The 70893-nt window shown below is 44.2% G+C and overlaps 3 protein-coding genes across 4 annotated transcripts in view; 2 read left to right on the top strand and 1 right to left on the bottom strand.

Moving 5' to 3' along the window:
- RNF103 (ring finger protein 103) overlaps positions 1-6641 on the top strand; it is a 16413-nt gene extending 9772 nt beyond the window's left edge. For both annotated transcript variants that reach the window (XM_071557010.1, XM_071557011.1), the window contains exons 3-4: positions 2855-2970; positions 4616-6641. In XM_071557010.1, the coding sequence (XP_071413111.1) occupies positions 2855-2970; positions 4616-6188 (1689 nt within the window). In that variant the 3' untranslated portion in view covers positions 6189-6641. The remainder of the gene's footprint in view (positions 1-2854; positions 2971-4615) is intronic.
- A 5103-nt stretch (positions 6642-11744) lies between these two features.
- Positions 11745-25455, top strand: CHMP3 (charged multivesicular body protein 3). The gene is made up of 6 exons (XM_071557015.1): positions 11745-11852; positions 16437-16497; positions 20009-20188; positions 23027-23148; positions 23893-24007; positions 24842-25455. Exons 1-6 carry the CDS (start codon positions 11808-11810, stop codon positions 24973-24975), a joined length of 657 nt encoding a protein of 218 aa, XP_071413116.1. The 5' UTR covers positions 11745-11807; the 3' UTR covers positions 24976-25455.
- A 1726-nt stretch (positions 25456-27181) lies between these two features.
- KDM3A (lysine demethylase 3A) lies at positions 27182-58485 on the bottom strand. Its single transcript, XM_071557008.1, has 26 exons — positions 58407-58485; positions 57867-58055; positions 55264-55413; positions 53353-53463; positions 51641-51743; positions 50571-50695; positions 50048-50120; positions 49875-49963; positions 47141-47292; positions 45581-46152; positions 44152-44353; positions 41190-41404; positions 38131-38283; positions 37812-37907; positions 37388-37515; positions 35545-35731; positions 34902-35071; positions 33868-34104; positions 33306-33477; positions 32366-32456; positions 31653-31783; positions 30759-30878; positions 30533-30672; positions 28605-28781; positions 28389-28523; positions 27182-27927 (listed from the first exon to the last, which is right to left on the bottom strand). Exons 2-26 carry the CDS (start codon positions 58035-58037, stop codon positions 27847-27849), a joined length of 3981 nt encoding a protein of 1326 aa, XP_071413109.1. The 5' UTR covers positions 58038-58055; positions 58407-58485; the 3' UTR covers positions 27182-27846.
- Between the last annotated feature and the right edge of the window lie 12408 nt (positions 58486-70893).

Below are 70893 nucleotides of genomic sequence, written 5' to 3'. Positions count from 1 at the left end.
TTCTGTAGTTTTGCACCCTACTGAGGTCAAACTGGTGGGATTTTTTTTTACATTTGCTTTTAAATACAGCTACTAACTTGTTATTCTCCTGTCGAAATGTGAGTTAGTCTGACAGGGGATTATAAGAAGTCTTCACAGGTTCTCCTGTGATTTTGTGTGCTTGTGTTACAGTTTGGGATGGAGGTTTCCTGCTTATTCTGATATAAGTGTGTCAAGTCATTTCAGTTTTGTTTCCATCCTCAGGTGATACAGTCTCTCCCCATGAATTTGCTGATCCATGACCAGCCAACTCCTCTTCATTGAAAGCTGAGTCACAGCGTTAATTTAACTTTAAAAAGAAAATTATCTTACATTTCTATCCTGTCTTCATTGTGTGGTGATCCTGCTGCTTTTACCCCAGTTGTCTTCCTTTTCATATGACTGAAGAACCTTTTGGTACATCTTGTAATAGTCTTTGTACAGTCTAACTTGAATCACTCGTTTCTCCTTACTTTTTTATCCTTGCATATCTTTCTTTGATAGCTCTTCTTTTTGACCTTTTTAAAAAAACCTTGTAGACTGTCAAATTATTTCTGACATCTCTTTGAAAGTGATTGCTTGGAAGAAATGCAGGACTTGACAACCCTTTTTTTTCCCCTTGAAATATAAAATCCTGATAACTTTAACACTGTGGGCTTGAAGAACTTCAGGCCTCTTCCACATTGAAATTCCTGGACTCCTCAATCACAGGTTTTTAAGCTGCATTTCTTAACTTATCAAAATTCACACTCCTTAAATAAAATCTGTTACAAGTGTTTGCAGCTTATTTTTAGTTTAAACTGAATTACATTGTGGTTGCTTAACCTGCAGTAATTTTTTGGACTCCCTCATCCACAGAGGTGGTGACTGCTTTCCAAAATACGAACCCTTGCCTCCCTGTGGTGAACTCCCAGTGCTGTCAGTGGGTGTTGCCTGCAAGGAGCAGCTGCAATGGACATATTTGTTTGGATTTTTTTCCATAATGAGATAAAAAAGCATGAGCCCAAGAAATTTTACAAGGCTTCAGGGTGCAAAACCACAGTAGGGTTCCTCTGTGTAGTTACAAAACACAGATTGCTAGTTCTGTTGTTGTCCTTCAGCATAAATAACTTCTCCAAAAGGAAACTTCTTCACAGGAAAGGAATTAAACTGGCATTAAAAATCCACCAGCACAAACAGCCAGATGACAGTAAAACATAGTGGTGACCGTATTTGCAACAAATCTCCTTCTCTTGACACTTTAAGTGAATATTTTAGTGTCAGAGAGAAGAAACAGTGAGCAGGATCTGTCTTACTGCACATAAAATTAACATGCTTTCAGTGGTAGCACCGAGGATATTCTGGCTTTAACGGTATCTTTAGGAATTTGGTCTCTTTTAATTGAAGTGTATGAAAGGAAGAAGTTTAAAATACCCGAAGTAATTGCTTCAGTTACACTGGGTGATGTAAAGAGGCCTCAGCAATACAACAGATTTCCCAGCTGGTTGTCCTGGTGCTTGAAGGTTACATTTAGCTCATCAAAAGGCTTTTCTATGTGATGTGTGTGTTTTGTGAGTAACTTGAAGGATTCTTACCTAGATGTTTGCCTCTGGTTTTATGTAAACATTTTGGGCTCAGTGGAACGGGAATCTGTGACTTCAGTTTGTCTCCCTATGTAGAATGTTCTACTTGGTGAATTATTCTCAGTTTCTGAGAGCATGTTGCTTACCACAAAGCAGATAATATTGTTGAGTCTCAAAGGCCAGACACACTTCCCAGGTCTGTACATAGAGAACTGTTAGTCATGGTGACAGAGGAACTTCAGGGGCAAGCTGACATTTGAGGTTATTAAATCAGAAGACGATTGGGAGAAGTTTAATGGCAGGTAAACAAATACCTAACAAATGGAAGTTTCAAAATTTAATTTAAAAATATATTTTGAGTGGTTGCCATTAAGCCTGCAGAGGCATGTGAGGCGTTGCTAAAATAGATAAAGTCATAGAATAGTAATAGAGTAGTGCATGATCAGTCATGTCATTCAAAATTACGTGCCAGCTGCAGGCACAGGCAGGGTGTTTTTTTCTTGTGGGCTTTTTTTCCCTTCCCTGTACAGTTACAAGTCGGAGATGAGTGCTGCTTCTTTGTCATCTGTGTCAGCAGCAGCTTCCGGCGAGGTAACCTGAAGTACAACTTTAATACACTGGGTTAGAACAAATTAAACCCTGGGATAACTCACAGTGAATTATCGTCATGAAATGGCAGATGGGACATTGGAGTTGGTGCAACAATCACGTAAAGTTACAGAGTGAGTCACTGGCAAAGCTGGAAGGAGTCAGGATTTTTAGGCATTATTTGGGAGTTTAATCACTGGCTTCTACTGCTCGGGAATGGCTGGTGGCAGTTCAGTCTGGTCCCAGGTACACGTGTTCTGACTCATTTTACTTGCCCTGAGACAACATTTCTTTGGTATGTTATAACTTTTGATGGAGAATTGTAATAAAATAATGGTCTTTTTCTTATTGCAATGAAGAGGAACCTGCTGCACCCACTTCTGTTCTTCCCTACTATGAACTGGTTATGATAGTTTTGTTATTTTCTCAAGGTTTTTGTTAACTACTGCTCATTTTAGTATCTTGACAGGTACTTCTGCCTTTCTGCAGAAACTGCATTTCTGTCTTAGACCTTCACCCTCCAGAGACATTTAGGGTGATTTCCAGTTGTACACCCCTACTCCATGTCCTGAGAGAAGGGGAATGCATATCAGGCATGACTAGCTCTCTCTTTTCATGGAACTTGCTCTTCATTTCAGGAAGCAAACTGACTGTGATACTAAACTAATATTTCCTTTTGGCAACAGGTCATAGCAAACGACAGGAGCCCACTGGTGGGTAAAGTCCACTGGGAGAAAATGGTGAAGAAAGTATCAAGATTCGGCATACGTACCGGCACTTTTAACTGTTCCAGTGACCCCAGGTATATCCTTAAAGGATTATCTGAATCCCAAGAATATCTTCAAGCTCAGCTGTGTTCTGGCAGCAGGGCTTGCTGTGTTGTAAAAGTAGCTGTGGCAGAAGGTGGCCTTATTCATGTTTTTATCTCTACTAAAGTCTGCTCAGAATTCTCCATTACATTATTTATCAGCCTCATAAACACAGCTCTGCAGCTTCCTAAAGCATCATGTGGGAAATGCATGATCAGGTTGTGGAGAGTGGAATATGGAAGGTTGTAGTGGAATATGGAGAGTTTGGCCTTACAGTCCAGGCATTCAGGGACAGGAACTGTGCTTGCTTAGGACAAAGCCAAATATGCCACTTGTAGAGCTGCTGTATCACCATCTGGAAAGGGGGAACACTGGTTAGCATGAACCTTGCAAACAGTGCCTACTCCTCAGAATTACTGACAAATCCTGTTCCTGTTAAATGTATGTTTATATATAAACTGGCACACACCCTTGGACAACATACAGTGTGCAGTGCAGGAGTCACTGTGTTTGCATCTGATTTCAAACAAGGAAGAAGAGCAGAGCCAAAGAAGCTATTAATAATTCTCTGCTGCTGTAAAAAGAAGCTTTGCTTTACATGACAGGAGACTTTGTCTAGAATTCCAGTGGCACATATGGATACGCACATCTTACACAGCTTAAGTCCTAAATGTTTACAGAAATCTCAAAGTTAATCATGAGAAGAAATTCTTAGGCTTTGTAGTGCTAATGCGAAATAATCTTGTATAATCAAAACTCTGGTATTTGAATATCTTAGAAATGTGGCAGTGTTTCTCTTTGCACAGCTCCTAAGTAGTCGTAATGTTCTGATTAAATACTATATTTTAAATTCATTCTTTTTTTAAATACAAAAAATGTTGAGTAAACCCTCATGAATAGTTTTCATCAGGTTGGAGCTGAAATTCAGAAGAACACTGCACACTGCAGTAGTCAGGGTACCTTTATTAGCAGTGTAATACCTTACAGCTCTTTCTGAAAATGTTACACTCAAAATTCCTGAACTGGGGAGTTGTAATTGTTTAAACACATGTTGACAGACCAAAACCAGGGAGGGTGTAGGTAAGATGGGTGGTGAGCGAGGCTTAATTTCCATGTGCAGAGGGTTCTTGGAGACAGTTTGTGTGCCTGTTGGCTCTGGCAGGCTTTGATGGTTGACACTTGCCAGACATTTCCTAAAAGGAGGACTAGATAAATTGGATGTAGTGATACTGGTAGGAGAGATGCATGAGCAAAGGGATCTTCTGACTCATCAGGCTCATCTCATACTTACAAGGGTCTGGACCATGACTCAGGCTGCAGCCATGAAGAGCTTCTTTTAGTTGTGGATTTGGGGTTCATCCCATCTCCCTTCCAGATACTGTGGATATTCTTTTAGCCCACATAATCCTGTGGAATGTGTCTGCTTCCTGCTGTGCTAGTTTTGTGGTGAGCTCTCTCACCTCACCCCTGAGCCTGTTTGCACCCTGCCAAAATGGCCCCAGTAGGCAGTGGACGTGTGTCAGTGTCAGAACACACCAGGTTCTCAGCATGTCTCCTTTTTGGGTTCAGAACACAAATTTAGGGACTCAGCTCCAGGGTTATGGAATGCTGTGATCTAACCTGCTGTTTCCTTTGTAGATACTGCAAGAGGAGGGGTTGGCTGAAGTCCACGCTCATCATGTCGGTTCCACAAACCAGTACCTCCAAGGGAAGGGTCATGCTCAAGGAATACAGTGGGCGCAGGATCGAAGTGGAGCACATTTTCAAATGGATCACAGCCCACGCTGCTTCTCGGATCAAAACCATCTACAACTCTGAGCACTTAAAAGAAGAGTGGAACAAAAGTGACCAGTACCGGGTGAAAATATACCTGTTTGCCAACCTCAACCAGCCCCCGGCGTTCTTCTCTGCACTCAGTGTAAAGTTTACTGGAAGAGTAGAGTTTATTTTTGTGAATGTGGAAAACTGGGACAATAAAAGCTACATGACAGAAATTGGTGTCTACAAGACACCATCGTACATACTTAGGACTCCTGAGGGGATTTACAGGTATGGAAATAACACTGGTGAATTTATATCACTGCGTGCCATGGATTCCTTTTTGCGCTCGTTACAGCCAGAAGTTAACGATTTATTTGTTTTAAGCTTAGTTTTGGTTAATCTGATGGCTTGGATGGACTTGTTTATTACACAAGGTGCCACTATAAAGCGTTTTGTGGTTCTTATAAGCACTTTAGGGACGTATAATTCACTATTAATTATTTCCTGGCTACCAGTGTTAGGTTTTTTGCAACTACCCTACTTAGACAGCTTTTATGAGTACAGCTTAAAACTCTTCAGGTACTCTAACACAACTACTTTGGCTTCTTGGGTAAGAGCCGATTGGATGTTCTACTCTTCACATCCAGCCCTCTTCCTCAGCACATACCTTGGTCATGGTTTACTAATTGATTACTTTGAGAAGAAGCGAAGACGCAATAACAACACTGATGAAGTAAATGCTAATAATTTGGAGTGGCTGTCGAGTCTGTGGGACTGGTACACCAGCTACTTGTTTCATCCTATTGCTTCTTTTCAACACTTTCCTTTTGACTCAGATTGGGATGAAGACCCGGATTTGTTCTTGGAGCGGTTGGCCTTCCCCGATCTCTGGCTTCACCCTCTGATACCAACCGATTACATAAAAAACTTACCAATGTGGAGGTTTAAATGCCTCAGCGCCCATTCTGATGAGGAGATGCTGGAAACCTTTCCAGACAGCGAGAGTGACTCTGACAGTGAGAACAAAGAGGTGTTCAGCAGCGACAGAGAAGCCTCGGAGGACGATGAGCTGAGCACGTGTCACAGGTGCAGTGAAGGAGAGCGTCGGTGCGGCGCCAAGCCCTGTCCATGTGCCAACAAATATTGTCATCACGAGCCATGCGAGCGGAAAGCGAGGTCCTACGGCTCGTACAGCTCCGCAGGTGACATGGAGCCGGACTGGTCAGCCTGGCCCGCCGAGATGTTGCACTGTACTGAGTGTGTGGTGTGTCTGGAGAATTTCATGCGTGGCTGCCTCCTCATGGGGCTGCCCTGCGGCCACGTGTTCCACCAGAATTGCATCGTGATGTGGCTGGCCGGGGGCCGGCACTGCTGCCCCGTCTGCAGGTGGCCTTCCTACAAAAAGAAGCAGCCATACACACAGCCTTTGTCCAGTGACCCCCCATCTTAGCTGTGTGCCCACGTCCTTCATAAGCTTTCGGGGTATTACTGCTTGCCTTTTAAATGTTAGTCACTTAAGAGATTATGTGGTTTTGAAGTTTTAGTTTAAATGTTAGTGCAGTGAACTAAAATATACATGATGCTAATGTTAACGACAGAATCATTTGGTTGCCTTGTATGTTGAACTGAATGCAAACTTACCGTACAATAACTTGTTCTTTTCAACATCTGGAAACTTGATGCTGTTTTTGTAAGCACAAAAATCAAGCCTACAACAGAAGTGTATTCCAGCAAACGTTTACAGGTTAGGATGTGGGTGAAATCAAAATTCTAATCAGAGACAATTGCTTAATTTAAGTGTTTCTTATTTTAGAGTCTGTTCAGCACATCTTTGTTGAATAATGTATGTTATAAGACAGTACCATTTAAAAAGAAATCAGTGAAATAAATTATTTTAAAAGGAGATTTGTAATGTTAATTGTTTTGATAAATATTTTGTGTGTATGGTTACGGATGTCTTGCTGGCCTGATTTATCTGTGAAGACAATAAAAACATAACACAACTTCTGTGACTAATAAATCATCTCCTAGTGATGCAGGAATTCATTGCTTCACGGTTAGCCACTGGCCAAGCAGAAGGCAATGGTGTTTCACTGGGAACTACTTCCTTCATAAGGCTGCTGTGTTGAGGTACTTCTCTGACCAGTGGTTTTCCAGCTGATTAAAAACTGCTTTTCCAGATGGAGAAATCTTCTACCAGCTGGCTCTCCAGCACCCTCATTTTCAGATCTGTAGGAAGCCTTTGGGGCAATGCCTCTACAGCCTCAAAGTAAACTGTCATGAAGGAGCAGAATATTGTCATGCAGTGACAAGTGGTGGCTTGTAAAGGTAAAAATTTCCAGATTCCAAATGTGCTGGTATTTTGAAGTAATTGCTGATTTCTTTGATAGTTCTTCAATGCCATAAAAAATGGAGTCTGTTTTTTTCTTTATATTCCAGTGTGAAACTATGGGTTCAAGTTGTACTTTTCAAAAATCATCTGGCTGAAAAGAACAGGAAATGGTGGTTGGAAAGAAAAAGGTGTAGAGGGGAGGAGCAGAAGATTAAGTAGAGAAAAGGCCAAACTAGAAAGGTGTTTTCAGTTGTCTCATTGTTTTATTTCTTTCCTAGATTTTCTCCATGTGGTATGAAAGGACGATAATGAAATAAAGATGATGATAATAGGAAATACAAGCCCAGGTCCCTCTTGCAGTTACAATCCATCTCTTGGTGCAGCTGGGAGGCTGATGTTCACAATGCTGCTGGCCTTGTTTTATCTGTCTAGGGTACCTGGGCATTCATGTTTTTATTAACAAATGTTCCATGGCTCCTATCACCAGGTGTGTTCTCAAGAGGATATTCATGTAATTATCAGAAGAGCTGTTTTTAATTGTGAGTCCTTTTTCCTCTCTCATTTCCTTTTTCCCATGGCAGCACCGAAACAGCAGGGAGGTGGAAGGGGCATAATATCAGCAACTCTCCTGTGGTCCAGAAAGTCATTTTTATTCCAGTTGAGAGCTGCCAGTATGTGCCCTGTCTTTGTCGTTACAGCCTCGGCAGAGCAGCAGAGAGGCATAATGAGGGCAAAGATCATTTCTGCTTCCAATCTATGCGGCAGCACAGCATATGTTATTGTCGTGAGTAGCTGAAATCCACATTGTTTCTGGACTGTCTTGAAACCTGCACTGAAATGCGGCCTTGCCAAGGGGAGGGGGGAAGTTTTGTGAGTATAAATAAGGCTGTAGCTGAGGTGCTGCTGTTCACACTCAAGTCACAGAATCATAGAATGTTGGAAAAGACCTCTGAGATCATCAAGTCCAACCCTTGGTCCAACTCCAGTCCCTTTACCACATCATGGCACTCAGTGCCTCGGCCAATCTCAGTTGAAAAACCTCCAGGGATGGGGAATCCACCCCCTCTCTGGGCAGCCCATTCCAATGCCTGAGCACTCTCTCTGCAAAGAATTTCTTTCTGATCTCCAACTTCAATTTGGGCAGAGTTTGAGCCCATTCCCCCTTGTCCTATTGCTGAGTGCCTGGGAGAAGAGACCAGCCCCCACCTGGCTAGAACTTCCCTTCAGGTAGCTACAGACAGTGCTGAGGTCACCTCTGAGCCTCCTCTTCTCCAGGCTAAACACCCCCAGCTCCCTCAGCCTCTCCCCACAGCACTTGTGCTCCAGTCCCTTCACCAGCCTCGTTGCTCTTCTCTGAACCCGCTCCAGCCCCTCAAGATCTTTCCTGAACTGAGGGGCCCAGAACTGAACACAACACTCAAGGTGTGGCCTCACCAGCACAGAGTACAGGGGAAAGGTCACTGCCCTGGGCCTGCTGGCCACACTATTTTTGATCCAGGCCAGGATCCCATTGGCTTTCTTGGCCATCTGGGCACACTGTTGGTTCATGTTCAGTCTCCTCTCAGTCAGTCTCCCCAGGCCCCTTTCTGCCTGTCTGCTCTCCAGCCACTCTGTGCCCAGCCTGTAGCACTGCAGGAGGTTGTTGTGGCCAAAGTGCAGGACCCGGCACTTGGCCTTATTGAACTTCATCCCATTGGAATCAACCCATCTCTCAAGTCTATCCAGACTCAGCCTGCTTACAGCCCTTTGCAATCTGCCAAACATTGAGTGGAAAGCTGGAGCAGCGCCTTGTCCTGGGGCACTGGGTACTCGGGGGCTCTTCTCACCCTCACACGCAGGCCCAGCAGCACTTCATCCTGTGCACAGGCTCAGTCTTATTTGTAAACCTTCGTGTGCACTTGTTTCAGCCAAAGGCTTGTTTTAATGACCTCTGCTGCTCAACTCGTGCAATTCTTTTGATGGATGCCCCAAACTGCAGTTTAATTAGCAGAAGAGCCGCTGAGGGCGCATCCATACTAGCAGGTAATTATGACCAGTAGGTATCTTGCGGTCCCCTCGTGTCTGGGTTACATAAATTGTTGTGATCCAGTTCTTGGCAATGCATCTGTTTCAGTATCTACAGCAGCTGGTGTAGTGTATTGGGAGTCCCAGGAGGAAAGAAATAGCAGTTGGATGTGTTTATTTTATGAAATGCTCGTGTCAGTAGGAGCAGCAGCATCCAAGTAACATTGTTTTCTACCAAGCGCAGGATCTCAGACAGCCCTTCCCCGACGCGTTGACAGCTTTAACACACGGAGAACGGAGCAAAGACTGTGCCTGTAACAAGGTCAGCAGTTTCCCTGGTCGCGTTTTGCCTCGCAGGGCTGGGTTGTGCTGGTACTTGTGAAGTGTCTTAAATGAGATGCTAAACATTCCCGAAGTGGTGTTTTGTTCTGTGAAGTCTCCTGCCTTGGAAGTTGGAGACCAGCTGCAAACAGAAAATGTCAAATGACTGAGGTTACTGATTGCAGAGGGTTTAATGAGGGCGATGGATGCTTTGTGTTGCTGTGACAGAGGGTGGCTTTAAATCATCTCTCAAGGTCTTTGGCAGTCTCAATTTCAGCAATTCCCATTCTGTTAACTTTGGCTTTCCCACTGATGGTGCCCAGCCCAGAACCAGAGCTCCCCTTTACAAAGCTTGGTTGGACTGTTGTTCTGCATTAGATTTTGGAAAGAAAAAAGACAAAGATGAAACTGCACATTCTTGTAACTGTATTAAAATATCTTTCTCAAATAATGAGAGTAAGTATAATTGTAAGGCATTAAGAGTTAAATTAAGCTAACTACACTTTTTTCTTCCTAAGATTTTGCATTCCTGTGCATCAGTGATTTATCTCAGGGCCTCTCTGTCTCAGCCTGTGCACGGGGGAGGAGATGGGATGAGTCGCAGGAGCTCCAGCAAGGCAGGTCCAAGCTGTCCATGCATTTCAGCCAGGTGACCCTGCGGAGAGGAGGATGGACACGAGCCAGGCCTGGCTGGTGGGATATCTCCGAAAGGGCAGCTGGGCCCGAGGTGGGCACAGCTCCTGTGAGCTGTCCCACCTGCTCTCCTGTGGGATGTGAGTTAAGAAATAGTCGTGGGTTATGAGTTAAGAAACAATCAAATCCGATAGAACAAAATTCTTCCTTTCATTCAGCGCTGGGAACAGGTGGGATAACTCCACCAAAGAGATGTTCAAACAGACTTTTGTGTTTCCAGGTTTATATACTTAGTTACAACTGAAACTCCTCCCCAAAGTTAAGCAGTATATTTAGGGTGACTTTTAACAGATCTAATGGGCTGCTCATATTTCTGCAGCCCTCTATTTCCTTTTAACCAAACTATGTTACAGCTTCAAGCCTCAACCTAGACAGGTTTTCTAATTTATTTCTTACAGTTTAGCCTTTAACCTAAACTAAGTTTTGGCTTATTTCTTAAAGTTCAGCTCACAGCTTACAGGGTTAAATTCCTCTTTGTCTAAAGCTATGCATGATTAAGATCCACTGAAAAACTAAGGTACAAGCTAGAATCAAAAATTAATATAAAATACAAAGTACACTTCTGAATAAAAATTTGTAAAGACATTATGATTTTATGGAGAAGGGATAAAATCCTTTTTCTTGAGGCGTCCCTGAGTCAGTTTTCCCAGGGGAGAGACAAGTGTGGTGTGAGTGAACCTTTGCACAAACAGGTCCCTGAGGTGCTGGAGCGTGTCCAGAGGGACAAGGGAGCTGGGGAGGCCCTGGAGTTCCTGTCCTGCGAGGAGCGGCTCAGGGAGCCGGGAATGTTCAGGTTGGAGAAAAGGAGGCCCAGGGGACACCTTGGAGCTCTCCAAGCTCCCTGACAGGAGCGGGAGCCAGGGCGGGCACAGCTCCCAGGGAACAGCTACAGGACTGGAGGAAATACCCCCAAACTGCGCCCGGGGAGGTTCAGGTTGGATATCGGGAGGAATTTCTTCACAGCAAGGGTGATTAGACCTTGGGACGGGCTGCCCAGGGAGGTGGTGGCGTCACCGTCCCGGTAGGTGTTTAAGGAAAGACTGGACGCGGCCGTGGTGAGCTCGATGACCTCACGGAGGCCCTTTCCGGGCTGACTGACCCCGTGATGCCGTGGATGGGCCACAAACACGGGCCATCCCCAGCGACCGCCCCGTTCCCTCAGCCCTTTCCCACTCCGTTCCCGTTCCCGCCCCGTTCCCTCAGCCCTTTCCCACTCCGTTCCCGTTCCCGCCCCGTTCCCTCAGCCCTTTCCCACCCCGTTCCCTTTCCCGCCTCGCCCCGTTCCCGACCCTTCCCTCAGCTCTTTCCCGCCCCGTTCTCTTTCCCGCCCCTCCCCTCAGCGCTTCCCGCCCTGTTCCCTCAGCCCGTTCCTGCCCCGCCCCGTTCCCGTCCTGTTCCCTCAGCACTTTCCCGCCCCCTTCCCTCAGCCGTTCCCGCCCCGTTCCCTTTCCCGCCCCTTCCCTCAGCCATTCCCGCCCCGTTCCCGCCCCTTCCCTCAGCCGTTCCCGCCCCTTCCCTCAGCCGTTCCCGCCCCTTCCCTCAGCCGTTCCCGCCCCTTCCCTCAGCCGTTCCCGCCCCGTTCCCTTTCCCGCCCCTTCCCTCCGCCATTCCCGCCCCGTTCCCGCTCCTTCCCCTCGGCGCGGTCCCGCCCCTGGCGCATGCGCAGTTCGGGGCCCCGCCCGTGAAGGGAACCCGGAAGTGCCGGGCGGTGCGGCCGCCATGGGGTTGTTCGGGAAGACCCCCGAGAAGCCGCCCAAGGAGCTGGTGAGGGGCCGCGTCCGCCCCGAGCCGCGGCGAAGGCCGGGGGGTGCAGGGGAGTGTCGCTCCGTGTGAAGGCCTGAGTGTGTGGCGTTGTCATGGCGGCGGGCGGGGGCTGCGGAGGGGCCGGGCCCGGCCTGGGCCTGGCGACACCCGCGGGGGCGGCAGCGGGAGACCTCCTGGCACAGTCCGGTGTCTGAAGGGGCTTCAGGGGAGCCGGGGAGGGACTGTTCATCGGGAGCTGTAGTGACAGGACAAGGGGAATGGGGGCAAAGTGATAGAAGGGGAGTTTAGGTTAGATATTAGAAAGAAGTGCTTCCCTGTGAGGGCCATGAGGCACTGGAACAGGTTGTGCAGAAAGCTGGGTATGCCCCATCCTTGGAAGTGCTCAAATCAGGTTGGATAAGGCCTTGCTCAGCCTGGTCTAGTGGAAGGTGTCCCTGCCCATGGCAGGGGGTTGGAACTGGATAAGTCTTTTAAAGTCCCTTCCAAGCCCCTGACATGCTATGGCTCTGGAATTCTAGCTCCTCTTGCAGACACAATCCCAAAATTAGGAACAGCTGAAATGCTGGACTTGGAGAGGGAAGATGAGTCTGCAGGCAAACTGTGAGCCCTGTTTCTACCAACAGCTTTCTGATGTCACAGTGAAATGAAATAACTGAGACACTGATGGAGTTCACTGCTGCCTTTCATGATTGACTATTGATGTGTTAATAATAATGTGCTAATGATAAAATCTGCAGTATGGTGAGGGGAAGATCCAATACATTAAAGGTGCTGGAAAAGCAGCAGAGAGAAGGATGACGGGCACACAAGTGGAGGGCTTAGAAGAGCTGCAGTGCCACAGGTGTTCCATGGTGCTTTGTAGCAGCTGAGTCTCAGGAGAGCAGGTTGTGGTAATTGCCTGTTGGGTGACAGAATTAGATGAGGAATGTTTCTTTGGGAGTGTCCTTTCCCTTCCTCTGGCTGTGTTGGAGCACCCCATGGGCTGGGTCACAGTCTCTTCTGTTCTGAGTGGAGGTAGGAGATCCCACAGAAGGAGCTGGGATTGGAGGCTGCTGCTCTCACGGGGTGGGGAAACACATCAGAGAGCTGTGTAACCCCCTGGTGTGGACACACTACACTGATGAGTTGTGTCATGTCTGATGGCTGCTCTTTTGCCTTCACTGACTGATGAACTCGTGTTTCCAGCAGCACAGTGTGTCTGTGGATCATCGTGGAGCTCTTGGAGGATGGTGCCAGGCTGTTATGGGTGGTACCCAGCACCAGGACAAGGAGCAATGGCCATAAACTAAAACACAAGAAGTTTCATAGAATCATGGAATCGATTGGGTTGGAAAAGACCTCCAAGACCATCAAGTCCAACCCTTGGTCCAACTCCAGTCCCTTTACCAGATCATGGCAATCAGTGCCATGGCCAGTCTCAGTTTAAAAACCTCCAGAGATGGGGAATCCACCCCCTCTCTGGGCAGCCCATTCCAATGCCTGATTACTCTCTCTGGAAAGAATTTTTTTCTGATCTCCAACTTAAATTTCCCCTGGCAGAGCTTGAGCCCATTGTGTCCCCTTGTCCTGTTGCTGAATGCCTGGGAGAAGAGACCAACCTCCACCTGGCCAGAACTTCCCTTCAGGTAGTTCTAGACAGTGCTGAGGTCACCTCTGAGCCTCCTCTTCTCCAGGCTAAACACCCCCAGCTCCCTCAGCCTCTCCCCATAGGGCTTATGCTCCAGTCTCTTCACCAGCCTCGTTGCTCTTCTCTGGAAGGTGCAGGCTGCTCCTGAAGACAATCCTGTGTGTGTGTCACCTCAGTATGAGGAGTAGTTTATGTACCTTGAGGGTGGCAGAGCACTGGACAGGCTGCCCAGGGAGGTCGTGGAGTCTGTCTCTCTGGAAACATTCCAAACCCACCTGGATGCATTCCTGTGTCACCTGCTCCAAGTGACCCTGCTTTGGCAGGAGGTTTGGACTGGATGATCTCCAGAGGTCCCTTCCAACCCCCTAACAATTCTGGGATCCTTTGCAGAAAACCCTGCAAAGGCACTCTGGGACAGGTGTGGGGAGAGGTGCCCTGGGTCCTCCTGCTGTCCTAAGTACTCCCTTGGGGTGATGACTTCATAGTCCATAACAGGGCTATTGAGAAACCCATTAATAGTAAAAATTTCCTTTCCTCCTGTATGTAACTGCAGCCTTAGAAGGAACACATAGTTGTTTCTGCTCCCCAGCTGATGGGGAAGCAACACCACTTGCCCCATGTCTCACAGCGGCTGTGCACAGGATACAGTCCCTGGGTGGGCTGCAGGGAGTGATCTGAGCACTGCAGGTGATGAGGGGGAGAGGCTGAGACTTTTGTGATGGCAGTGATTTGTCCTGGGTTCATTTGTGTGCCCTCTCTGGTGGTGGGAGACAATTTATTTATGAACAGTACAAGACAAACATCTTCAGCCCTTGTGGGGAGCTGGTGGTGCATTTCTGCCTGTGTAGAGCTGGGGATCTGCTATACATTTAATGCCATGTTGGGATTGTTTGAGTTTAAAAAGGGGTTTTCCCTCCAGTGTAGTCAGAGTTGACTCTGCTCTGCTGAGTGTTGTGTTGGCTGACTGGTGTGGTGCAGTGCTGTGAGAATGATGGTTTTGTTTGGATCAGGAGTGGAAACAGAGTAGCATTATCAGTGTGGAGTTGTGCTCGGAGTGGTTCTCGCTGCTTGGTTGGCCGAGGTACTCCTGTTCCCTGCTTTGCTGCCTTGTGCCATGGTTTGTATCCGTGTCCCAGTGCCCTGTGTGAGATGGGCAGGAACAGCTTCTTCAGAGCTCAGCAAATTGCTGTGTCTGATGGAACTGGCAGCATGGCGTATCCTGGAGGAGAGACAGTGGGATCTCCTCCTCCTCTTGCACACAAGACAGGAGATGAGTGTTGGGAACACCAGGGAAGGCAGAAGTGCCCAGCTCTGCCTTTAGGGCAGTTGTGTCAAGCAGCCAATTCCTGGCAGTACTAAGAGTGAGCTGTCAAAGAGGTTTCTGCTGTCAGATTTAGCAGGAATTAATGACAACACACAGCCAGCCGTGGTTTAATGGTGTCTTTGTGCTGGGATGTGCATCCCAGAGTCCTGCTGTGGTTCATGTGACAGTTGCTGGTTGGGCTCGTACAGGAGAGTATAATGTGTGTTGGTTTGTTCTGGAGTGAAAATGGTAGAGCAAATCTCTGTTTTACCTCAGTCTCTTCCCCTGACTGTTTTCCCTTTCCTGTAGCCCATACTCAAAAGAACAACTTTCTTAACTTCCTGTCAGGATGAGCAATGACTCTACATGACCTTTTCTACTCTTTTCTGAAGAACAAGTAGGGAGGCTGAAGTTAGTCCTGCAAGGGTTGGGGTTTCTTCCCTTGTAAAAACTAGAGGTACAGGAGCTTTATGAAACACTTCTGAAACTTCTGTGCCTTTGTATACACACAGAGCTCTGCAGGGCTTTGGGTTTGTTGGGGTTTTTCCAGCAGATCTTGTGCTTGAGCACTTCAGATGGTGGTTGTTGTCTGAAACTGAAACGTGGTCTTGTTCATCCTGACCAAGAACATTTCTGAGACTGGTAAAAGTCTAGATCTGTTGACCTACTGAGCTCATGCACTGGAGAGAATTTGTTTTACAGCTATACAGCTTATTTAGGTAAATAGAGCTTTTTATTTGAATTTTTAAAAAGTCACATATACATCAGGGGGATTTTCATAGGAAACTGTTCATGCAGCCAACTAGAGTCACTGAGCGGGCTGAGCACTGGCAGGTCCAGTGTGCCAGTGGGTCCATCAGCTGCAGATCATTTAATACTTAGGGTTTGGTTTTTTTTAGATAATGGGCAAATCCTGTGCTGCTAAGAATAAAAGTAGCACCAGAGCTTTTACTCTCAAGGTCTGAAGCTTCTCAGTGCCTCCAAGGGGGTTGTAGTCAAGACAGAGACAGACGGGTACTTTGAGGTATGTCCAGTGACAGGAGAAGGGGCTACAGCCACAGGTGGCCAGAGGAGAATTCGTGCTGGAACAGACACCCAGAGTGGCTGTGAAGTCTCTGCTCTCAAACAGTGTCAAAGCTCAGTGGATGAGGCCCCAAATGAGCTGTCTGAACTCTGAACCTGATCCTGCTTTGAGTAGGGGACTGGCTTGGAGACCTCCTGTGGATCCTTCTGACTGAAATGTGTACTGGTACTCTTGGTGGTGTCATCCTGTGCCAAAGTCTCTACCTTATGCTGAAATCCCCTGTGGCAATTCCCTCTCTGCACAGCAACGTGGCTGTGGTGTAGGAGGCCAGCCAGGCAGGGAGTGTCTGATTCACTGTTCGTGTCATAGAAGAGTTTCATTTGGAAGGGATCTCTAAAGGGCCTCCGTAACTCCTTGTCTGAACATTCGGAGCAGGGCAGTAACTGGTGCTATCTCTGCAATGTTTTGGGGTTTGTATTTAGATAATGAAATATTTTAACATCACTCATCATGTAAAGCTTGTGCATTTTGAAGTGCTGTTTTTGATGCTGAATGTTTATGTTACATGAAAGTATAAAAGCAGAGTTTCAAAGTTGGAATTTCAAGTAACTCTTGCTTTCTCTTTTTAAGGTCAATGAATGGTCCTTGAAGATAAGGAAAGAAATGAGAGTGATTGATAGACAGATCAGAGGTTTGTACTTGTGTCTCATTTTCTGTTTTTCCTCTCCTTGTCTGCCTTCAAGTTTTTTTGTTTTAATTGGGGCAGACTGTGAAATTTAATAACCTGGGGTATGTCTGGAATAAAGATGAGTGTGATCCTGAGGCTGGACTTAGTCTGTTACAAAATGGTGTTGCTGTGAAGTTCTCCAAGTAAAATTTTCAGAAAAGAACCTGAAATTGTATGCCCCCAGTAAGACATAATGCTGTTAAATCCCTTTGGATAACATAATCCCTTTGGAGACTTATTATCCAGAATCTTACCCACACTGATTTACTGAGTAGGATCAGTGTGGTACATAATTCCACATGCAGAAAGTTACACTGGTACATACTGGTGTGAAGTGCACATGCCAAACAAAAGTAGCTTGACAAAATTACAAACAGAAGTGAGGAAGAAAGAAAAAGTATTTTCTCAGTGGGTGGGCGTTTTGCTATTGCATTATGAGCATTACACTGCTGTTTGTTCAAAATTTGTTTTCTCTTCTGCCCACCTTCCCTGAACCTGGCAGGGATTGTGTCTTCCCCCACTTGTAGATTTGTTTGAGTTGGTAGGAGAGAGTTGCTCATGCAGTAAAAGCCTGTCTTTGTCATCTCTAAAATGAGGGACAGAGTTTGTGCCTTTTCCAGGAAAACTGATGCACAGGGATGTTCATTATGCTTGGGAATTGTTTTGCATTCTCCAGGGCACTTTGTGTGTCTGTATCAGGTATAGAAGAACTGCCTTGTGGCTGATCTTATTGATCTGATGTTTTAGATGTTGCATCTTCCATGGGAACAAACTACCCATGTGTTCATTATTGATGTTTCTCGAAATTCTGGTTTTCTCTTAACTTTATACATGCCATAATACTTTTAATGGCCCATGTATGTATTGAGTTATGTGGTAATTGGTATGTTGGTGTGGATGTCAATCTGAGTATTGTAACAGCTGAAGGATGACTGCCACGTGGCACTGGATGTTTCGTCAGAAATGACCCACTGTACTTGGATTCTGCTGTGCTTTCCATGTCAGTTGAATCTTACACAGGAAATCCCTGCAGTCTTTGACTAAGAATGCTCAGCAGAGACCTGTCTTAGTTTCCCTGGGGAAGGCAGTGCAAGATGTGTTTGGATATGGCAAAACTGGATCCACCTGGGATGAACTGAGTGGGTTTGGATCACTCAAACACTTGGCTCGCCCAGTCAGCGCAGTTACTAATATAGCAACATGCTGTTTGAAACCATCTGCTGTTGGATTCCTGTGTGGGGGTTGCTTTGGAGGGCTTAGAAGGTTTGGAGAAAGGAAAGGTGTCTTTGTTGCTTCAGATCTGAATTTTTTGAGTGGATATAGTTGGACTAACACAGTAACTTTGTGCTTTGCTGAGCATGCCAGTCCCTCTCACAGGTGCCTGGGGCTGCTTTGTCCCTTTGAGCTGCAGATGAACTGGGGCAGTGGCTTTGGCTCACTCGAGGGGCGTAGCTGGCATTGACCTTCAGAGATGGAGCTGATTGTTCTTGCCTACTTGTGCCACCAATCTCACATTCAGCTGCTGGTCATGCCAGTGAAAGCACTTGAGTCTGGATGTAGTAACACAATTCTTGTGGTTGTTTTCAGCTGACAGAGTGAATGTTGTAATTCCTCAGTACTGCTGGAGTTCTTCTGGTGCTTTCTGTTTTCTGCTGGGCCTCTTCAGCTCTTTCTTACCTGCTGTGAAATGCTGGGACTTGGCTCAGTCCAATGTCTGACATACAAGTGTCATCAAGCTCGTGACATTTCTGCAGATAACAGTGGGTAAACAGCAAGGGTATGTTTTTCTAATTATGACCCTACAGCTTTCTGCCAGTCCTTCAGGATAACGGCCCCATTGATACTGAGGGAGTGACTGGTCTTGAGTACAGGGGTCATTAACTCCAATGTGAAAAGCTGCATCAAAGTCTCCAGACTGGTCTGTGCCAAACAGTGTGTGTTGATGTCTTTGTTTTTATAAAAGGGCAACTTCTAATTCTTGCCGAAGTGTAACTTGTCTGATGTAGATCAAGAAGATTCAAAACTAAATTTGAGCAGAGCCTTTTCTAGAAATAATTGTTCTTGTGGTCATTTCCATCAACTCTTTGCAGGAAGGTGAGCCTAACCCTTACTATCTCAATTCTTTATTTACTCTGGGATTTCTGGGGTACCTGGCTCCTTCTATTCACAGCCAGTGTTACCTGACAGGGCAGAATTATGAACAGTCACATCAGATGTGCCAGAGAAACTGATGGTATTTAAGGAAGCCTATTTAGTGTTCAGTTGTTGAAATCCAACTTGGTGCTTCTGCTTAGGTCAGTATTCCCCTCTTAGAAAAAGCTGGTCAATGAAGTTGGATGCCAGGAGACTTTGAACAGGCTATTTTATGTTAAATCTAATGATTCCTCATCCATACGAGTTTTTCCTGATAAATTATCCGTAGCTTCAGCTCCAACCAGCTTGTGATATGAGTGTGCTGGTTTATGGGAACACTTAATGCACAAGTGTTTGAAGTGTGAGCAGTAGAAACTCAGCACCTTGACCCCTTAAATACAGGGGTACTGGCTGAGTGTCCAGTTGAGGCTCATTGAGTTGTGCCTGACAGGGGAATAACTAAGTCTACCTGCAAGGATGAAGGCTTTTTTGGCACTAATTAGAAAATCTGTGGTTCTGAGCAACTCTTAAATTTGTGGATGGTTATGCCTTATTTTTTTAAAGGGAGTGTATATGTAAAACTTTCTAGAGATCAGCCTCCTACAATCCTTCTGAATGTGTTTTTTTCAGAAAAATGCAATTCAGGGATTTACAAAACTATCAACAATTTTGCCTACAACAGCCCTCAAATTCAGTTGAAGGTGGGCATGTGGGTGTAAGCTTTGAATGTGGACTGACAAGTAAGTATTTTTGCTGGCAAAATGCCTGTCTGTCTGAGACTGATAGTTCATACTTCTTGTGACATCTTTGTGCCTTCCTGGTGAACTGGGTTTATCTGGTGATGGACGTGGAAGAGGAAATCTTCTAAGCAGCAAATCAGTGCAGTAATCTTAAAATATGCATGTATATATTACATATGTGTCTGTTTATTTATATCTATTTATATCAGGCCAGTTTAATAGTCAGCAGGAAGTTATGTTAAAGTTGTAAGTCAAGTAGTCATCTCAGAGTACTTTGTTCTTACTGGATTTTTTTTTATTCTTAAGAATTCCTCTTAGCTCAGTGCCATGCAGGAATATTCCCAGACAGTCCTTTAGAGCACCCTTAACTGCAAGGGAAATTACAGAGCTGGATGTTCAGTAATGAGAACTCTCCTATTAATACTTAGTTGAATTAATCAGCTAAAATGCAAATCAGCCTAGAACAAGGTCTTTGAGTAACAGAGGGAATCTGAAATCAAGCAGGAACAATTCTTTGCATGGAAAACACCCCCCAACAAAATAATTTCTCATCCAAATCCTTAGCAGTTTGTCACTCCTTGCTGTATTTTTCTGTACTGCAGATATCCAGAGGGAAGAGGAGAAGGTGAAGAGGTCTGTAAAAGATGCTGCCAAAAAGGGTCAGAAGGATGTGTGTGTGATCCTGGCGAAGGAGCTGATCCACTCCCGGAGGGCCGTAAGCAAACTCTATGCATCCAAAGCCCACATGAACTCTGTTCTCATGGGGATGAAGAACCAGCTCGGTAAGAAACAATTCTGAGTCACTGTAACAGTGACTGTTACAGTGTTAGAGGGGAAGTCTGGGGTTTCCATGGTCAGAACTGAGGTCAGATGCAGGCAGAGCTTGAATGTGGAAGCAGCCATGCTCTTGTGAAAGGCACCTGGTTCCAGTGGGATCCAGGACCCAGGGAGGTCCCTCCCATAGCAGGCCCAGAGCTGTGAGGCTGCTGCAGTCCCACATCCATTCCTGAATCCATTTAGGCTGATCCCCTGATCCCAGGGGGCACACACATCTACACACTTGGAGCAGAGCCTTTGCCAACATGCTGTAAACACACTCAGTTTTCACACAAACGTGAGCAGCTCCATCCTGCTCTTCCTCTTCAGCTCATGAGGACTAAGATCCTCTGGTAGTGGCACAGGCAGTCAGCAACAGGACAAGGGGGCACGGGCTCAAGGTCTGCCACGGGAAATTTTAAGTTGGAGATCAGAAAGAAATTCTTTCCAGAGAGTAATCAGGCACTGGAATGGCCTGCCCAGAGAGGGGGTGGATTCACCATCCCTAGAGGCTTTTAACCTGAGATTGGCCGTGGCACTGAGTGCCATGATCTGGTAAAGGGACTGAGTGCCATGATCTGGTAAAGGGTTGAACTTGATGGTCTTGGAGGTCTTTTCCAACCCAATCCATTCTATAATTCTATGAACACACAAATACACATGTACACAATACATGGGTTGTTCCAGGAGCTGCTCTCAGATGCTCCTTCCAACCTGGCCATTTATCCAAGACTTTACCCCAGATCTCCTGCCTCACCTGAGCTGCTGGTACCTGGTCCTGCAGGGTCCTGAGGTTTGTGTGTTCCCTGGTCCACCTCAATCCATTCTGTTCTCCACTTCTGTTTGTTCCCTAAAGTTCAATCACATTCCTGCAATCCCCTTAAAATATTCACAAGAAGTTTTTTCTGGGTCCAAACGTGCCTTTTCTCTCACATTCCATAATGAATCCCACATCCCTGTAGGCAATAACCCCTGTCAGTCTGCAGGATGTTCTGGGGGCTGTTTCCCCACTGCCCTGTCTGGATGGGTGTCCCACCCTGGGCTCTGAAGTAGTCTGGGAGCTCCCATGTCTGGTTTCCTGAGGTTCCTGCCCCTCGTTGTTCCCTTGATACTTGCTGGCTCCGTTTCCTCCGATTTGCTGCTCAGCAGATGAACTCACACCTCTCCCCAGAGCCTGAGGGTTGCAGTGACATGAGAATCACGTGCTCTGAAACTGAACTCCCAGTGATTTGGGGCACATAAAACTGTGCATTCCTAAATACTTTGAATGTGTGCCTATAATGTTGCTGTATCCTTGTGCAGCCTGTGGTCACTGATTTTGTTGGGATCTGTAACAGGAGGTTTATTTCCTTCCATAGAATTCCCTTCAGCTTGTAGATGATTTCTGCTCTAGCAGGAGTCTGGGGACACTTACCAACACCTAAATGGAGATGGGGGAGCAGCATTTGGTTTCCCTGGTGTGGATGAATCCATTTACCCCTTGGCTTAATACCTGTTCTCTGTAAACCCTCCTTGGCCCTCTCTGGTCCTCCAGAACCAGCCTGTTTTCCTCATTTCTTACCCACATCAGAAATCTTTTGTAATAGACTTCCTGCAGTGTTTTCCATAGCTGAAAACATTCCAGCCTGTAACAAGCAGAGTAGAAAGCTTTAAAGAGAGGGAAAGACTTGGTGGAGGATAACATACATTTGAAATGTCAAAGAATTTTCCCCAGCCCAACATTATCCAAATAGATTTTAACACTGGATGAGTGATAAATCAGGAGTTGTAGAATGAACCTTCAGTGTAATCTTACAATACCTCACATGTGGCTCCCCAGGACTTTCACTCAGGAAGGGGAAGTAGGACCATCCTTGCAGCTTAGAGGTGTCCCTTAAAAGGAAAAACTCAATGCAGCTTCCTCCTTGTTACCACTGCCAGCATCTTCATCTTCCGGGGCGTGTTCTGATACACTTAGAGAGGAAATAGGAAAGAATCTGGATTTGGTCTGGGGTTTGTATTAACTTGGGAAATGGCCATTTAAGGCAAAGTTTCTGTTAGTTTGTTAACATTACAAGTGTAAGGCTCTTAAGAAGTTACTAAAATGAAAAATAATATATGCTGTACCTTCATTTTGCTTCGTTCAGGAGTGACCATTTTATATACAAACAGGTAAGTTCTCTGTGTCTAGGAAGCTGTGATGGCAGAATTCAAATACCTCAAAGTTCCTTCATTATTTCTTTTGTACCTTGGTGTACCAACATACATGAGGAGAGCTTATAAACAGAGTTATGAGAATACTCTGGAAGAGTATTGTTAAACTCAGTTTAAACTGCTTCAGTATTAATTTTCACACTCACTCTTTGCTGGGGAACTATTGCAGTAGAACTTCTTCCAGAGGCAGTTTCCAGTACCCAGTGCTGGGCAGGAGGTTCCTGGTTCCAGCAGTGGGATGTGGGGCTGGACTGCAGCTCCACTGGTGAAACCCTCAGTGAGCCCTCTGGCTGCTCAGGGGCCTGGGCAGGAGAGGAGCACCTTTGCATTCCTTATTTTATGAGCTGATGGGTTGAAATCTCTCTGCAGGTGATCTGGGTTGATCCAGATAATTGTACAGGACCAGTAGCTTTGCTATAAACATGGCTGTTCCAACATGGATACTGTTGGGGCTTTTCTGGGAATATAGTGAAAAATGAAGAAATGGGATGCTTGTTTCTTTTTTAATTAAATTGCCTAAATGTAAACAAATTTCCTTGTAGGGGGATGTGGTTTTTCTGCTTTTGGCAGTGCATGGATCGTTCAAGCTGTTCTATGCCTTTCCTTCACAGCTGTTCTCAGAGTGGCAGGTTCATTGCAGAAGAGCACAGAAGTCATGAAAGCTATGCAAAATCTAGTGAAAATCCCTGAAATCCAAGCAACAATGAGGGAGTTGTCCAAAGAGATGATGAAGGTGAGATCTGGCATATAAATCAGACTTTGGTGAACAGGAGGTGGTCCCTTTTGGGTGGCCCCTTTGACAGAGGATCTGTGAGAGCTCAGGACACTCTGTATGGGCAGTCTGATGGTGGGTTTAGAACATCAGTGTCTCCATGTGATGAAAGTGTTCCCATTTGAACCAAGACTCTTGACATGACTATTACATTTTCATCTACCAAAATTGGTTTGCTTTTTCCCCTATTACCACTTTAGACTCTTAAGTTCAAATCAGTTTATTTCTAAATAGTTTTACCATTGTGCACCAGCATGGTTTGGCTGTTTCTAGGCTGCAGGCCCTGCAAAGGAATGTTCTCAAATGCAGATAGAAACAGGGCAAGCTTTGTCAAGCAGCACTTTGACAGTGTCACACAGCTCGTGCTGCATGACTGAGGTTGGTATTTCACATGGCTGGTGATTCTTCAGGTGTGCAACAACAACAAATAACCAGCTGGAGGGTTTCAGAGAGAGAACACGTATTTAATCCTCAGTTTTCTTCCTGCTTTTCTTGTGCACCAGTTGCAGAAACACGTGCTTACACTGAGGGCAGGTGTTGGCCACGCTCCTGCAACAGCACAGCCTCGATCCCCAAAGCTGGAGCAGCAACCAGGGGGTTGTTAAGTGCCTGGATAGGGATAACCTGATCTCCAAAGTAGGAAGTGTGTCCTCTTACTTTGCTGTTTCCAAGGGCATCACACACTGCATTGCTGTTTTCTGCTAGGCTGGGATTATAGAGGAAATGCTGGAGGACACCTTTGAAGGCCTGGAGGATCAGGAGGAGATGGAAGAGGAAGCTGAGATGGAAATTGACAAAATCCTTTTTGAAATTACAGCTGGTGAGTTTGGGTGTTGCCGAGAGTGGAGCCTCCACTCTGTTCAGTAAGACACAGCAATTTAAATCTTCATCTGTTCTGACTGAGCTCTGCCTTTGGTCATGGGCAGGGAGCTCTGACAAACTGGTTTCTCAGGAATACTGGCTGAGGTGGCCAGTGGGGCTCAGTAAGGCAGAAGTATCTGTCAGCTGCTGTCTGTGCTGTTCTGTAATTGAGGCTCCAACAGGTTTGTGTTGGTCCGTGCAGTGAATCTTCTTAACAAGGTGAAACTTGTATGATTGACTAGATACTGTTATTAATGAAGCCAGGAAATAAGCTCAGCAGCACCGCTTTGAGTGGGGTGGGGTGAGTCCTTGCTGTAAAATGCTGTCTCTTGTTTGGGAAAAAAAACCAAACCAAACACACAAAAACCCTTCCCAAAACCACACCTTCTGCCTTCCAGCTCATGAAGTATGATTGACTGGTTGAGTATTTGACTTAGAGAATGCTTAGAATGCTGCTTACCCAAATTTTATGTGACAAACCCAAGTCCCAGGGCCGTGTTCAGCTGTACCACACTGGGGACACAGCTCTGGCCCTCCTGGCACCTTGTGCCCAGTGCCTGGCACACTGCCCTCGCTTGTTTCTGACATCCTGCTTTGCTTTTTCCACCCTGTTTCCTGGCTGGAGCAGCTCCCCTCCCATGGGGCAGGCAGTGGGGGGAGCAGGGAGCCTCCTCCCAGCAGAGGGGGAGCTCTGAGGGCACAGCAGGTCAGTCAGTGCTGCTGCTGTCCCTGGAAACCACCAATTATGAAATGAAGGTGTAACACACACTGATCAGCCTGTTTGTTGTTGCAGGGGCCTTGGGTAAAGCACCCAGTAAAGTCACAGATGCCCTTCCGGAGCCCGAGCCTATGGGAGCAGCCGCTGCCGTGGATGAGGAGGAGGACATCGAGGCCATGCAGTCCCGTCTGGCCACGCTCCGGAGTTAGGGACAGGATGGATGTGTACAGCTGGCTTTGTCTGGTTCTGTCCTACCTTCAAAATGCAAAACTTCTGTGAGAATACTTTATGTAATATATATATAGTATTTTTTTTTCTTTCTGGGGATTGTATTCTCCAAGACACTACTGTAATATACTTCTTGGGGAGTGCAGTCTGTGGAGATTTGCTTCCCATTTTCTGTTCAGCCCATGGGCCCAGGAGGGGCTGTGGTGACAGGGCACTGGTGGTGTAATGTTACGTATTTTTAGATATAAAGTCCTGATACACAGTCTCAGCTTCAAGCAGCATCTCTTCCTAAAAGGTACTTTGGCTTAATCTGCTACCAAAAACCTCCAGTGGTGTAAGATCCTGGTTTTCCTGAATCACTACACATTCTATTAAAGCTGCTTTTAACAGTCACTGTCATGCATCAATTCAGTTTGCATCACTTCAGCCTCTTTTAATAAACAATACCCACCTCCAACACCTCCCTTGTGGTTTTATAACACCTCTTTTTTTAACACATTAGAGCTTTCACTGCATAGTAGAAAAAGAGCAGCTTTCAGTCAGAGCAGCTGTTACAGAGCTGCTCCCCTCCAGAGGGGGGCTGTCAGAGCCAGGGCAATGTCACAGTGAGGGCAGGGCAGTGGCAATGTTGGGAAAGTTTCCCCAAGCCCCGTGGCCATGGCCAGCCCTCTCTGCTGCTTAAGTGACACATTTTGGAGGCAGGGGAGAGGGAAAGCTTTAGGCAAAATGGACCTTGCGGCTCATAAAGGCAGTTTGCAAAGCAGCTGTGCCTCTCACCTGAACTTGTCACGGTCACAGGCACCTCCAGGCAAAGGACAGAGTTTCTGCACTTAAGGAAAACTTGCCAAAGAACCCCAAGTCTATAAATAATTGTATCCCAGCAGCAAGGGTGGAAGGAACAGACTCCCTCCTGGTGTCCAACTGCCCCCAGTTTCAGCTATAAAAGGCACCTTTGTGCCAGGAGGTGGCAAAAGATCCTGGATGATTCAGGGGCTGTTGCAATTCAAGTGTTCCATCTCCACCCTAAACACAAGAATGGGCAAATGGGACAGTTTGCTTCTGGTGGTCTTAAAAATCTAGAAAGGACAAACCAGAAACAAAAGCAGCTGAAGAGTGAGGTGCACAACAGCTACAGTGAAACCAGACTGAACAACAGCTCAAAATCCAGTTTCAAGGAGTCTTTTCACACAAAGTGCACACAGAGGGTGTGATGTATCCTTGCTGATGTGACTCATCCCACTCATGGGGAGGTACCTGTACTGCAGCTGCCCACAAAACACCAGCTGGCTCCCAGCAAAGCAATTAGCCTGTTTTATTTCATTTACTTCAGCTTGATACTGCAAGAAGAAGGTTCAGCTGAAGTGCTGCCTTTAAGGATACTCAACTAGTTCAGGCATGAAATGCCACATCAAGAAGCTGAAGGGACTACAAAAAGTTATTTACTAAGTCCAAGGCCTTGGCAAGTGGATGTAGAGGGAAGCTCTCAGCACAAGTGAAGATGTGTTGCTGTAGACAAACCTCCTTCAAGTCCACTTCAATTAACTCCTTTAAGACATTCTTACTTCCTGCATGTCACTGGAGCCTGTCCTCATTTAAGAGGGATAGAGCAGAGGAAGTTTGCCTGAAAACAGATCCTGGCACCTGAGACAGATCAGTTAATTCTGATCATAATCACCAGGTGAAGTACTTACAGAATTCATCAACTTTTGGCTGCCTAGAAGGTTCCCTCTCCTTCCTGGCTATCCCAACAGCCATCCTGCACATGTCAGTACTAGGAAGGAAATGAAGAACAGAAAGGTTTCTTTTATCTCAGGGTAGATACCTCAGAGAGATGCACTTTTCCACTCTTGACCTCTGTGCCTGTTTTAAGTTTTGTGATGTTTGAGTCTTTCTCCACATAGTTCTGGAGTTGGGTGTATCACTTCAGACTGAAGCTGCAAAACTCATTTGACACAGCCCACAGCAGTGGCAGCAGCTGAGAAGCAGCAGGTCGGTCAGTCAGTCAGTCAAGTCATGCTTGGGTTAACCAAAAATAGCCAATAAAACAGATCTGTCACTAAATCCAATACCCTTTAAAAATAGTGTGAACAATTCCTGATACACAATTTTCTTTGCATTTTAAAGCACTGCATCAAATTAATTACATTTGAAAGAGTCAGCTGAAAAAGGCAGGCAAGGAACAGTGTGTGAAATAGAAGAATTTTTTATGTAGACCATTCAGTGTTAAAAACCAGAGAATCAAACATCAGTTCAAATTAAAGAACAGTTTCAAACAGAAGACATTTGATTAAAAGTTTCTTTTAACATTTAGAAATTTAAATACATTTAACTAGATGGTCAACCCCATCTCTATGTTACTATACAATAGCTTAAAGCTACTTTTAAATGCTAGTTCTATGTTAATGTGAAATTCCAGAACTGCATTCTTACTTCTTATGTAAATTGGTTATGGAATTCTGTGATTCCACACTTCCTCCCACCCCAAAATAAATCTTAAAAATCGAAGCTTTACAATGCCTTGAGTAGTATTTTTCAAACGAGTAATTTGGAATAGTTTCTGACAGTTCTATAGGAGGTATTTTGTACAGTTTGGAGAGCAACTCCGTATAAAGTTCTATTGCAACTGAGCATTCACAGTATGCCACAGTCCATACATATTACTACATATACATATCAGGTTTGTAAACATCGGAAGAATACACAGAACATAGTACCACAATCCTCTGGTACTGCTGAAAGAAGATGAGGTAACATTCAGATAATCTCAAAGTCCACAGAGGTCCTGACTGAGTAGGTAAAACAGCTGCCAACGCTTCTGCTTCATAGTGTGTGTGGTTAAGGCGCTCTACACGTCACGGTCTGCTAAGGCTGGATTCGTTCGCTCTCAGTATCCCAACTGCATCTTTAACAGCGTGGTATATGACATTCTTCACCTGGGAAGAGAGGAAAAGCGTTTGGTTTTACAGGCAAACAGCACAGGTTGTGGTTCCCAGCTCTCCCACTGCCTTCCCCCGCCCCTGCACAGCTCAGTTCAGACACAGCCTTCATGGAAACCACCAGCTTGTGAAAACAAGGTTCAAATTCCAGCAGGATATAAACTGAGCCCTGTGGCCTCAGGAGAGCACTGCAAGCTCAGCTGGAGGGAAAACAAATGACAAAAAGAAACATTTCAGAGGAAGCTCAGGAGAAGCTTCAGGCGGCTTCCTCAAAACTACTGAAATGACAGTTTAAAAACTATTGAAATTCCTTCTCCAAGATTCAAGGGGTTACAGGTGATGTGAACACAAAAGCAGTTTGGGTTGTGTGGCCACAGCCATTCTGAGTTTGGTGGGAACTGACTTGGGTTTTGGTGGAGGTTTTTTTGAAAGGGTCAAGAGGGACAGGGTTCTGTTACCTGCAATTTATCTTCATGGTTCGTATGCGTATGCGACAGATACCTAAATTCCTGAGTGAGCCAGAAGCAGTGTTTGACATGCTCTGGGGATACAAAGTCTTCTGCAACTTTAATACAACTGTACAAATTATGAACCTGCAGAGAAGAAACAAGCATTAGCCACGTGCTCAAAGGGCTGCCCAAGCAGTCAGGCCATAACATGCCCCTGGTCCTTGCCTGGTGCGGAGCTCCTGCTGGGATGAAAACTACATCTCCTAGAAACTGTACAATGGCCCAGCCTTGAACTCCGTACTCCTGGTGAAGGCGTTTCCTCAGCGGTCGGTCCAGGTACCAGCTCTGGTCATGAATGGGATCATGATCCACAGGGTTTTCTTGACCTTGTTCTTCTGCAACCTGGAGAGTCACAGACAACAGGCATTTACCACACCAGTCTGACTGGACAGTGCAGTTGGATCTGTGGTATTTCACACACACACAGGGGCCACAGGGACTCACTGTGTGTGCAGGGAAGAGAGTTACAGAATTAGTTTGGATTCTCACTCAGTCCTTCCTTGGTCAATGTTTCTAACACGTCTCAGGTCCCTCTGGCTTCACAGACACATTGCCAGTGTGGATACAGGAAACACAAGTAATCCAAATTGACATGGAAACAGAAGGATTAAAGCAAACTGATGTGTTCACAGTGGGAACCACTGTCACACATGGGACCGATGCTCTGACACTACAAAGCTGGAAAGGGACTGTTTTGAAGGGCATAGAATGACAGGACAAGGGGGAATGGCTTTAAAAACTAAAGGAGTGTATGTTTGGATTAGCTATTTGGAAAAAATCTCACTGTGACAGGGGTGAGCCCTGAGATTTGGCTGCCCCATCCCTGCAAGGGTTCAAAGCCAGGCTAGACGGGGCTTGGAGCAACCTGGGCTAGTGGAAGTGTCCCTGCACATGGCAAGGAGGTTGGAACTGGATGATCTTTGAAGTCCCTTCCAACCCAAAACATTCTGTGATTTTGTAGCCTGTAACTGGAAGCAACTCCCAAGTGTGGAATTCAGCAAGTGTCTGCCTTGAGGCCACAATAGGTCACTGCTCACTGGCCCAAAGGATATAAACCAGATTTTCAAGAGACACAAGGCTGGGAGACACAAGCAGCACTTGAGGACAAAAATTTGAGGTCTCTGGGGAGAGAATTTCTACACAAAGTTCCTGTACAAGTCCAAATTGCTCCAGCAGTCATTTACACCCAAGTCTGTAGCCCAAAAACTCATTTGAGAGGAGACAAACATCTTGGTTCTACTCTATGACAAGCTGCTGGGAGCCCCACAGCTTCCAGCAAGTGAGCTGCAACAGACTGAGGTGTGAGACAGATGTCAAAACTCCAAGCGCTGATACTTTTCAAATTGACTGTCCTGTTTTATCAAAGATTTGTTCCTTGCTAATACTAAACAAATCTGCTGCAGCCTCTCCAAACCTCCACCAGGACTGCAGTCAGGCTGACCAGGCCAACAGTTGTTCAGATCATCCAATTTATCCTTTTAAACATCAACATATTGTTCTTCCCCTTCCACTTTTAGTGCACCAAAGAAGTTTCAAAATTAAGACCACAAAGAACTCTGGACTATTTATGGTGACTTCAAACACAAACAAGCCCTTCTGGATGTAGTACCACATCTCTACTAAACCCTTAACTCCCATGAAAACATCACCACATACTTTTCCCTCAATCCAAACCTCATAAAGGTATGGGGAAAAAAGGTAGGAAGAGGGATAGAACAAGGAAAAACTTTATGCACCAGATATTGCTCTGGCATTTCTCAAGAACATCTCACAGACTGTTAAAGAGGATCTACTTTAAAACTAAACCACACTTTAATTTTAAAGAAAATAGTTATTTTTTATCATTATAGAATGTCATTAACCATGACGTAAAAGAAGTGTGGGTAGAAGGACTATATCTACATACAAGGTAACTTTAAGTTCAGCCCCTCAGATCCTAAAAGTCTCAAGGCACACAAGAAGTTTTGTCTTGGATACAACTCAAGCACAATTTGTTTCCAGAACTGCTGGGATAGGAAGGAGGAGAAGAGCCCAAGGATACACACACTTGCAAGGCTACACAGCAGATCAGTTTCCAAGATGTAACAGCTTACCTTTTTAAGGAATTCCCGGATCTTCTCTGTGTCTTTAGCAGCATAAATGTGCCACAGAGCCCCAGGCTTCTCTCGGCTTTCAGTAAAACGCTTAATTGTCAGTTCGTCAGAGTCACCATCCTGAATGGTTTTAAGCACTTCTGTTGAGAGTCAAGAGGAGCAGTTACCCTAAAGGCCTTCCCTCCAACCTCAGCAACATCCCCCCAGAGCACAGCAGAGACTTCACCTTCTTCTTGATCAGCCTGGCCTTTGGGGATCCCCACGTAAACCATGACATTGGCGGCGTCAGACACATCCAAATGGAGGTTTGTTGTGCCGTATTTTCTGTCCTCTGGTGTTATTAGGCCTGGGAGGGGGAAAACCAAAGAGAAGCAGATCCGTTAGTACAACAAAGAGGACCATTACACCACTCTCAGCAGCACTCTGGAAAGACCAGAGAGCTTTTACTTCTATCAATAAATGCTTCCAGAACAGCAATACACTTTCTGTTCAGGGCTGTGTCTTCCCAAGTGACCTGCTGACAGACTGACACCACTGAGCTGTATCTATATCCAGCCTGTATGATATGAAGGCGTATTTCTGCTAGAAAAGGGTCTCTATAGCAGTTTAGAATAAAGCATTCTCAAACCCAGTCTCTTTTCCACTCTCAAAGGCAGCTCCTACAGTATTTACCAGCCACAATCTCTTTACTGGCCATGAGGATTAGTTTTAAATGTCTTTTGAGTGACAGCAAGTGAACCAGCCATGGGAGGAATTGCTGAAGAAGATTAAAAAGTAAATTATACAGCCCAAAAAGAAGAGTACCAAAAGTGATATGGCCAGAAGTAGCAAAACAACAAATACATGTGGCCAGCTACAGGAAAGAGAGGCTGTGGAGCAAGTTGATTGGAAGACTGGGAATAACCACCATTGGCTTGAAATCACCAGGACAAAAAGACTTGTAATAAAATAAATCACACCATGCTCTGGGCATCAGTAATACCTCCAAGTGAGCTAAAGTTAGGCTTTCAGATCCATGGGATCAATCAAATTGTCCCCAATAGCAGGAAGTCACTAATTTACAGCAAATTTCAGTGTGAATGTGTGGTCAACACGACCTTCAGAGAGGGAGATTCCTCACCATAAGCATTGTACATCTTGGGGCCCAAATCCGGTCGCACGAAGTAGTTGGGCAGGCGAGAGGCAAGGTTGAGCTTCCCACCTCTCCTGGTGTACTCCGGCAACGGAATATTTTTCATCAAATCATCAAACCTGAAGTAATAACAGCAAAATTTAACATTAGGAACTGATAAAAAACCCAATGGACTAAAATATGACTGCAACAAAAGGTCCATCCAGTCAACAAAACATACTCCTTCCCCCAGGGGGTTTCCTGGACACCATGAAAAGGAACAGAACAAGCAAGACAGAGGAATATGGCAGAGAAAAAAACCTCACTTCTCTGGAATAATGCTGTTTCCTTATGCAATCATCTCAACTAATATCAAACAGCCTAAAGTCAGAATACTTAAAAGTGTCTGGCAAAAAGATAAGCTTGAACTGAATTCTGGAATTCAAAATGATCCAGGCTTTTAGGAAGCCTCCAAATCTTAACCTCTCCTTAGCAATTTTAGCTGCTCACTTTACTTGGCACTAAATACAACAAACTACATAAATTTTTATCATGAAACTAATATAGGATTTCCATTCATGTCAGGCATCTGAGAAGCGAAACAGTTCACATGTGACCAACTGCTCCTCAAAGCTGAAGCAGGAGTTCAGATGGGACAGCATTCCTACATTCTATTATTTTGGGGATGTCCCACACATGAATGTTCCTTTGGAAGTTCATACCGAGAAGGCATCATATCTCTGAAGTCTTCTCCTGGAGGCCAGTCTTTGAGCTTCAACACCATTGGCTCTCCCTCTTCTGTTCTCAGGCGACCTGATTTGAAATAGTAGAATATTTTAATAGTTGTACAACTCCAAATCCCAAGAACAGAGACAGAGAAATCCTTATCTCAGTTTAAAATCACGTTCTTTCCAGTCATTCATGCAGAACCACAGACATACAAGTTGTTCATGTGACTCCAGAGTTGGGTATCACTGTGGTGACAACCGGAGATGTCAGACCACGCAAGCACCTTTACTGCTCCCCTCAGAGCACCTTCTACAGTTTAGCTCAAAATTCTCTGTGTTTGAGGCCAGAGTAGCTGATGAAGCCAAATCTCTTCAAAGATCAGGTAACAGAAAAGAAAGGTGAACCTTCCAGCTCCCACTCTTCTAGCCCCAAGTACCAAATTCCCTCAGTCTACATCACACAAACAGACGTGGAACTTCAGATACCACAGCAAGTATCAATTCTCCTGGAAAAGCTCATGCTCACCTACTCTAAACCTATTTTAATACAAAATAACTTCAGCTCCTTATGAACAAGGGGCACCCGTGTAAGTTAGAACAGCAGAACCCAGTGTGACCCTGTGAGCACCAACCCTACATTCTTGTGTTTCGCTCAACTATAAAAAAAGCTGACAGGTGAACCTACTTGATAGGAAGATCCCAAACTTTCTCTGAATGCTTCCCCAAAAGGCTAAAGGCAGCCAAACATACTCCTGAAGGAGAGTCCTCCATAGGAATGACAGGTAGGAATAAAAGAACACACTGCAGACACTATCCAAGGTGAAGAGAAGCCTGAAACATCTTTTATGCTACTTAAAGATCACAAACCTGTGCTAGGGCAAAATTACTGCTGCTGAATAGTCTACCTACAGGAACAAAGATTCATGGTACTTACTTGAAATATCTTCAAATCCATCCCAGAAGTCCCCCACAGTAGCTCCTGTGATGATTTCATTGGTCCTGCAGTTAACCAGATCTACTTCCTGTTGGCCGAATTCCTTCCGAAAGGACTCTGGTCTCCAGAGGTCTGCATTTAGTTTGTGGTGCACTCCTGACACCATTACAGGCTAAGAAGAACAAGAATATATTCTGAAGAATTACTGAGCACACAAAATTTAACTACAACAGGGTAATGCACAAAATATAGTGAACATTTGAATGCTGGCACTTTGCAAACATATTTTCCAAGCTGAGTGCTCAGCCTGCCTTAGCAGAACTTTGTCATCTTTATTTCAAACAATGAGGCAGCTTTTTATACAGAGCAGTAATTTCAGCAGCGTGTTTAGAAACTGATTTAAATAGTACAATGCACATCCTTTTACCCAAGGATCTAACAGTGCTCACCTTGTACATCTGATGGTTTAGGGTTGCTTATCACTGCAGTAAGTTTGTACCTGTGCTTCAATTACAGAGCACAGCACACTAATTTAAAGTGGAAATACCAAAGCTTAAAATACCTGTCCCTGCTTCCAGCACTCCCTGAAGACATTCCAATTGCTTTCATTGTTGGGATCTTGCAGACACAGCAAGCGGTTATCACACAACCAGTAGTGAGGTGTGTCAAAGCCCATTATAGTGGGCTTTATAGTCAGTCCTTGAGGTTTCTTAGGCAAGTCTGTAATTGTTCTGTTTTGCACCAGGGAAGCAAAAATGTCATCAAGGATTTTGGGTGTACTCTTGAGTCCATTGTCTGTCTGATAAAAAGAAGGAAAGACAAAGAAAAACAAAAAAAAGTTGGTACACTTTTCTTTTGCTTTGTCCTGCAGGCACTGAAGAAGGTATTTGCCACTTCCCAAGTTTTTCACTGGCACTCACAATCAGAAGCAAAAAGTGCAGAACTTTGCTGTCTAGAAAAACACCATCATTAAATGCCAGTGCCATTTCTGACACTTTGCCTACACAATTGTGGCATAACAAGTTCTGCTCTGATTTACATTCCAGCAATGCTGCAGAAACCCAGGAGATGCAGCACAGAACACAACTTGCTTTACACCAAGGAGCAGAAATGCAGTTCCAGCAAGGAACTCACAAGGCCAGTATTTTACCTCACCATTCTGAAGCCACACTGCAAGAGCAAACAAAGCCCAGGATCATCTGAAGTGAACCTGTCTGCAAGCAGAGTATGGGAAAGATGGCCACCCCCACAGAATGTTCTTCCCTACATTTCTAAGTTCCTTGATGCTTCTTTTTTGAGTCTAATGGACATCCCAATGAATGCACCTGCCAGACTCCAGGCTAAGAAAATTAATCTGCTTCATCACCTGGTTCCCCATCCCTCATCAAGCAAGACTTGCTGGTAGCACCACCAAAGCCACTGTCTGGAAAGCACTAACTGGAGCACTGAGACACAGAAACTCAATTAGTCCTTTTTCCCAAAAAACCACAGAATTTCACCTCCTGTGACAGGTGCCTGTGGCAGTTGGTCACAGGTTTAGAACACTTGTCAAGCCTGGAATCAACTTCAACCTCTAAAACACAATTTCTCCTGTACCTTTCCTCCAGAAGAGTTCAGCAGATTGCGCAGGAAGCCCGTGTTGTTGTTGCTCACAGGGGTCAGTATTGCACTGTTGAATGTCTGCAGGGCTGCACTTGGCTTGGCTAAGCTGGGGAGTGTCTGCAGAGGTTTGTTTTCATTCTTTGAAATCGGTATGAGGAGCTTCTCTGAAATGGAGGAAAGAACATAACTGATGAAGCAAGGATTAATCCTCTGAACTGCAAAAATACATACTTTGCATCTTTGCATTTTGTTTCCAAGAGAAGATACTCCTATATGCACACATGTATGCATGTACACACACATATAATATAAATCTCCTCTCAATACATACAGATTAAATACTGTTTTCACTTAACTTTCTTCAATACTCCGAAGTTTTTAAAATAACACATTTAAAATAAATACATTTTCAAACTGCACTTTCAAAGATACTTGCACATCAATGGGACACTAATCCAGTTTTCAAAACAGAATATGCTAACCCTGGCAGGCTTTACCCCCAGCCATGGCACAGGCACCGAACACCCAACCCAGCAGGCAATGACATCATTCCGAGCACGAGATGCTGCTGGGTCTGACCTCTGTTCTCCTGACAAACAGACACAAAGTGTTTACTCTCCACTGGTTCTGCACATACCTTTGTTTTCTTTATTCACGTTTCCACTTGTTAGATTTGAAAACCAATTTAATGAAGGAGAAGAATTTACTGAAGCAGTTTGTTTGCTTCCAAGTGCTGACTTTAGAGGAGGATCATGTGTAGTGACTTGTGGGCTCAGGACAAAACTGTTATGTTGAAGGCTGGGCCTCTCTCCTGATGCCAAGTGCTGGAGAAAAACAAAGTGAGAACTTGATCAGACACAAACACACTCTACTCAGAAAGGGAAAACACCAATAACATGTCTAAATTAATCCTTTAAAAATAATAAAGTGTTTTGGCCCTTGAGAAAAATCTCCTCTCCACAAGAGGTCAGCATTGCAGCTCAGTATCAGCCAGGGATGACAGTTCAGCAGCACTTGGGATCTCCCGGCTTTAGGAGCAGCCAAAACAGGCACAGAATGCCAAATTTCCCAGCTGCATTTTCTGGGACTGCCTTGGGAAACAAACACAGTTTTAACAGCAGCACTCCCAATTCTAGGGGTACCTGATGGTCAGGCCAGGGCTAAGCTGGAGCTCTGGTTCATGAACTGAAACAGATATGCAGAGCTCCTAAACTGTCACCTTCAGGTGGCAGCACAAATCCACTCACCTGCCAGGTCTGAGCTCCGTCGGCCCGAGTGCAGCACCAGCCTGGCCAGCAAATCCCAAGCACAGGATTGTACATCTATCTCCTCTGCAGCTAATTTATGTGCTTGTCTGGAGATTCTGGGTAACAGACTAACTAGAATCTTGCTTTGCCCTGGGATTCCCATATGACTGGGGACATTTCTTCTCTCTGCTCAAACACTTTTCACCCAAGAAATTATTCTGCTCCTTTGTCTGCTTATTGCCATGTTCTTTATTTCGTCTTCTATTGACCACTGATGTTTGCTAAGAATTCCAAGCATGACATAATGGGAAATGCTTCAAACTTTAATGAGCTGATCCCTTACACAACAGTGGAGTATCTCATCCTACAGAGATACAGGTGAATTTCAATGTATCTGTTTGCCCAGCACTACAGGAAACCTCAGTTTAGAAGACTGGAGCCATGTCAGTCATAGGTTTAGTTTTGAATCACGTAGTCATCTTCCTCACTTTTAACATTTCACCATATTTTTCATCTCTTCTGTTCACTACCAACACCACAATCAAGTTCAGCTGCTTCTCAGACTTAAGATTAATTCTGCTTTTCAGAATAAGCTTGCAAATAAGTATGTAACTATTAAAATTACTTAATTCAGCTGGTTTCTTGCAAGATTTTGCAAAAACTAAGCTATTGATTTGTGCTCTATTTTCAAAGCAAAGGATACTAGTAGGGGTTTGTTGGTTAGGCTTTCTTTTAATATAAGGAGCATCACACTTTCTATCAGCATTCCCAGAGAAATCTGAGCTTCTCCACACTGCTCCAGCCCTCACAATTTTTATTCATGTTCAGCTCTTTTATGAATTCCAGTGCTCTTCCACCTTACCTATTCTTTTAGATGCTGCATCTATTTTATCTCCAGGACCCTTCACTTCACAACCACTCCCACTGGTCTGTTCTTCAGACTCTTCTCTTATGGGTTCTCTCCATCTAATCCTCTTTTTGCTCTAAAAGTCCTCACTGAGGTCACTACTGAGCCATCAGTGTGTCAAAGGGACACAGTGAGATCTTCCCCAAAACTCAGAGAAGAACTGAGCCAGAAAGATGAACAGTGAACCCAAATTGCCCCAATGTGGTCAGATCATCACAGAGGTCAGGGCTGGCACACTACAGAGACGAACCAGCAGTGGCGTCAAGCACATGCAGCAGACTGAGACAAACATACACTGCACAGACAGTGACAGGCAGGAACAATACCTGTTTTGAATCCTCCTTTAGAGTTGGCTTTGATAGTGCTTTGAACTGCTTATTTGCACATGGACAATTTGCTTTTATTCCCCATTTTGTTCTCACAGAGTGAACAATATCACCAACATCGTAGAGAGCTGAAGGAAGAGAGTCAGTGGTGAGCTCACATGTAACCAGAACATCCAGCATTCACTGACTACAACACTGTGTGTGAACACAGTTCATCATTAAACAAGAAATTCTGCTACCTCTTGGTAAAGGTCAAAGGTAACAAAACAGTACTAAACATACAGGTTGTTCCAGTCTTCAGATAATAAATACTAAGCTTTTATTAACTTTATGACTAAAATAAAAGTCACTGAAGTACAATATCAACAACATACGAGAGAAAAACCTACAGCATGTTTTTATCCCAATCAATTATTTCAAGTACCTTTTCCAGGAATTATTTGTGTAGGCATCAGATTCTCTGGTTCATGTGGTTGTCCCTTCACACATTTAAACCAGGAGAAAGTATCAGAGTCATCATCTGTAAAACAAACCATTACATTGTTTTGTTAGTGCAACCTGCTCTGGAAAGCCACGTGTTTTACTATTATTGATACATCAAACCACAGGTCTGTAACATGCTCTTTTTGTTGGGAAGACTTTTTGTCTTCTTTAAAATTGTTCCTGACTTCCAAGTTCAAAATACAGATTTCTCCTTCTTCCCCTCTTCCCCCTTTGTTTACAGCATCAAAAAGCACTCCCACCTTCATGTGAGCTTTTTTTCCTCATCCTGTAGCAATCCACACAGACCCCGAAGCCACACTTGGAGCAGACCCAGTGGAGGTTGAAGATGGTGGTGTCACAGACGTCGCACATCTCCCGCACGCCGCGGACCGCGCGTTTCCAGGCCACCTGCCCTGTGGGCAGCGACAGCCCAGTCAGCAACACTCAACATTTGCAGGTTAAACACAGTCCCTTAAAAACCAGTGCCATGACTCAAGACCTTTTTTTGCGCTGGAACTCTGAAACAAAGCTTTAGCTGTTACAGATTTGTAAAAGTGAGTCCAGAGCAGTCTAAACAATCAGAACCACCTTGTTTTCTCCTGTGCAGCACCAACCACATCTCTCACTCCTGGCATGTATCTGCCTGAATTAACGTGCCAGCTGCTACCCTTCTCTTGAGTGGAAATTCCATAGCTACTCTAGCAAATAAATTAAGGTACTACCAGCAAGCTTAGTGTCTACCTTGCCACAACCAGGTTGTCCTTGTTCTCTGTTCAGCAGCATGGTGGGCAAGTATTTCTTTTCCTTTTAGGTTTTTATGTTTATAGGTGTGTATCTGACCGTATCAGAATGGCGAATTTTCTCCCCTGAGGCACAGGGCATGGCTATTCAGGTTTCCATGCTTATACTCCACTTTGCTCACTCCAAGTCACTTCAGCTCACTCAAAACACATCCCAAATATGGACAGTATCTTTCAAAAAAATTACAAGCCCATCCAGGGCTGTGTTACTTTTCTATGAGTATCTACAGATTTTAGCCTGATCTCCATTTCATCATTATGTTGCCAGGTAGAAAACTAGACCAGACAAAAAGCACACACTTGCCTCCTCCTACCACCTTCCACACTTCTAATTTCTCTGAAACATTCCTGCCACAACATTTCTTAACTTTAAAAGAAAGTTAGAGAGACCACGTCCTAATGTATGCTAAAAAAACCCACACCAGAACCCAACACATCTGTTGCTTTTCTTCCAAATAATGCCTATTAACTACGTATGGAACAACCTGGAATAGCTTGGCAGAATTTGTTCTTAAGTGGGAGGTACAAATTGTTTGACTACTTGTTTTAAAATTCTTTCAGGAGACACAAGTCTAAATATCACCAGCTCCACTCTCCTCTGCCTTCTGAGAACATACAGGATATTTACCATTGTATAGGTCAAGTCTCCCATTTCCCCAAGGCAGGATGAAGGCTTTTGTTACCTTTTGAATGCCATTTCACACTCCAGCTTTCAGAACCATGTCCCTTTCTAGTCCTCCTGTTCCTTTGGTTCCTCTCTGTAGTTTGATCCTGTCCCTCCTTTTGGCACTTGGTGGCCAAGGAGCAATGTGACCTAACAAGCTGTTCTTCCCACACTGGTCAATGTTTTACTGTACAGGGATAACTTCACTCCTGCTTTACTACCAATCCTTTAAGGAACTCTTTCTAATGAAGCTCTTCCAAATAAATTTCTCCCTCATACTTGTTTGGCTTGTGGCTCTCCCTTCCACTCTGGTAACTCACTGGTGAAAGAGAGAAGGGCTGAACTTGAGACATACTGTGGAGTGCAAAAATATTCAAACAGATGATACCCCAAAAAGTAGCTGAATGAATTATATTCACATTTTTGAGGTCAGTCTGGCAGAGACAGAATTTTTATGAAAAAGTACTATCTCAAGTGAACTCTGCAAAGAAAAATTTATCTTAATTTCAAATCATGGTGGCTGAATGAGCACTCTTTCACTGAACTATTCAAACACCACATATCTAGACTGTAAATTACTTTTTTCCTACGCAGGGCATTAAAAATAACCTCCCATTTTAATGAAACTGAGTTTCCTTACTCTCACCAGGCAGGGCAACAAACAATCAAAAAGGAATTAATGAGATTTTGCTGCTTTCAAACCAACACCAGCACTGACATGTGACTTGATTTTTTAAGCAGAGGATGTTTCTGGTAGCTGTGCTAACAACAGATGCATCCTCTGCTACTGAAACACACCCCTCCCCTTTGTTTCATGAATTGCCCCCAAAACTTGACCCTCCTGAGTGTTTCAGTATTCCAGTCTGCACCTCTTGCTCTGGATACTTTGGCTCCACAGGCCTGAGTATCTCCCAGTTCAAGGAAGAGCAGAGCTTGCAGATTCCAAGTGGCCCACGATCAGACCCCACAGCATTTCTGAAATGAAGCAACTCTTCCCTCCCTTCTGAAGGGCATTCAAGCCTGTTCAGCTTATCTCTTCAGAGCTGAGGAGTGGCTGCCAAACATAGTCTGTATCCCATGTCCACACCACCCAAACACAGCAGACAGTGGGCAGTCAATCTCCCAAACTGCACTGCACCTCAGCTGTGCACTTGCAGCCCAAAACCAAACACGGTTTCAAGAGTCATTCTGCTTTGAGAAGTGATTATGCAAGATCTCATATTTCTCCACTTGTCTGCTTGCCTTTGCTACACAGACACTGATGTCTGCCCTGTCTGCACTAATAAAGCTCCCCAGGCAGTCATCCCATCACCAGCCCCTCTCTGCTCTGTGCTCATTACCTCTAACAGCGCCACTGGGAACTTGCAGGTGGAGAAAACACATCTTTTTATTGTCTTTTTATTGACAGACAGCATTAGGTCCATGATGCAATTAACAAAATAGGACCAAAGCAATTCAACAAAACCTTTGCAAAGCAAAAGCTATATTTCATTTACATGCCAAGAACAGATTTTGTTGTCACCCACCTGCTCGTTTGCTTAAATTTATGTTTTTTAACACTTGGTTTCATAACAGAATTACATTCCCTGTAACAGGAAAAGTAACTTGATAAATTGAGAAATGTCTTCTGACAAAGAAGGGTAGAATTACCCTTCCATCTGTGTGTGAGCAAAGACTTGTTGACACTAGTTCACAGTGGCTCTTAACCACTCCCTCTCTCTGGGAAGAAAGGGAAACACTCAAGTATAATATGACATTTCCAAACCCATGCAATGTATTTTCTCACAGGTCAGGAGCTTAAAGCTTCACATAAAGCTGTGAACATAAAGACTATTTCAGTAGAAACTGGTCTTACTGTGTGGCTCAATTGTTGACATAACTTCCTTTTCAGATATCACCAGCTGACAGAAGTGGTCTCCAATGTTGGCGAGGATGTACTTGGCTGTGTCGAGGTCCAGACCCACAACATTCTTGGATAAAGGCAGCCACAAGCTGATAGCCTCAGGGTCATACTTATTTGGAGTTAGGAAACCTTCCTCACGCAGTATTCCATGCTTATTGAACTGCAACCTGAGGAAATGGGGGGAAATGGAGAAAAATTCATCTCATGTTTTATTGGTTTACATTAATTCCAATCAGTCAATGCCTGACTGCAAACCTGTGTGCCTTATGCCAGCGAGTTTGCTCAAGGGTTACAACAGACATGGGTAAACACACTGGTCACTGGCATTAAGCATATTTAATGTGCTCCTTGTTTTATTTTTTCTTTAAATGACTGAAAACATGGTGTTTTTGCAGCAAGATAGTTTCCAAACTAAAATGTTTGGATTTATTTTTATTCACACAAAACCGCATGAGGTTAACAATTTTTAAAACGCACTGGCATTAAGGATCACATCTAGAGGAGGGAACAGCAAGAATTTAATGTAGAACTATGTACAACACAGAAGAGAAGACCTTAAAATATAGAATACATTTCAGTAACAATTCATTTGGTAGTAGCTGTCAAAAAGCATCGAGCAGAATTTGAGTAAGAGATTCTTGAGTGATTCTGAGTGGGTGGAAAGAATGAGATCTGTACTCTTAGTAGTGTCTTAAATTAAAAACATGAAGAGTTCTGCTCAGGGCATCAGGAACCTTTCTGCTAAATGCTGCAGAGAACAGCTGAATTCTGATGACAACGTGTGCTCACCTACATGTTAAGTGTGGCATGAGAACTTGTGCTGGTAACTGGTGCCACCAGACAAATGCCATGTCCAGCCTTGGCAGATTTCACATTCAGTGAAAAGGGACAGTTACACCAGCTCCGAGGTCTAAACTGAAAGATTCAATTGCTTTGAACTGCACAGCAAATCTGGATTGTTACCCCGAGAAGATGAACTAAAAGACTGTTATTACTCTGGTCTCACATATCAGATTATCCCAACATTTACTACAGTAACATCTCTAAGGTTACTGAGGTTAAATAATGGATTAACATCTGAGGTTAAATAATGGATTAATAACACATCTTTCTTTTTTTTAGAGCTTTAGCAACAAGACATGCAAGGGGACAGTGCTGTGGTGGAAAAATAAACCTGAAGACAGAAATGAAAGAGTGGAAGAGGGTTTTTTTTCATGATCTTGGTAATCTTTCTGCTTTCAGGTTTTTTTCTTCCAAAGGTCTTCAAACCTGCAGTGTTATATTCTACCCAGAGACCCAAAAGAAACTCAGTCCTCTGAAAATCAAAAGGAAAACTGAGAATAAGTAAACTTCTCATCTCCCTTGAGATCTCTAGTATTTTTGGTTTTCCTCTCTAATACCAGAATTAACTTCTTCCCACAGTCTATGCCTCAGAGCTTAAAGGGGAGAGGAGGGCAATGAAAAGCCGCATGCAACATCTGGACATGAGATCAAGGAGTTCGTGGAAAATGTTTATACTATTTGAAAACAAAGAGAAGAACACGTTAAAAAATCAGTCAGGCACTGCAGCTTGACAGCATCCATCCTGGGCTTACAGGTGAGCTCCAAGTAACAGTTTAACACCTCTCTGAAAGGGCTCCTCAGGGTGTCTTATGAACTGCACAGACAAAACATCAAAAGATGGACTGTTCAACTCAAAAATCAGGCCAGGGGGAGAGTGTTAAGGAAGCAGGTGGGGGAGTAAAGGAATGAAGCTGCAGATTAGGTTTGGAAAAGCAACCACCATTCATCACTCACTGTTTTCCTTGAAGTTGCTTTGCTGACTCCCCTCCTCATCTGCCCTCTTCAAATTTAGGGAGTGCACGGATGAAATATTCTGTGGCAAGCTTAAATAACTCCAGCTGAAAAGCCCCAGCCACTGACTGCACCTCTCCCACAGATGTGGATACTGGCTACCATTTCACATGTCCAACCCCTAAACCTTGGGAGACAGACAGAATCTACACTCTCACCAGTACCTCCACTCAAACTACAAATTCATGTTGTCCCATTGGCACCTGGCCCAGAACAGCAAAATACAGAGCTCAAAGTCCTGCCAAAATACTTTCTACTCGTATTAAGCAGTTGTAGCATTTCTAAGGGCTAAAAAACCACACAGGCAATTGCTCATTAATTGGGTATATTGGCCTCAGAGCCACACACCACCACAGAGCAGCTCTGAACCAGAGACCTACATGAGACACTGACCAAGTAACTGGTGTTTCAGCCTGTCCTGGAAGATTAAATCCTTAATCATAGAATCACAGAATCTATTAAGTTGGAAAAGACCTCTGAGATCAAGTCCAACCCTTGGTCCAACTCCAGTCCCTTTACCAGATCATGGCACTCAGTGCCACGGCCAATCTCAGTTGAAAAACCTCCAGGGATGGGGAATCCACCCCCTCTCTGGGCAGCCCATTCCAATGCCTGATTACTCTCTCTAGAAAGAATTTTTTTCTGATCTCCAACTTCAATTTCCCCTGGCAGAGCTTGAGCCCGTGCCCCCTTGTCCTATTGCTGAGTGCCTGGGAGAAAAGACCAACCCCCACCTGGCCAGAACTTCCCTTCAGGTAGCTACAGACAGTGCTGAGGTCACCTCTGAGCCTCCTCTTCTCCAGGCTAAACACCCCCAGCTCCCTCAGCCTCTCCCCACAGCACTTGTGCTCCAGTCCCTTATCCAGCCTTGTTGCTCTTCTCTGGCGCCGCTCCAGCCCCTCAATATCCTTTCTGAACTGAGGGGCCCAGAACTGAACACAACACTCAAGGTATGTGAGCACTCAACTGCCCCCCTTTCAGAAAGGGAACAAAGGTCCGATGTCCAGCTGAGACACAGGCATGTTTTTCACATTTAAAGGAGTACCTAAATTGTTCTTACCTTCTGAAGTGAAAGAACCTGCAGAAGACAGTGGAGTCTCTCTGCTCCTTGTTCTTCCGGTAGCTGTCCAGACGGCACTCCCTGCACTTGTGCAGGTGAGGAGCGATGTTGTTGCAGGACCCATCCTGCACAAAGGCCTCTCCACTCTGCTGCAGCTTCTTCACTTTGGCAGCGTCAGACAGGATGGATTTACGCACAATTACTGGGGGGAAGAGCAGGCGAGATTAGAAGAGCTCCAGCTCCTCACACAGAGATGCCAGCAAATGCAAGTGAAAGGTCCACATAAGGTTTTCCTTTAAGTTTCACATTAAATTGGAACAAAGTTAAGCTAAAATTATTTGCAGTTGGCAGAAACCTCTTCTCGAGTCAGCACAAACTGTCTCAAGCTGTAGTTCCACTGGAGTCACACAGTCTGTGGATCTAAGTTTAACAGCTCCTTTTACATTTCCACAAAGGAGTATTTTGAGAGAACATCTGCTTTTAAAGGAAGTTGCTCAGCCATTAGAGCTGAAGCCCTGAGCAGACCAGGGCAAGCAGCAACCACATTTCACAAGAAACAAGGACAAAAGTACAACCATTTCTCAGCCCTGTTTTCACCCTTCATGATGCAACAGCTTTCAGCATCTTCCTGTGACAGATGCCAAACATCTCCCTTCCTCCCACACTCCAGTGAGGCCTCACGAGGCACAACCCTGGCTGGCTGTGTACCTGTACTAATTATGGAATAGCACATGGCAATCCAAACCCAAGCAACATGAGACTGGAAAGAAAAGAGAGGTGGGTGTGTCCGGAGATTCCCAGAATCCTGAAGGATCAGCTATACCACCTGATAAACAGCAGGATACCTGACAGCAGGAGTCCAGCTCCTTAAACAACCACAGCCTTTCCCATTCTGTCCCATGTGAAAACCTGAAGAGTTCACCAAGCGGAAAAGAGGTGGGTTGTTTTGGGGTTGGGTGGGGGTTCATTTCTGGGGGTGGTGACTGGGTTTTTGTTTTGCTTACAGGACAGTTGTTTTAAACAAAAGCCGCTCTTGAACAGAGCTCTTTTGAGAAAAACTTCCATCCCTCACCATGCTTTTAAAATTGAAGACCATTGCTAAGAAAAGGCAGTTCCATGCCATCTGCATTTGTATTCCACATAGAACCTTAGTTTTGTAACCTGTTTTGCCACTCTGTTCTTGCATACATCTTGTAACAACTTATTTCTAAAAATTAATGATTAGTCATTTTCCTCTACCAGGAAAGGACATTTTCCTCAAGTTTATTGCACTCCCCTTGCAGAAGAATGCAAAAAATGACTTACATTCCAGATTCACTCAAACCATTTAAATTACTAATTTTGCATATGTAACAAAGGACCCACTTACATGTAGTTAGACAGAAACTACAAGGACTTTCAACTGATAGGAAATTTCAAAACCACTTACTGTTATCCTGGACCTTGGCACTTCCAGTCCAAAAGCTTTCACTTTCATTTCTGTCATAAAGAGTCTCATTTGAATTTCTTCTGATAAAAAACTCCATGTCTGCAAGTTCATCAATCTTGTTTCCTTTGTGGCTTTTCTGGCCACTGCAGTTGCTTTGTGATTTGGCTCCAGGCTCGTGAAGGGAGAGCAGATGAGCGTCTGAGGTGGAGGGTCTGCAGTCCAAAGTCCTCTGCAGCTCAGCAGAGCCACTGCCCCTGGGTATTGCTATGGAAGGGTTGGGATGCTGCACCTTTGCCACAGGAACGCATTCCTTGGGAAAGTTTGTTGTGGGCTTCATCACAGGTTCATTTGGGTTTTTCAGGTTGGTTCCCTTTTCATTAGTTGGGTCAGTCAAAGGTGAAGATCTCAAGGTTTTTAAAGAGGTGTATTTACCATTTTGATCATTAGGATTTTGTGTTGGCTCTTTAGACATAAACCCCACTTTAGGAAAGGCCGTTGGATCTTCCTTCAATGGTTTGATTCCAGTACTAAGACAGGAAGGATGAGTTTCAGGTAAGCTCCGTCTGCATGTGCTGAAACACACAACAGGCAGCAATTAGGCAAAGGTGTCAAATCAATCAGGGCATCAGCTGCTCAATCTAGTCACACTTAAAGCTTGAAAGAGAAAATTTAGTTATTTAATTATGTGCTTTGAATTCTGATGTTTCAAGATTTTACATTTTGTGTGAAGCTAAAGAGGTTCATGTTTTTGAGGTGGGTTTTTTGGTTTTGATTTTTTTTACAAGTTAGACAGAATTATAAATCACTACACCCATGCAGGCATGAACAGATTTGGGCACTGCAGCTACTCCACCACCTTTATTCACAATTAAATAGTTGTTTTCTCATTTCCCCCATGCAACTGCTGAATAACCAAATGCATTTCATTTGCATGTCGTGTGAAAAGATTCTCAAGGAACTTCAGGCTGGCACCACAAGTCTATATTGGAGACAGTAAAACCTCTCACACAAAGGGCTAAAAAGAAGAATAATCTTATTTTCCATATTTAGCATTTGAGAGAGACACAAAACTAGGAGCACAAACCCTACAGCTCTTCAAAATTGAGTTTTTCTGTCACACTATTTCCACCACTATGTGCGTTTTGTGACAGAATGGGGGATAACAAAAGTTCAAAGGCACTGGTGTTCAAGAGAATGAGACTAAGGACCAGTACTTGATCTGCAAGAGGGCAGACACCTGCCTGCATGTGTTCTGTTTTCTGGGGGCAGGGGAGGAATGCATTGGTCAGGCAGGCACCACCCTGTGTATCCATTTACAGACAGGCACAGTGAGGCAGTGACTGGCCTGGGACATGGCAGGCACCACCTCGAAAATAAAGATGAACAGGCATTAGCAAGTGAATTATTTATCCAGGGCAACTAAATCTAACACTGTTCCATGCCAGTGTTAGAGAAGAGTAGTTCCTACAGCTATTTAAAATGACCTCTGAGTTTGTTGTGCTAAGATTGGAGTTTTTTGGAGGGGAAAAAAGTCTACAAAAGCATAAAGTGATTGCTTACCCCTGAGGAGTTTCTGCACCAAGATTGGGTGGTGAGTTTGCTGGCAGGGGCAGGCCTTGGTGCCTTTGGTCTTTATTTGCAGGAGTACATCCCAGCAGAGCCTCACCCAGCACGGTTGGCACTGACTGCACGTGTCCCTGGCTGGGAGAAACCTGGAAGGGAGACTTGAACAGTTAGGAAAAATCAGGATAACAGAAGTACTGCTTTGCAGGGTTCAGCTTAAAAAGAAACATATTAATGCTCTTCCTACTATATTTAGTGAAGCCCATAAAGACTCAGTTCATAAGATGGAAAGACTTTGGAGTGTCCTTTTAAACCCTACAGGTTCCATGAGAGACTGTTCATGTCAGAGAAGAGCAACAAGGCTGGAGAAGGGACTGGAGAAGGGAGCTGGGGGTATTTATCCTGGAGAAGAGGAGGCTCAGAGGTGACCTCAGCACTGTCTAGAACTACCTGAAGGGAAGTTCTGGCCAGGTGGGGGTTGGTCTCTTCTCCCAGGCACTCAGCAATAGGACAAGGGGGCACAGGCTCAAGCTCTGCCACGGGAAATTTAAGTTGGAGAGCAGAAAAAAATTCTTTCTAGAGAGAGTAATCAGGCATTGGAATGGGCTGCCCAGAGAGGGGTGGATTCACCATCCCTGGGTGTTTTTAAACTGAGATTGGCCGTGGCACTGAGTGCCATGATCTGGGAAAGGGACTGGAGTTGGACCAAGGGTTGGACTTGATGATCTCGGAGGTCTTTTCCAACGCAATCCATTCTATGATTTTATTAATTCATTTCCCCCCAATAAACCACACATTTTTTTGAGGGGAAGGGAGGTGTATTAAGCAAGTGGAAAGGAAGACAGGAAGCTCTGCTCTTCCTGCCACTGCAATGATGTTTCTAAGTAACTGCAGTAAATGACATTCAGAAATAGATTTCTGAGCTCATCTGAAAATCCCAAAGAAAATTAAAACTGTGAAGTTAGTCTGACAGCATTACCAAAAATCTAGATGTGAACTTCCCTGTAGCAAAAAAACTGTATACCAGGATTCTAGAATGTGCTAAGCAAAGAAATTCTGTCTTGATTAAATCTCCAGCCTCACAAATCTATAATTCATTTAGGAATATAACAGGCCTACCAAGTTAAGTGTCTTAAAAACAGCAGTTTTCTGTCCTTCCTCAGCTCCAACATCCACAGTTTACTCCCACATGCTCAGCTTACTGCTGGAAGTTACACTACAGGCTTGTTAGCATTGACTCCAAAATACTTCCTTTCTGCTTTGGTATTTCACAGCTGTCAGGCATCAAATCAAACTCTCAAAAAATGCTGGAGATAATTAACTCCACATCAGAAATCTGAGTAGTATCACACACCAAGTAAAACAAATAATATGACTTCAGCTTATCCCTCCCATATATTCACACCCACCAAAATCAGAGAGACCAACACAGCTTTTGCTTTCCTGACTAGAACATACACTCATTTGTGACCTTTTTGAGAAAACAGTTGCAAAACATTTCCCAAGCAGTACAAAAGTGATGAAGGATCCAGTCCTTCGAAGGAATGCAGACAGGAAAATCAGAAGTAACTCACTTCACTACTTTAAGGAAAAATTATGTTGAAACAAGCTTTGAATTCAGCTCATGGTAACTCTTGTGCAGGGCATTTGGAACGTAAAATAAAGACCAGCTTTGTGTGGATCAAGCAGGCTGGATATGCAGAAGGCTGAGGAAGGCAAACTGAGCACCCAGAACTGCTGAAGGCACTCAGGCACGAGCTACAGAAACAACACAGGCAGAGCAGGACAGCAGAGCATTGACTGCTGCTCCCTTCTGACTTGGTGCTGGCTCTTCCTCAGTGGGAAATACAGGACAGGACACTCCTCATTGAGCCACCATATCTGGTACTTGCTGCCTCATGCTGTGCCTTTGTGAAGTCATTAAAGATTGCTAATAATGATACTCAGTCGTTAATGAGACATACACAGTTGACTCTGCACAGGAGCAGGGAAATGCAACCATCCCATGCTCCCACCATTCCAGAGCTTCCAAAAGTCTGGCTACTCCTGCCTAAAGTGCAACTTTTGGTCTGAAACGCTGGGTCACAATAGAAGGGTAACTTTGCAGTACTGTTCTTCAGCCAAGCCATTATTTTTCATTTGCATTTCTGTACTTAATTTACCCAAATTGTCTTTTGACCTTTGAGAGTTTACTTATCTCAGTGACACCTGGCAGGTCACTCACAAAAGAAATGGATGGAGACATGAAAGTACTAGAAAAGGACTCACACTCCCTCTTATACTGAAAAAACCTTCCACACTGTTGCTTGAATCCCCAAAGTATGTAAATGTAGCTGAAGGTTTGGGGTTCAAATACAAAACAGTAAAAGGAGGAATGTGAAAAACAAAGGTTATAAACTTGAGAACTGGTTTGTGTTTTCTCCCACTACAGAATACATGACCAGGCAGGTCAACTCCTAAGCAGGAGGGGGCAAAAAGCACAGCAGAAAAAGCCAAACCAACCAATGAACAAAACCCAACAAACCACCAACCTTCAAGGCTTAGTAACTTTTGCTTCAATTTTCAAAAGGCAGGATGTTCTCCTCATGCCCAGACAAGTCTGAAAGAACTCAACACACCCTCCAAGGGATTATATTTATTATTTTACTTCCAATCTAATCCTTATTGAAGATGTTTTGAGAAGTGACATAACTATTACAGAACAGTCATATATAACAGAGCAAGGCATTACCTCAGGAGAAGATTTTGTGTGTTTGGCGTCGCCACTTCCACTGTTCTCAGATGACTTCCTTTTCACAGCCCCAATTCTTTTGGATTTATCTGGAAGAGAAAGTGACCAAGGTCAGTCTATTTATCACAAACACAGTACTTGATGTTTGAAGGATAAACAATAATAGGTCTTACCACACTTTCCATTGTTGTCATATATGATTTCAACATGAATTAACTCCGGATCAAGAGTTTTTAAAGCTGGAATCTTGGAACAAGAAACAGAAGCAGCCATTTAGAGAGCTGAAAGTTACTGTTTGATTTATCTTACAGGCTGTGGTATAACACTTGTAGGATCTTTGAGCACCAAGCTGAATTTAGCAATACCCCATGTGCCAGTGCCTCTGCATGAAAACATACACACAAACTGGTGTTTCAGGCCCTGCCTGCACAGCACAGAGAGCAAAGAAACCACAGTCATGTTTGCTTCACTCTTCAAATTAAAATTCCAGGCTTCCCTCATTTTGCATAGAAGGATATTTCTTATTTAATAATCCACAAGCACCACAGAGACACCTTGGGGTAATTCTGCACTACAAGATCCCCTGTTTTAAGACTACAGTAAAGCCAGAAATAACAAATTGTGTTGGTGGGTATATAAATACAAGTTTTTACCCACTCCCCATGTCTCTTTGTACCCACAGCAACTGGCTCCTACCTCCTGACAGTTGACTTCCAGAGTCCTGGTAGCTGGGTTACCATTGACAACAACTGCTGTGAACCACTGAGTAGATGGATCCAAGCTATAAATCCTAATTTTTGAACCAATGATATTTTTTCCACCTTAAAAGTTGGGGGGGAGAAAAAATAAAAGAGCTTAAGACAAAAGAGGCATGAAGATCATCATAATTGTCAACATGAATTTGCCAACAGCACTGCAAGCAAGATGCAAGTAAGCAAAACAAACTGAGAACCTTTACACAACTTCCACGCAAGCTGGAAAAAAAATTGTAGAACTGTTCCAGCTACTTCCTTCCTGGAATAGTTCAATGGAATTGTGTGGAGGCTGACACATACAGCAGAGGCCAGACTAACCTCCAGATTTCAGACTGTGAGCCACATCAGTGGACAAAGGAATGAATATTCACTGACTAGATGTAAATTTTTCCTCTCTGTACAGTATTGGAAATGCCCACTCTAAGTTGCAACATTTACCTTTCCATAAAAGTAAGACATGCCTCGTACATGCGAGCACATGACTACAAATATGCTTCTATGAACCCAGTAATTAAGAATTAGAAGCTGGCAGATCTAAACCCCACAATTTTAATTTGACTAAAAAGGAAGTCTATACAAGGTTTTATAGTCTTCCATAGACAAGCAGCAAAGTAAAAAAAAATAAAAAAAAACACAAAAAACCATCAAAACAACCACCCCCACCCCTCAAAAAAACCCAAAACCAAACCAAAAAACCACACCCAAGTTACTTGAAACAACAAACTACTCCAACTAATTTCAGTGAGAATTCCTACAAGCCTGGTATCTCTTTTGCAACTACCAAGCCATCTGCACGTGTCTAAATTACATACTCACAATGGAAATACTTCAAACCTAAATCTCTAAAATCCTTCACTTTTTGCATTCACTGCTGTAAAAGCAGAACCAGAATTTTTAAAAAGGCTTTTGTCCCCTAGAACAGGTTACCAATGAATTAAACCATCACTGCAAAGATTTCCCTTTGGACTTGCGTATTTATTGTCAGTTTTCTGCTCCAGAGTCTGCTTGTACCTTGGACCAAGCGTGTTTCATCCAGGTGTTTCTTAACCAAAGCCTGAATTTCTTCATTTACATTTTGATCATCCTTAAGAGAAAGCCTGGAACTGTCCACATCCTATTTATGAAAAAAAGAACGTAAGTTTGCATCCAGGATAATGCTTTTGACTAACAAAACCCCATAATATTTAGAAACAAGATGACAGCAATTGATACAAGTCCAACAAGTTTCTCATTACTCTGTTACTTCAGCTCAAGGATGTTGGATTTGAAACAGACACCACTCTCTTACCACTAATTTGCATCGACCATCTGCAAGTCAGACTGAACTGAGCTCTCCAGGTCCACTTTAATATTGTTTTTACAACAGCCCAGCTTTGTTTTATTACATTGCTAAGTTGCACTGAACCATCCATTCCCTAACCCAGGATTTTAAGTTCTCAGAAGCAGCAACTTATCTGTCCTAAGCAGATGCAAATATTCTAAATTTTATGTTTCTATTTATGATAGTAATGCCAGGATCCAATCCATCTCAACATACCATTATAAAATGTTCATATAGAAGGAAACAGTCAGCTACACCTAAATCATTCATAACCATTCAGCATTATGTATTTATTTGTAGTTGGGTTTTTTTCCTCTCTCGGTATCTAAAACAAGCTGCTTGTTGAATTCTTCAATTAGAAGTGATTCTGAATTGGAAAGGTCAGAACAAGTTTCCACCCAAAGCACAGAAAGTCATAATAAGAAGACAGTTTGGGGGGTTTTGGGGGCTTTTTGTTTGCCTGTATTTTGCAGGGAGGGTTGTCTTTTTTGCCCCAAGCACTGAGGAGCTGTAAGTCAATAAACTGCTAATCCAGATGGCTCTAAAGCACCTTCTCCTCTGCAGTGCTGAGATAAGGCTTCTACATAAAGAGATCTCCACCCTGCTGTCAGACAACCAGGCAACACAACCACACACAACTCAGACTCAGCTTTCAGGGATTCTCTGGTCAGTTTTTCTACAAAACTTTTGTATTTGCTGACTGGTAACAAGTCAAAGTAGAACACTAATGATGGCACTACCGGCAGTCTCAACCTGGGACATCTATTACTATTTTTATTTCAGACTGTTTATAGGTCTTGAGAGTTCCCTGTAAAGGTTAAATCCTTTATCCTTAGCAGAAACTATTCTTGTAAACACCTGACCAGTCAGTCACAAGGGGTAATTGTTTGTACCTCTGTACCTCATTTTCATTAATAAACTTTCCTCTGGTGCTCAATAAAGGGACTGTAATTCAACCATTTCATTTGCATTCTGTCCAATTCCTCATTTGTTTGGGATTAGCAGTGATGTGCTTCTCTTAAACAGCAAGATTAGTTCCTGACATCCCTGAAACTCCTTTCACAGTAATGGCAGACACAGGAACAAAGGGAAACTCTTTCAGTTTATCCCCCATAAACTCTTTCAGTTTATGATGCAACTGCTGCCACCTGAGCTGAGTAACTGTCCCACAACAGTCCCTCATCCAGCTCTCCTAAGTGACCATGTCCTGGAGCAGCTTCACAAGGTTTTTAATCAACAGATTCATCACATTCAGAACTGGTATTTATGAGTTATGGCAATGAACACCTACTCCAAGTTTTTACCTATCTGAAGGTTGCATTTAGTTTACATTAACTTGACATATCTTAAATACCAAGATAAGAGATTCATCTCTCATCTTTACAATGCCACACAAGGTTACCTGGATGGGCGTCAAAAGGTCTTTAGAAAGAAAAACACATCTCTCTTCACCCAGGTAGCGCACTGAAACCAGTGATCCCATACCAGCCTTGTCCACTAAGCACTTGTAAGTCTAGAAAAGTGATAAACATGTTCTTAGAAACAGAGTTAAGAAAGTTTCATCATTCACATTTAAAAATTGGTTTAGTTTTACATCTATTTCTCTGTTAAGCTACCACACATACATGCAACTCTTGAAAAGTAAGTTTCTAATAAAACTTCTAATGGAGTTACTGCACTACACTTGAAATTAATTTCATTTATTACCATGAGTTTGGAATTCAGTGCAGGTGGCTGCGATTAACAATCATTAATTATTCATTCATCTCAACATGAGGACTTTACTAATATAATAATTCTAATTGTGGGGATGTTACTAAAAACCCTCCTTATGGCAGACTGGGGGAATAACAAGCAAATCAATGAAAGCCTATGGTGTGGTTTACATTAAAGTTCTCACAGCTTGTGCAACACTGACAATATATTGAAACCTTAATTTAGGCATGTGGGGTGACTTGATGGCCTCACAATTAAACCTGCAGAGCAATGAGGAAGTTGTGTTCTAGTACACCAAAGACTTTAAGAACAGACAAGAAAAAAAATTCCTTTAAAAGCTTCTGAACACTTCCTAATATGTTCAGAGTTAAATTTTGCCCAGCCCTGCAGTACCAGTTCTGAGTGGGAAGGCATCAGGAGCCTGGAACAACAGAAGTGCCAAGAATAAAATACATTTGTGTTTGATTTAAGAGTTAAAAAAAAGAGAATCATTCTGGTAGAGTATATACTTGGATTTTCAAAGGACTGATCAAAGAAAGATCTTCCCCTTCCTTGTCTTCCCCCTCAGTTAGGACAGCATTGGCAGAGGGGCAGGATCACCACAGGTAGGACAGAGTCTCTCCAGCAGCAACTGGGCACTCTAAGAGTTCCACAGAGCTACTCCACTGGTCAAAGTCACTCTCCCACACACTTGAATCAATAACTTGTGATCAAGTTTGAAACAAATTAATCTACACACCTCTTATGTGACCCCTTCTTTCCTGCCCTGTGTGGCAGTAAAGGAGAAAGTCTTTTTTGCCAAGGCAAGATCCAGAATTGGGCTTCCCTTTCTCCTAGAGAGCATCTCTGATAAATGAGATTTGGAACATGTGAACCTGCATGGACTGACATGCCAAACACACCAGGAAGAAAACCTTATGCACAAGCTGGAGACAAGTATCCTCTAAGAACTGTTCAGATACTTGGAAATGGAAGTCAACATATGAAGGAGTCAAGTACAACTGCACTAGCTGAATACATGAAGAAACATTCCCTGTTCACCCCTCCTGGCTAATTTGCCCATCCAGCCATGCATGGCAGTCACAGCAAGTTCAGTTCTCTGCCTTGTGCAGTGCAGAAAATCCAAATCTCAGAAATCATCTGGGCCAGGCAGACATCCCATAAGAATCACTTGAACTATTTTTGTCTCAGGATCAGGATCACTGTAGAATTCACAGTACTTGAGGCAGAGTCAAACATGAATTCAAAGTAAAAATACAGGCTTATCCTCAGAAACCTATTATTTACCTTCTTTCTCTCTAAACTGCAATTTTGTGAAAGAAGGAAGAACCCATGAGACTAAAGGGAGAAGGAATTAACCTTGTACAGAACAGTGGTTTGGGAGAGAAATTAAGTCATAAAAATACATTCTTGTGTCCACAGGCACCAACTTCAAATGCTGACAGGCTCTGCCCAGCTCCAGCTGTACAGATATTTAAGTCTCCCTTCACATGACACCTAAAAGTGGGGCTGTACTGGAGAAATCCACACGTGTGACAGGACTGTCCCCAGAGATGGGCCTGCAGAGCCAAGTGAGTCAAGCCAAGCATGTACTTGCCATTGCAGGCCACTGGACAGCAGGCATGGACTGGGATTTTCTTTCTGCCAGCACCAGCTTTTGCTCCACCAGGAATGCTATCATTGTATGGCTGTAGACTTCCATCCATCTTCGTTTTTCCCATGGCTCCTCATCAAATTCCACACAGATCTACAGAGAGGAAGCAAAGAAAAGAGTGAATAACCACAAAATTCAGACACATTCAACATGGAAAAGGACAAACACCAATTTACCCAAAAACAAGAAAATCATTTAAAGTACTACAATATCAGCATGTTCAGTGCCTTTCTGTCACACAATCAAGCAATCACTAAACCACTCCAGGCTGACCCAGTATTTTAAAAGTAATAATCAATGTTAACTGATTTATCATCATTACTGTCACATAAAACATTAATATTCCCACTTAACTTTACAACCTCCCATCCCAGAGTCCCGTGCTGCTCAGGGACAGAGCAGTGTGTTAACACTGTCACCACTGCCTACAGGCAGGGAAAACCACACACAAAATACTAAGACTAAAGGACTGCCTACAGTAGTGGCACCTGGATTTTCCACAAACTCTAAAGCACTTGAATAAAGAAGCTGTTTTTTCCAGAAATATTTTAACAGTTTCAAATAATAACTTTAGCCAATTTACTGAAAGCACAAATGACAGTAAGCCAGTAAAGGTGGTCAAACTATGTTATGTGAAGTTTTTTTCTTGCTTGCTTTTAATTCTATTTATCCTCATGAACCTCAGAAACGACTATACAAACTTTCCAAAGGGAAAGCAACTGTCACTTCACAGCAAAAATAGGTTGGCTTGACCAACTTCTTTGGGATAGCATTGCCCTTCTTTTCATAGGCAGCATGGGGAGATCAGCAAATGACTGGGAAAGGCCACAAATAAAACTTTGCCTGAATACAGGAACTAGAATGCCTTGAAGAGGACTCTTCCCTCCACAAAATCATTCCCTCTTCTCACAAATCGAACAGTCCAGTCTGGATACATTGAATCAACAACAGTGAAATCTCAACTGAGTGAATCTTAGAAACATTTCCTGGTGTTTGCCTTCCCTCTCAGGGGAAAGGCAAGTGAAAACACACACACTAAACAGCATTACCACGGCCAGGAGTCATCAAACTAATGGGTTCAGAAATGAACTAAGTCATTTTGAGGTGCACAGAAACAATGAAGGAGATAAGCAAATAACAAGTACCAGAACCAGAATGGCTTGTTTTGTCTACAGCATCAGGACTGCACAAACAGGAAAATGCAGTTGAGACCATTTCAACAGTAGTTGACAGTCCTCCTATACAAAACCTAACATTTTAAAGGTACGTTCTGCTACTGTTATAATAGAAATACTTAATCCCCCCTCTCAATCCATTACTATTTTGGTCTCACTATCAATCACGCTTCCACACAGCCGCGAGAGGAAAGGAAAGCAGACGGGCTGTTTCTGTACAAAGCTCTCCACGCCCCATTGTCCACTCCGCAACTTCTTTAACACTTGAACTGGAGAACTCATCAACTCAATCGCTTCTGGCAGAACCGTAACCAGTTATAAAGCTCACAACAGGGCCCCCAACAGCACCTGCTCCTCCTCCTTTCTGCAGAGAAAGTCCTCCAGAAGAGCTTTCTGCACCAACCTCCTCCTCAGACGAGCACAGGCACAGCCCCGCGCCCAAAGATGGACAAAGCTCCACCCCCGCCGCACATCCACAACAAGAACCTCGGAATAGAGTTCACACTTTCTAGAAAGAGTTAGAAACACCGACAGTGTGGGGTTTTTTGACGGGGAAGAGACGTTTCTTCAGTTAATCGGAGGTCGCCAAGTTCTTCCCATTAAAAAAAGGAGCAAGGAAATAGACACGGAAAGATGTTGCTGTTCTTGCTGTCACAGGACAGACACCAAATTCTCCTGCAGAAGGAAGGACGAGGCCACCGCTACAATGGAGTTCTGTCCTTGGGGAGCAAGTACTCGCTCTGTAATCCCTGTATACTCCACTAAGTGCCCAGATATGGATACTTTTACTGACTACGCTGCCAAATAAAGCCCCTTAATAACTTCACAGTCAAACCATAAACGTCCCTTGACTTCCACGCAAAACAACACAGCTAACAAATTACACCACCCTTGCAAACCGACTACACGCTCAAGAACATTGCTGGTAATCATTAATAAGTGACCACCATGCAAGAAGAGTCAAAGAAACCTCCAACACCAAACACGACTTCAGTACGTCTTTCAAGACTTACGTTCTTATTCATGAGCAGCTACTCCCAAGAGCAGGAAAGAAAAGTCATCAATCCCAACAACACTGAAGGGTTTCACTTTCACCTCTAGCCGAAAGAAAACCGCTCACTATTGGCAAGACCTCACACTACATTCAGGAAACACACAGAAATAAAACCTAGTCACGCAAATAAACCCTGATTTTCAGAACGCTGGGGGAAGACAGCACATTTATGATTAGTTTGAGGTAGCACAAGCAGACGGGGGACTCCCTGGGCAGAGGTGCACATGTTTGCAGGCGTGTTGGCCAAGCAGCACACACGTGTGCACACACCCACACCGAGCTCCCGGGAAAGCCCTCTGCGAAAAGTTCCCGGTTACCTTGAGGTCTGGTTTGGATATGTCGGTGTGTGACACTGCCCGGATCCTGCCCGACTTCCAGGGCCATTCCGAGATGCGCGTGGCGTCCCACGCCCTGTCCTCCTCCTCCGACAGGCACAGGAACCTCTTCCCCACGAGCAGCGACCAGCTCCCCTCGAGCCTCAGCACCATTTTAACTCATCGGGAGGCCTTCGGGGAGGGGACCGAGGGCAGGTGGAGAGAGACACACAGAGCAGGGCGGTGAGCGCTTCCTCCTTCCCGTCCCAGTCCTCCAGCCGAGCCCCGGACACCCCCCTGCTAATCACTGCTCGGCGGGGGTGTGTGCACGGAAACACCAGGAGGTATTTCCAGAATGGCCACAGCGCAGCTCCCGGCCATTCCCACCCCCGCCGCCTCTTTGTTCCCTCCTCCGAGCAGCCGGAGTGCCGGGCGGCAGCCCAAGGGAGAGGAAGGCAAGCGACCGGGCCAAGCTCCTTCCGCCTAACCAACACCCCGTCCTGCCTGCGCGGGCAGCCCTCCAGCCCTGTCCCTGCCCCTCACCTGCTCCCCCCCAGCCCGGCCCCTCCGCCGCCGCTCCCCGCGGTCACTCCGGGCGCAGGTCCCGCTCCCCTACGCCTCCCCCCGATCGCGGTCGCGGCCGAGCGACACTGCCGGCGCCGAGCCGCGCACACGCCCCCTCGCCCGTGCGCGCGCCCCCGTCCCGCGTTCCGATTGGCTGCGCCGCTCCGGAGAGGCGGGGCCCTCGGCGAGCCTCCCGCCGTGATTGGACGGGAGGGGCGGGGCCGGCGCGCCAGGCCACGCCCCCGAAACCGTTGCTCAGCAGATGGCGGAAAAAATACTAAAAAAAAAAAGATGTATCCTTCCGCTGGAGCTTCAAAAGAAAGAGTCCCCCCCGGGTCAGCCCGCGGGGCGCACACAGCCCGGTCCCACGGGCCGCACGAGCGCGCCCTGGGCCGCGGTACCTCTGCAGGTCCCCCTCGGTGCTGCGGGCGCGCCAAGCCCGCGGCTGTAAGGCCCGCCTTTGGGGGCGGCGGAGGAATCCGAGCGGGAGCGGAGGGTGCGCTGCGGCCGGTTATACGTGCGGCTCGCGGCGTACTCAGATATAGCACAGGGGGCGGTGGGAGCCGCGCGCGCTTTCGCGCATGCGCGCGGGGCGGGGCCGGCACCTGGCAGGGCCGCCATCTTGTGGGGCTGAGGGGAAACGGGGCCAGTTGGGACCTGCGCGCCAGGGGAGGGCACGGAGGGCAAAAATAAAGCGTGGCCGAGGTTATTGAGGAGGGTGGCAGGCTGTGGAGCGGCTCAGATTGAGGTTGGTGTGGGCTTTGTGGTTGAATCTCCCAGTAAATGGCTTCCACCAGCTCGTGCCTTTAACACTAGACCTGTGTTGTCTTAAAATAGACAAGCCAAGGTCACTGAATGGTTTGCAATGGAAGGGACCTTAAACACCAACCAGTTTCACCCCCCTGCCATGGGCAGGGACACCTCCCACTAGCACAGGTTGCTCCAAGCCCTATCCAACCTGGCTTTAAACACTTGCGGGGGTGGAGCAGCCACAGCTTCTCTCCCCAACCTGTGCCAGGGCCTGCCCACCCTCACAGCAAAGGATCTCATCTTAATATTTAATCTAACCCTACTCTCTTTATAAGATCCAAGTTGTTAAACTGAGGCTATCGCTGATGACGTTCAGCAGTGACCCAGCAGGACACACATCCCTGTCTTTACCACAAGACTTTCCCACCAGAGCATGTGGGAGGAAGAAGACCAAAATTAGGAAAATAGCCAAGGCCAAGAGGCTGTTCACTCCTCCAGTTCCCTGGAAACCCTTGGTGCTCAGCTTGTGCTTTCTCTGCTGTTCCACCCATCATCAGAGGCATCTGAGCTCCAAGAATCCCAACAGCAGGATATTCCTGCCACTTTCTGGTCTCATCCTCTGTTTTCTGCAAGAATCCAGCCCCACACTTGTGTTAAATTCACTTTTAAAGGCTTTCCCACCAATTTTATCAAGGCTCTCCATTGACTATTTGTTCACTGCATTCGAACAAACACATTTACATATAAAATCAAAAGGCACAAAATCTTCCCCAATGTGCCATGATGAGAGAGTTGCTGTTCTTCATGGAAATCAGGCAGCCCAATTTCCATGATATTCACACACAGGCTATTCTGAGTTGGAAGGGACCCACAAGGATCATCGAGTCCAACTCTTAAGTCAATGGCCCACACCGGGGTTTGAACCCATGACCTTGGCATTATTGCAACCAAGTTTTAACCAACTGAGCTGATCTCAGGGTCACGAGAACTATAGGGAACCTCCAGTGAGTTCTATCAATGAGATAAACCGTAATTTGCAAGATTGTCTGCAGGGAAAAACAAGGAAAAAAGTAAATAATAAAAGATTAATATATGAGCACCTGCTTGTAGCCTGAAGAACCACAGGTTAGCAGGGACTGAAAGAAAAAACAGGTATGTTTGCTCCTCAGATTTAAATGTTTTCTATATAGACCAGACGTACAAAGTGGAGTTTGTGATAAGGTGTTATATAAAAATCAAGCTAGATTTGTAACCACCAAATTACTTGTTTCATTGTAGGCATTAAGACTTTTCATAGAATCATAGAATCAATTGGGTTGGAAAAGACCTCCCAGATCATCAAGTCCAACCCTTGGTCCAACTCCAGTCCCTTTACCAGTTCATGGCACTCAGTGCCATGGCCAATCTCAGTTTAAAAACCTCCAGGGGTGGGGAATCCACCCCCTCTCTGGGCAGCCCATTCCAATGCCTGAGCACTCTCTCTGCAAAGAATTTTTTTCTGCTCTCCAACTTCAATTTCCCCTGGCAGAGCTTGAGCCCGTGCCCCCTTGTCCTATTGCTGAGTGCCTGGGAGAAGAGACCAGCCCCCACCTGGCTGCTGTGCAATGTAAACATCACACAATATGGGTGTTTCGTAACCTCCTTATTTAAAACCCTCAGTTTTTATGCACACAGAACCTTTTGCCTCAAAAAGGAGCTGATTAATACCTGCAGGGAGAGGGATGTCAGGCAGTAAGGAAGCAATATCAGTCAACCCAATAAATCAAGCTGTTGGGAGCACTCCAGTTGCCTAATGGAATTTTTTTCCCATTAGGACCAGAATAAAGAAAAGCTTTAAGCAGAGATTTGAGCAGCAACAACGTGAGTTTTGTGAATGAGCAGGTCCCACATGCAAAGAGTAGCATGAAGGTTGGCAAAGGTGTTTTAAAATTTAATGTTTTGGGCAGGTGCTGGCCTGGAAGGCCAAGCAAACACAAGGTGGCATCGCCCATGAATGCCCTTGAAAAGAAACACTTATATAGGAAATGATGCTAAAAGAGGATCATGTGATCAAAATGCAACATTCTGAGTGTATATAAAGTAAAACAAATTGGCAGAGACCAGAAGAGAAGATGGCAAAGCAGACAGGGCACAAGCTGACAGAAGCCTGGACAAAACTCAGGCATCCAGGGTACAAACAAGCTTTCAGTCTTGAAAGAACAGAGGTATTCAAAACCCAAGGGCTGAGTAGAAGCAGCATAATGTAAGATATTTTTCTTCTGAAACAGGGAAGATAATCAGCTAATTGCTTCACTTCCCTAGAATATTTCATTCTGTGAAGTTAGATCAGGACCAAACATCTTTCTAATATTATCTGGCTTCTTTAGAAGTTATAAATTCGGGGTAACCACTAAAATCCTGTGTCAGAGAGTGAAATATGTAAAGTTTAAATCTATGACTCTAAACATCTCTGAATTTGTTGCACAGCTTAAGAACATTACCCAGGATTACAAACATGCAGTACAGAAAAATAAGTGCTATTGTCTTTCTTACCTGGTTATTTTATCTCCACTTGCAATAGTCTCCACAAAAGCTGATGTCTACTGGAAATATTTTGTGTGTATCTGCCCACCCTCACTCTCACAGTGTGTCAACAGAAACATCAAAATATTCAGAAATTCCTTTCAAACCCACACTATGGTAATGGCACAGGTGCAAGTGTCTCACTCTGCATTATTTATCCCTGCAGAAGGACCTGCAAAACAAGGAAGTGCTGTAAATATGCAGAACTGATTAAACCTCAGAACAGTAGATTCCAGCCTGTTCTTCTGCCTGCAAGAAGTCTTGAACATATTTTTCCATCTGGCTCTGCCTACTGTGTTGAGCTGGTAATAGGTAAGCCTTTACCTCCTACATGGGAAAGGAGTAATCTCTGCAAACATGTGCTCTTTAAACAGTAACTTCAGAACACACTTGAGTAAATTCTTCCTTTCAGCCTGCATTAAATAACAGAAAATTTCTCATGTACAGGCTTTGAGTTTTTAATTTAATTATTTGAATTTAACAATTCAATTTAAATTTAATTTTAGCAATAAAACTCAATAGCCAATTTTATGCCTAAACAGTTGCACATTCAGGCATTTACTCCCACCTCTCTGAATATAAAATCTGAATGTGCTATTCAAATATTTGTGCTTGAAAATTGGCCTCCCACTATCCAAAAGTATTTGATATCACCAGTCACAGGCACTTTGCAAGAAGGAGATGTTTTAGTCAGAGCAGGACTCACAGGTAACATTAACTGTCGTGGCATTATGTCCTCAGATGTTTTCCATGATAGGAGGGAGCAGATTGTTTTTCAGGGCTCTCCTGCATTTCCAGAATAAACCTCTAAGATTGTGTGCAGCTACAGCAAACAATGATCAGCGCCCTGGCTTTTAAACTCTTTACTACAGCAACATTTAAAGGTCTCCATCCTCAGTCAAAGGCCCTTTGGACAGGAAGCTGTACAAGCACTGAAGGAGAATATCAAGCCCTTTATCTTCTAGTGATTAATGATGGAGATGTAAGGACATGTAATTAAAGTTGGAAGGGCTTATGGTCAGGCTGCAAAAATACCAGCTGTGCTAACCAGAAACAGGGCTCTGGGAGATACCCAACAGTTCATTCCTCCAGTGTGTCTTGAGATGTGATGCCAAAGACCCCCAGAAGCTTCCCTACTCACTAGCACCAAACAGATGTGGGTAAAATACTCCCTAAGTAGGTAAAGTAGGTCAGTTACTACTCATATCCAACCTACTCTAGTTATAGAATGATAAGATAAAAGCCTGTATGAGCTCTTTCCTCAGGTCCAGCTGTGTTACCTCAGCACACCTCACCTGGGTCAGCTTTGCAAGACTGGCAGGACTAGTTTCATGTCCTTTTATAACATGATTATCTCTTTACCCTAAGCTAAAATGGAATATTTTATGCCTTAAATTTGTTAATATTGTCTCTCTGTCTGAAGCTGAGGGAAGCATGTATTTTGACATAAAGTACATTATAACTTTATGCAATTAATTTTACTTCCTGAAGGAAAAACTCCATCAAAAATGCTGAACTTACTCTTTTCCACTCCCATACATACTCTGCAGTGGGAAATAACTTTCTTTTGCTAGTGATGAGTTAACAGGACATTGATTTGCTACCCAACTGTAGAAACAGGAAATCATGAGAAGACTCTTAGGATGATAAATGAGGATCAATTATTAAATTTTAATTGACTATTAATTTAACATTTAATGATTTAGTTATTTAATTGGATGTTAAGTATTGTCTGGGGATTTGGATTGGATATTAAATTTTGCAGATTAATTCTAAACAGGTATTTATAGACAGAGTGATGCAATAACTTTTACAGAATAACCACCAACAATCATTAGACATAAGGTGTGGTGAGTAATTCCATGCTGATTTTGTTTTTCCTTGGCTGCTCCAGAGGCAGAAGGTCTGTTTTGGAAGCAAACAGCCCTTTCCCCTCAGGTGTTAATACTTTATCCACTTAATAAATCAAAGGGTTGGGGGTATCATTCTTTAATAAAAGAACACAAATCAATATTGGTGGATACATTTCAATCAAGTCTTAGAAACCACCACCACAGCAGGAATGTCTTGGTGATGTGCAGAAGGAGACACTGAAAGTTAGGCAAAGTGATACAGTGAACTTTAAGCAACATTGTTTAATGAACTGTGGAAATTTTTTTTGTTAATTACCTTTACTTCCAAAAGCCTCACAACAAAACTGAAAGCATGACATGTGAGCCCTATTTTGCTACTTAATAATGTCCAGGCTCTTTCATCATTGAAATAACGACCAGTTGGCCTTTACACCATTCCCTGCCACTGCCAGGGGGATCTTAAAACTTACTACAAGTGCATCCTCCTGTTTCTTTCAAGCAAATCTGTCTTATGGTTGAGTGTCTTCCCTTCAAAGAAATCTTACCCCTTTCTCTTGTGGATCTGACAGGAGATTTCAGCAGCTCAGGCTCCTGGGCATGTGTAGATGTCAGGTCAGTGAGTCCTAGACTAGGTGATCAAAATTGTTCTCATAGTGAACTGGCCTGCTACATATTTTCTAAGATCATTTGGACGAAATTCGCAGTGCTGCTTTTATTTAAAATCACAGGTGTTCTTTCTTGAAAGTTCTCTCAGCTTTCAGAATTTAATGTAGGTTTTGACTGTACATGGAGAGAAGAGGTGATTGTTGTGAGTTACAAGTGTGTGCCTTTGGGACAAGAACCTTGGCTGTTCTTGAGTCTGTATTCACTAAGAAATAGTGGCTGGGGCAGAGCTGCACAGGAGAGTGATCTGGGTGGGTGGGTGATGTACTTGAGTCTTATCCATGCACTGGAAATCCTTCCACTCCCTACAGAGAACACTGGCTCTCTTGACTCTGGTTCTCCTGTCCAGCCACTTACCAACTCTCCCTTGAACTGGAGCAATGAATATTTAGCAGAGTGTCAGCTGCTGCTGTAGTAACTCTGATTCCAGTAGGAAAATGCGGTATCTTTTCATGTCAAGAACTCCTTTTTTATTTTTGATTCTGTATATTGTGCTGATATAATGTTAACAAAGCTGAAGTAATGTATCACTGAAGCTGAAAAAAAACCCCAAACACTGAAGTGCAGTATTAAGATCCCAGATATTGGTGAATATAGAACTGGGAATATTTAAAAATTGTACATTGCTAAATGTGACCTAGTTGGTATAGCACAGAACTGGGAGCCAGATCTGGAATCTAACACTGTGTGTCATTAGGCAGATAATTTAATTCACCTTGTTTCTGTGTAAGATGGGGATAACAATAATCATTCTTATGAATTGGTTTGTGTTGTGCACCTGAAAGATGATGAGCATTATAGCTACTAATTAAACATTATTTTAATCTTTAAATTTCCTTTCCCTTTTAAACTTTAATAAGTGTTTATGTTCCCTTAATGCCAGAGAGGAAAAAAGCATGATTGTGAAGCAGCTGCTAAGAATTTTCCCCAGAAGATATTTAATATTAAATTGGGATTGAGTAATCTGTTTCAGAAAAAGGGGCAGTGCAAGAAATAATATGTGAGAGTTGAGATTTTGAGTAATCATGGAATCGATTGGGTTGGAAAAGACCTCCAAGATCATCAAGTCCAACCCTTGGTCCAACTCCAGTCCCTTTACCACATCATGGCACTCAGTGCCACGGCCAATCTCAGTTGAAAAACCTCCAGGGATGGGGAATCCACCCCCTCTCTGGGCAGCCCATTCCAATGACTGAGCACTCTCTCTGGAAAGAATTTTTTTATCTCCAACTTAAATTTCCCCTGGCAGAGCTTGAGCCCCCTTGTCCTATTGCTGAGTGCCTGGGAGAAGAGACCAACCCCCACCTGCCTAGAATTTCCCTTCAGGTAGTTTTAGACAGTGCTGAGGTCACCTCTGAGCCTCCTCTTCTCCAGGCTAAACACCCCCAGCTCCCTCAGCCTCTCCCCACAGCACTTGTGCTCCAGTCCCTTCTCCAGCCTTGTTGCTCTTCTCTGGACCCGCTCCAGTCCCTCAATCTCTTTCCTGAACTGAGGGGCCCAGAACTGAACACAACACTCAAGGTGTGGCCTCACTAACAGAGAGTACAGGGGAAGGATATATATATTCAAAGCAGAATCAGAGCAGCCGACACACCTGTGCCATCAAACTGGCTCCCAGCTTTCATGTACTCTCAGTCCAGAAATTAGGAATGGGCATTGTAATTTCAGCTTAGAGAAATGTAACAGTGCTGCTTTAGAGCTGGGCAGTTGTGAGGCCACTGGGGTGGCAACTGGACTCCAGGATGAATTCTGCAGTACAGCTGTACTGATAATTATATCACTCACTGTATTTGTCATTGTAAACCACTTAGTAATTTTCTGCTCCTCTCTGTAACGTTCCCCGAGTCAAATACATGTCAGTGAAACTTGGGAGTGCCCTTTCCTACCCATCTCTCTTCACAGCTGTCAGGGACTGCTCTCCAAACCCCACCCTTTGGCAGTAGAGGTTTGCCTAAAATTAAAACAGTGATTCTGAAGCTGAATCCAGTGAAACCAGGAATTTCATCCACTGATTTTTTTTAAGAGATCATAGTCAGCCTTGTCTTCTTGTAAAAGGAAGATTGCAGTCTGTCCTGTCTCTCATCTCTTCTTAGAAGCATCATTTGAACTTTTCCTGCTTCTCAATATGGCATAATTATCTAACTGCAGTGGTCCAAAAAATGGAAATTACATTTTCCAGTTTCCTTTGCAGAGGAACTGCTGCAACAGCATAGGTTTCTAGTGCTGCTCCTTACTCTTATTTCCAAATTATAACACAATGAAATTTACAGCTGCAGTTTTCTAGTGAGAATATAAGAGACACAGCCAAGTTACTGCAGGCTGTTTCTGTTGTCTGAAAAACTTGGACTTATAAACAATGAAGAGTAGCTTAAAACCTGTCTGTCTACCTTGGGATGGTTGGAGATGGACTTGTCTCAAAGGCAAGTAGGAAAATATTTTAGGTAATTGAACTAATTGGCAAGGCCGAAAGGGATTTAGTAAATGCAGTGTTGGAAAAAAAGTCAGCAGCTCATTGGAGGGCTTTGAATTTTAGCAGGCATGGGTTGCATGTCAGGTGTTTGGTTCCCTGACTCACACCACGAGATGATCAGCATTGTGCCTCTGGTTGCAGCAGAGGTAGGATGTGTCTCACTTTGTGTAACATGTAGGTCACAAACTGCCAGTACAGAAAATACGCATTTAATGAACTTCATCCACCAGCAGGCATCTTGTTGTCTAGGCCTACTCTTCAGGGAGCGAAGAGAGACATCTCCAGAAGGAGATTCATACTAAAACAGATGTCTAGAATAAGTGGGACAAATTATCCCTCAGAGATGCCTGATCTTCCTCATTTGCTGTAGAGTCCCTGATTATTTCCTTATGTTCCACCCTTTCGGTAAGAGTAAATGCTGAACTAGATACAAACATAAAGCGGGATGGTGTCTGTGCTACTCTGGTTTACACATTGTTGCCCAAATTAGGTAGGCATTGAAGTTTCCACATTTTTTCTTCACTGAGAGCTACTGCAAGTGAATGCTGGTATGAGACACTAACGAGCTAATAAGGAGTGCAGTGTATGCTCAGGGCTCACAGGTTTCCTGTGGTACAAGTGACCTTACAATCATTAGAAGAATAATGTCTATAGACAGGAATCACAGGAATTGGTTGTGGGCATAAAGGATCTTTTAAAGAGGGAGAAAAATTAAAGCTTGATTCTTCAAGTTCATTATTTTATCAGATTCCTTTAAGCACATCTATTGTTTGTACATGAAGAATGCAAAATAATCACTTATGAGCACAGGCTAGAAAAGTCACCAGGGAAGTGATAAATGGTTCAGAATTATTACATTTGAATATTCTAAAGCAGTGTGTTAGACATGAACAGTGCAAAGGAAAGAATGAGCCTTTTCTACATTTACCACTGTAAACTATGTGTTTGCTCCCCAAATAAACTTATGTAGACTTTTTCAAAGTTAGCAAAAAGCGAGTAGTGAAAATGGAGCTTTAACTGGCAATAGAAGTGTTGCTTTATAAGCACAACAGAACAGGATGTGCTGTCATTGTTGGACTTCATGAGCAGGTCATACCAACTGATGGCTTAAGAAATGCTGAGTTAAAGCGTGTGCCTGGGACTAGTGCTTCTGGTTCACTGTGTGGAACTGGTGTTATGACTTAACCTCTTTGCACTTATTTCCCCCCCCCCGCCCGGGACTAACAAATATTTACCCACCTTTAAAAAGTACCTTCTGTTCTTCAGAGAAGTGCTGAATAAATATGGAGTAGTATTACCCTCAACAGCAGGTAATCCTGTTAATCTAACATGCGCCCTGTGTTTATGTTGAATATGTTGCATGCCACTTGATCACTGTAGTTAGATTAACAAAGGATATTACAGGGATTAACTCTTAAGTAGTGGCTGCAGCTGCCCACCATGTGTCTTTACTGTAGCCCAAACCCAGCATTTGAAATCCTCTTGCCTATAGTGAATAGAAAGAAAGTGCTTGACTTCTGCAGAACCAGTTTTCCATCCAAAAGAACAATGCCTTGACCTAAGAGGTTTGTAAGACAACCTGTTGCACAGTGCTCTGATTGCTGTGCTGCTGGCACCAGGGGAGACAACCTCAGTACTAAGACAGCTTCAGGTCTCAATCCGCCACACCGGTTCTGCAGAGCTGTTGTAAGGTTAAAACTATCTCATCTCCCACTGCACTTTAACTGCCCACAGCTCACAAAGGCATGTCTAGACTACTTTATAAAATATTAGCTGGAGATGAGATAATGCAACCTCAAAGCTGGCTCTGCTTGGAGCTGGAAGTTGGACCCAATGACCTCCATGGGCTACTTCCAACCTAAATGAGTTATTGTACCAAGTCAGGTGTAGCCTCAGCAGAGTGGAGCTGGGCAGGAGCTGAAAGTCACCCCCTGGCTCCTGAGGACATTCCTGTGTGGCTGTCTCAGAGTAAGCTCTGTGTTGGTACAGCAGCACCTTTATCAGCGCCCTGGCTGGTTTCAGGGTAGTTCTGGGAAGACCATATGATGTGCTGGCACACTTCCCATGGGATACAGATACACCTTCACAGTCCTGTTGTTGGCAGTGCTTTTCATTGGCTGTATTTTGTCCATTTCATTTCAGTGGAACTTGGAGAATCTCTGGGCTGTAATAGATGTAGGAAGTAATTCCAACAGAGGGTGGCCAGACTGGGCTCTGAGGGAGAAGAAAGCACAGAAGACACTCCATCACCTTCATACTGTGTGATTAGAAGTCTCTTACTGGATTGTGGAGGGAGAACATGTGCTTGCAAATGCTTCTTTTAGCAGCTTGAGAGATTGGAATTGCAGTTTTCTGGCTGGAGACTGGGATGGAAAATGGGGGTTGAGCACAAAGGCTATTAAAAAAAAAGTTGTTTTTAAGCAGTTGGCTGTTTTTCTCTTCATCAGAATACCTTATGATATTGAAGGTACTGATAGGAGTCCAGATTTCCATTTTCAGCTGTAGCCTTTCCAAATCTCATGCCAAGCAGATGGACCGGGTCACTGTTTGTGGGGAAAACCTACTGCATTCCTCAGTCAGACACACATGGTCAGAAGTGTGTTAGAATATTTTCACTTCCGACGTCAGCTGTTGGGAGTACTCTGTGTTCAGTTCCCACACCACTCACTCTGACCTGTGTGAGCTGTAAGGAGGTACCAGCGAAGAAACTTACCTGGTCTCATTAGCAGTGACATTAAAGTGAGGTATTCTAAAGCTTCAAAAAGTGAGTAACACATAACAGGGATGGGGGCCTCTATAAATAACCTGTAGAAGGTAACTTGAAAACTGTTATCCCAGTGGTTGTATTTTTCCTTTGTCTTTTTTGTTTTGTTTTTCTGCAGCCCCTAAGTTGTGTGTTTGGGTCTCTGGTTCAGTTTTGGGATGTAGCCTTTTTTATCCATGAGAAGGCAATTAATTTGTGTTCCTCCTGCACCATAATGGGAGGGAGACAAGGAGGATGATGCTGCAAGTTTTTCATATACCCTGACTGCAGAGAAAAAATTTAGTTATATAATTTGTCCTTATAAAGACACATTTTTTCCCTGACATCCTTTTTACTTTTTCCAGAATTAAATAGAACTGGAAGTAGCTTAGTGTGGTGGAATTTCATGTGCATGACTTCACATATTATGAGAGTCGGTGTCTTCAATATGCTCTATGCTTTGACACTCAGCATTTCTCTTTGCATTTGTAACTGAGGACAAAGCAGTTGTAAAGCAGTGGGTGGTTTACACACCTTGAGAGCAACAGAACAGGACACATGTGGGAGACACAGGTGTACTGTGGTATATGGCAGGAGGAGGAAAGTCCTGGAAGAGGTATGGGAAAACCCCTGGAGAAATGAGTGCAGTCACAGCAAAGTTGGTGCTCACCTGAAGTACTTCTGAGCAGCTCCTATGGGAAGACATCTTTGCCAGGTGTGCCAGTGCAGCTCCTTTCCTTCTGCCTCCCTCAGGGCTCTGTGTGAAATTGAAACCACATCCTGGTTTGTGCTGGGATTTAAATTGATCCTGAAGGTCAATAGCAGCTTTTGATTAAAACTTACCATGAAGTAGTATTTATACAGTTATTAAAACATGTTTTTACACAGCCATGTAAGTCTAGTAATTGCTCAGTGATTTCATTTATGTACAGGATACTGCTAAACAGAGCAGTGCCCGTAAGCTAAATTAGTTGGTTAAAGGTGATTCAGCAAGGGATGGTGAAGAAGCCCACAGTGCTTTCCTCTCTTATTGCCTTCAGTTCTTTTCTTACACCACTCCATGAAGACAGCATGTCTCTAGAAACTGCTAGGACCAGTCTGCAGCAATCCTCTTGCTTTCTCCTGACACAGTTAGGGCTGTTGATAGCCTCCTGCACATTCCTTCTCTGTTTCCTCAAAGGAAACTTCCCTTCTGCTCATCAGAGGGGCCCCTTTCATTATTTACAGCTTCTTGTTATCATTAGCATTCCCATTTCCATGGCACCTCAGTGAAACCTCAAGGCCATGCACTGACCATATTTATCTCAAAATCCCTCTTTAGCAAATGTCACATTCACACTGGCACTTAATTGCCTTGCTCCTTTCTCTCTGTGTCTGCTTTAGGGGCAAGAACATGGCCAAGTCATCCTTCTGTACATTCACTGT

The sequence above is a fragment of the Pithys albifrons genome, chromosome 5 (genome assembly GCF_047495875.1).
Source record: "Pithys albifrons albifrons isolate INPA30051 chromosome 5, PitAlb_v1, whole genome shotgun sequence".
Lineage (NCBI taxonomy): Eukaryota > Metazoa > Chordata > Aves > Passeriformes > Thamnophilidae > Pithys > Pithys albifrons.
The sequence above is the reverse complement of the archived record's forward strand: the minus strand, read 5'-3'. Positions and strand labels throughout refer to the sequence as shown.

What these genes read in the sequence shown, in the direction of transcription:
- CHMP3 (XM_071557015.1), top strand. Translation starts at nt 11,808, where the DNA reads ATGGGGTTGTTCGGGAAGACCCCCGAGAAGCCGCCCAAGGAGCTG. An exon ending in AGAAGCCGCCCAAGGAGCTG is followed by an intron (nt 11,853 to 16,436) that starts GTGAGGGGCCGC and finishes TCTCTTTTTAAG; the next exon opens with GTCAATGAATGGTCCTTGAA. An exon ending in GATTGATAGACAGATCAGAG is followed by an intron (nt 16,498 to 20,008) that starts GTTTGTACTTGT and finishes TCTGTACTGCAG; the next exon opens with ATATCCAGAGGGAAGAGGAG.
- KDM3A (XM_071557008.1), bottom strand. Translation starts at nt 58,037, where the DNA reads ATGGTGCTGAGGCTCGAGGGGAGCTGGTCGCTGCTCGTGGGGAAGAGG. An exon ending in AGAGATATGATGCCTTCTCG is followed by an intron (nt 31,784 to 32,365) that starts GTATGAACTTCC and finishes TTATTACTTCAG; the next exon opens with GTTTGATGATTTGATGAAAA. An exon ending in TCCGGGAATTCCTTAAAAAG is followed by an intron (nt 28,782 to 30,532) that starts GTAAGCTGTTAC and finishes GTGACTCTCCAG; the next exon opens with GTTGCAGAAGAACAAGGTCA.